We start from the raw sequence: 61,112 nt of genomic DNA, 5'->3' as shown, positions 1-61,112 counted from the left end.
ATAACGCACTGATGCCAGCGCGTTACGATTGCCATGACTAAGGGACGCGCGGATGCCTGGTTAGCAGTGGACAGCCCTTTCAGTAGATGGCCTTAATTGGGGCTGACCTGTTTAGCACTTGACGCCTCACTCGCTGTTACGTAACGCTGTGTGGTACAGTATGCTGTGTGGCGCTGGAAGGCGCTGAGGGGCTGGTCAGGCAGCCAGGCGCGGTTTGCTCAAGGCAACAGCGTACAGAGTGCCTCAAGAGTGCCGCTTTTTTTTTCTGTCTTTTTCTTTTCTTTTTTCCCCCTCTTTTTTTTTCAGATTTCACCCCCCGAAACCGGCCTCCTCAGCAAACAAGGCGAAGCCCGGATGAAATATTCATAGTCACTAAATTACAGTGGGAATGAGAAACACACAGTAAGGATGGGCTGAAGTGTGAACAGAACCCAGGGGAGGTACGGTGAATTATTAACAGGGCGACAGACATACAGACGCACACACTCATGTGTGTAAACAGCAGCGGGGTGGGGAAGGTTACTTTTGAAATGCAATAGGTTGCAGATTAGCCTACTAGTTGGCCCGCTGAAAATGTAATAAGTAATGTCACTTTTTAAATGACTTCATCAAAGTAATGTAACTTTATTACATTTGATTTGATTTCTATTACTTTTTGATTTGATTGATTGGTGCAAATTTAAACGGAAAGAGAAAACAACTTGCATACTGCCAAAAGAATTGGAGCCTGTCTGGACAGCAGAAGATGCAAAGCAACAGAATGAATGTTATATTCTACTTATTAGCTTTAACGCTTTTTACCGAAATGAATATATTCAGATGTAACTGTAACAGATTACAATTACATTTATTATTACAGGTAAGTAGTTACTCCCCAAGCCTGCACAGCACGTACACACAGCTCACGCACGCACGCACGCACGCACGCACGCACGCACGCACGCACGCACGCACGCTATTGGGGACAGTGAAATCCTAATCAGCATGGTTGACTTGAGTGAATGGCCAGTTGTGCTGGTTTGATATATGGCTGTTCAAATGCACACACACCTCTCACTTACTAAATATTTAGCACAAAGAGGTCAACTATCTTAAATCCAATGAGATGAAAAAAAAAAAGAAAAAAAAAAAGACAGATGGTCAAGACAGTCCCATACTTCAACTCAACAGCATAGTCAAGCCATCTGTGGATCTTGAGATCAATACGCCGTACTCTCAAGCGTACACATTCACTGCACCCCCATTTGCAGCGCCTCCAATCAATGAGAGGGGTTCTCTTACCGGGCCTTGGGCACTTCTATCCTCACTCAGGTTCCTTACCCAGAGACACCAAACGCATTATCAACATATCAGATCCTGAAATTGGACTGACACCAGGGAATCCAAGTGTAGTTCTCTAACTAAACTGAAAAAAAAGTGGCTTTGGCTTCAGATAACGCACACAAATATTTTATGGAGGGTGTATTAGTTTACCAAGTTCAGCTGCTATGTTACCGTAGCCTTCATGAGGATGTTGATTAGTGTGGAGGACGGTCTTCTGGTGTACATGCGCCCTCGTGTGGTCGTGTTCTGTTACTACATTCTCCAATCAAACACAAAAGTCAAAATAAAAAGTAATTGTATAACACTTCCAATGCCATTTTACACATACACTGCGCGCACAGTTATTAGGCATTTGAGTATGTATATTAACTCCAAACCATATAAACTTGAATGCTTATTGGATTTAATCCTTTCCATGTGATATCTGTTTGTGTTATGAGGGAGGCTTTGGCCTACAGTGATTAACACCTTATATTAAGGTGTGCATAATTATTAGGTAGCTTTACTACCTCAGGTAAAAAGGAGCCGAAAAAAAAGAGATTTAACCAACTTTGAAAAAATTGTAAAATGCCTTTCAGATGGATGCAACACTATTATAAAACTAATGAGGTGTGACCATCAGACATTCAAATGTTTCGTTGCAAATAGTCAATGGTGTTGCAAAAAAAAAATGCATGAAGAAGAAAAAGGCACGTATTAACTGCAAAGGATTTAAGAAGAATTGAACGTGACGCTACCATGAACCCATTATCCTCAACTGCCTCCATACTCCAGAACTGTAACCTACATGGGGTGTCCAGAAGTAGAAGGACTCCAGTACTCAGAGACATAGCCAGGGTAAGGAAGGCTGAAAAATGACCCCCGCTGAAGAAGATGTCACAAGTTGATGGGTCAAGATTAGAAATACTGGAAGACAGATTCGGACGGAAGTTTTTATGCACAGATGAAATGAGGGTGACTGTTAACGGAGCAGATGGATGGGCCTGTGGCTGGATCACTAATGGACACAGGGCACCGCTAACAGTCTGGCGCCAGCAAGGTGGAGAGGGGGGGGGGGACGGGAACGGGCTGCTAGCATTAAGGATGAGCTTGCTGGATATTTTTGGGTTGAAGATGACCGAATAATCAATTCAATCTTATATATATATATATAATAATATATAATAATATATAATAATGACCTGCCCCCCTATCTCACCTGACTTAAATCCTACTGAGGATGTGTGGGCCCTTCCCAAAATGTGAGAATTGCAGTGAGGGAGGACAGGGCACCTCTTTGAGCAGCATTTGGGAGGCTGTGGTTGCTGCTTCAGCGCAAGTTGATCATTAACAAATCAAGAAACTGACAGACTGCATAGATGGAAGGCTCACGGCAGTTATTGAAAAGAAGGGTGGCCAAAAAAGGAATTTGTCAAACTTAAGACTAAAAATTTAAGTGAGTTGGGAAAATGTATTTTTGTAATTTAGTTGCCTAGTAATTGTGCACGTTTAGAAAGACAAAACGTATCTTTCCTTTGTTAAACATTCAGGTTTGTGGTTCAATAACATTTTGGATTGACTGAGAGCATTTTATTTGTTTAACAATTCAATGAATCCTGATTAATACAATTAGCCAAATTGTACTGTACTATATGTACTATTCACCCCCTTGGATGTTTTACCCTTTTATTGCTTTTATAAATCAGTCATGGTCAATATAAGTTGGCTTTTTTGACAAAAAAAAATCACAAAAAAGCCCTCTTTAATGTCAAAGTGAAAATAAATGTCTACACAGTTATGTCAATTAAATAAAAATATGTAATGAAAAATAAGTGATTGCATAAGTATTCACCCCCTTTAAAGTGACTGAGCTAATTCAACAGAGGTCCAGCCAATTGGTGCTAGAAGTCTCACAATTAGTGAAATGGGGATCAGTGTGCAGTGAATGTGTCTCAAGTGATTGTAGTATAACGACACCTGTGTCTGGAAGGTCCATTCACTGGTCAGTATTCAGTAATCAGTATTCCTGGCTACCGTTACACCATGAAGACCAAAGAACACTCCAAGCAATGTCCAAGGCACTAAACATCCCCTGGAATTCTGTTAAATCCATCATCAAGAAATAGAAGGAATATGGCACATGTGTAAATCTGGCTAGAGCAGGCCGTCCTCACAAACTGAGTGACGGGCAAGAAGGAGACTAGTGAGAGAGGCCACCAAGACACCTATGACTACTCTGAAGGAGTTACAAGCTTTAACAGCTGAGATGGGAGAGACTCTGCATACAACAACTGTTGCCCGGGTTCTTCACCAATCAAAGCTTTATGGAAGAGAGCCACTGTTGAAAAAAACTCATATCAAGTATCGACTACAGTTCGCCAATAGGCATGTGGGAGACTCCATGGTCAAGTGGAAGAAAGTTCTGTGGTCTGATGAGACCAAAGTGGAGCTTTTTGGCCATCAGACAAGACGCTAATTTTGGCAGACACCAAACACTGTACATTACCACAAACGAAGGCTTGTAAAGATATAGGGTAAGATGAATGCAGCAAAATACCTGGAAATCCTGGAAGACAATCTAATTCTGTCTGCAAGAAAACTACGGCTTGGGAGAAGATTTATTTTCCATACAGCGAAAGCTACACAGAAATGGTGTAAAGACAACAAGATGAATGTTCTGGAGTGGCCGGGTCAAAGTCCAGACCTAAATCCAATACAGAATTTGTGGCTGTACTTGAAAATGCCTGTGACGCCCAATCCCCACGCAACCTGACAGAGCTTGAGCAGTTTTGCAAAGAAGAATGGAGTACAATTGCAGTGTCAAGATGTGCAAGTCTGATTGAGACTTATCCACACAGACTCAGTGCTGTGATTGCAGCCAAATGTGCATCTACTTAATACTGACTTGAAGGGGGGTGAATACTTATGCAATCACTTATTTTACATTACATATTCTTATTTAATTGACATTACTGTGTATGATAGGTGAAAATTCACCCTAGTTACCTCAGGACTCCGGAGCTGCATATAAGTACATTTATTAGACAAACAACAACAACAATTGCAATCGGGCTCACTCCCAGCACAAGGCTGAAAGTGAAGCAATATTAAACACATCGCACAAGGTTTATATGGACAGAAGTTTAGCGTTCAGCAGGGATAACCACGTGGTGGATCTCTGACGTCCGAGGCTCACTATATTACAAGGATGGCAGTTTTGCACAAGGTCGGAAGAAGCACAGTTCGACCCTTCTTATCACCTCCGGTCTAAACATGCTCTTGTACATGTGCAGACTAAGTGGCACCTAATAATAATAAGTTACACACACACAGAAACACAGAAAAGCCATGTTCCTACTTACATAAGTACATGATTCATATAAGGTAATTAATAATGTAAGGCACTTGATTATTATATTCTTAAGTCATTAACAGTGTTTGGAAATGATCTCCATCAGTGTAGAAATCTGTTTTCACTTTGACATGAAAGAGGTTTTTTTTGTATTTTAATTTTTTTTTAAAAAGCCAATATATTGACCATGATTGATTTATAAAAGCAATAAAAGGGGAAAACATCCTAGGGGGTGAATACTTATGCAAGTCACTGTAATGTAGTAATTGTAATATATACAGTATATACAGTGCCCTCCGCAATTATTGGCACCCCTAGTGAATATGAGCAAAACAGGCTATAAAAAAATATGTCTTTGCTGTTTATCCTCTTGGTTTTTCACTCAAAATATTCACAAAAATCTTACCTTTTCATTGAAGTAAAATTATTAAAAGAAAAAAAAACTGTTGACATTAAATAAATATTTTTCCCCAAAACATGTGTGCCACAATTATTGGCACCCCTAGAAAAATCTTATAATTAAAATCTAACTGAAGTATATTTCCAGTCATGTTTTACATTTTTAAGTTCACCTGTTTGATAAGGAACTCTTAAGAGGTCAACCATGACTTCCTGTTCCACTGGCGTACAAATATGAGGTGACACAGGCCAAATTTTATTAGTCATTCATCACTATGGGAAAGACCCAAGAACACAGTGACGATGTGCGACAGAAAGTTGTGGAGCTGCACAAATCAAGAAATGGACACAAGAAAATCTCTAAAGAGTTGAAAATACCCATTTCCACTATCATGGAAATAATTAAGAAGTTTAAAGCGACAGGAGATGTTAAGAATCAGCCTGGAAGAGGACGTGTGTGTACATTGACCCCATGCATCGTGAGGAGGATAGTTCGACTGACAAAATAATCTCCAAGGATCACAGCTGGAGAATTGTAGAGGTGAGTTGAGTCTTAGGGTCAGAAAGTCTCCAAAACTACCATCAGACGACACCTACATCACCACAAGTTGTGTTGGAGGGTTGCCAGAAAAAAGCCTCTGCTGTCAATCAACTACAAACTAAAGCGCCTACAGTTTGCCAAATGTAAGTCAGACTTTCAATGGGGCCGAGTTATATGGTCAGATGAGACCAAAATAAAGCTTTTTGGCAACAAACATCAAAGGTGGTTTTGGCGTAGACAGAAACATAGCCATACAGAAAAGACCCCCATACCCAATGTGAAGTATGGTGGCGGATCTTTGATGTTGTGGGGCTGTTTTTCTTCCAAAGGCCCTGGACATCTTATTAGGATACATGGTATCATGGACTCCATCAAATACCAGCAGATATTAAATGAAAACCTAACAGCCCCCTCCAGTAAGCTTAAAATGGGCTGTGGTTGGACCTTCCAGCAGGTCAATGATCCGAAGCACACCTCAAAATCAACACAAAAATGGTTCACCGACCGCAGAATAAAGGTTTTGCCATGGCCATCACAGTCCCCCGACCTAAACCCCATAGAAAATATGTGGGATGAGCTGAAGCCGAGTCTACAAACGTTGACCTCAGAATCTGAAGGATCTGGAGAGATACTGTATGTAGGAATGGTCTCAGATCCCATGCCATGTGTTCACCAACCTCATCATTAGCATTATAGGAGAAGACTCAGAGCTGTTATCTTGGCAAAGGGAGGCTGCACAAAACATTAAATTAAGGGGTGCCAATAATTGTGGCACACATGTTTTGGGGAAGAATATGTATTTAATGTCAACAGTTTTTTTTTCTTTCAATAGTTTTACTTCAATGAAAAGGTAAGATTTTTGTGAATATTTTGAGTGAAAGACCAAGAGGATAAACAGCAAAGACATATTTTTTTATAGCCTGTTTTGCTCATATTCACTAGGGGTGCCAATAATTGCGGAGGGCACTGTATATATATATATGTAGCCAAATATATATAACATGACAACCATTATATCACGATGAGCTGACATGACCTGGTGTCAAGGAGACTCTATTTGTTTATAACAATGCCAACTAAAGCAAAACAATTCACATTTCTATGAGTGGAGGCCTCTGGGTGAAATGAACCGATCTGACACAAGGTCCCTTGGATGAGTTGCTGTTCAGAGGCAAACAAAAAAGAAAACCTTCAAGGGAGGTTTATATTGATGTACCCAAAAAATGGATTTGACACAGCCACATTCAGAACCTATTTGTTCACGCACGTCATAAAAGTGATTCTTATTGAAAAGTGTGCTTTTCAACAGTTATGGTTTCCATTTTCATTGTCAAAAAATCAAAATGCTTTTAGAGTAACAATAACAGTGTAATTCTAAAGACACTGTAAAAGGATAACGTTCCTCATTATTCTATGTGAATTCTATGCACCTTGTTTGAGGTGTTTTCATACATTTGCTGGCCCTGAGGTCTTAAAAACACCAAACACAGAGAAAAAATGATGTTAAGTTCTGTTTTTGCACAAACGAGCACAATGCATTTACAACATGAAATACAGCAATACAGGGAGATGACTGTTTTGCCTACTGGTGATGGACTTGGCTTAAGGCCACAGACTTTGTAGGGGAAATTAAATAAATCACTCTGACCGCTTTGGATTGTGATCATCATGACATATGTATATACAGACACACACACACAGACACACACACACACACACACACACACACACTCCTTACCTGAAGTGTAAGTTGCTTGGGGGTAGAAACAGCAGGTGATTCAACACATGTAAATGTGTCTGGTGGCAGTAACCTAATTCACAGGAGCAATCTTGCATTTGGACCTGCAATAATAATGTGTTATTTTTGATGGCCTGTCAACACTACAAATACACATCCACTAAATCTAACCAATATAACAGGCCAGCCAGGCTCCTCAGAGAGGGGAATTTGCTCAAAATGCCAGTAATGCCCCCTGGAGGCAATGCACAGTACTCCCACCCAGTCTTTGCATTCCTCATACATGCCAGAAATGGAGAAAATGCAAGAGGGAACAAACAGCACAGCCACATGTTGGAAGGGCCAGGCCGAAGAAGGGCCAGGCCGAAAGAAGGGCCAGGCCGAAGAAGGGCCAGGCCGAAGAAGGGCCAGGCCGAAGCATACTGCGGTGGAGGGGGGGGGGGGGGGGAAGAACAGAGGATAGCTTTTCCTGGGAGTCTGGGGTGCGCTTCAATGCACCAGGGTTCACAATTAATGAAAGACATTGATTGGCTTTAAAATTGCAGCCATCTGGTACAGCACGCCTTAATTACCCAGCTGTAAGATCAAACCCACAAACCAACATGCACTCTCCTCAGGGAATGGCTGCGTGCCTCTGTTTATGAGGAATACGGTCATGCAAAGTGTTCATTGAATATTCAACCGTGAAGCCGACTGAAGTCTGAATGAGAGTTCACGTTCATACTGACATTTTTGTTCATCCCTTTCCATGTCACTTAAAATATTTAGTGAAATGCATTAAAACCTTCGTCAGTACTCACAATGTCACAAACAATACAATAGCCTTTATAAAATGAAGCTCTGTAGACTTATTAATCTAATGATATAACATTAATACTTCATAACTAAGCATATTAAACAATTACGAGTCATTCTCCAATTGAGATCATGTTTATTTTTAAAATCACTTTCATTTTTTTTTTTTTTTTTCCCCCATCATGATGACCTGATGCACTCTTTCTGCTGAAGAGTGCATCAGGTCAAGACCTTGTTTGAAAGACAAAAGGTCTTATTTCTCACATTTAATTTCAACAGACCATTTCCAAAAAAATGTATGTTAAAAATAGGCTATAAAAATGTGACAAGCTGATTCAAGGGCAGTTTCACACACAGTACAATAAAGAAAGATGAGCTGTCTGTGTGTGTGCTTAGCCCAAGTCAGTGCAAATTGAATGGTGGAAGAACAAAATATAATTGTCAAAGACCTTCCTACTGTAGACACTCACATAAACTTCTCTGCAAAAACTAACACCCAACTCAATCCTCATATTCAACATTCAAAATGTCTATCTGGCTCCTAACCCCTGGCTAATTACATCAGGTTTTTTTTCCTGAACATCCAAAAAACAAAAGCTTATCTCCGTGTGACGTACTCACAGGGAGTGGGACTCGCATGCCAAGGCAGTCGTGAAACCAAAAACCAAAGCGGTTCTGGGTTGTTTGGGACCATGGGGAGGGGAGGGGAGGGAGGGGGCGGGGGGGGGGGGGGGGGGGCAGACCACACTTGGTCTGTTTTATTTGCTTTTTGTGAGCAACCGAGAAAAGGGACAAATGTCTCCACAGTTAACCGCTAACACACCAAGGCCAGAAACCACTGCACAAAAAAAAAGCCAAATTTGAACATGACGGCAGATTTTTTTGTACCTGGTCAAAATGTGTGGTTTAAATTTGGTCACTACTGAGCATTTTCAATACTTTTGAATATTGGCAATTAGAATGATTTAATATTTGGAATTCCACAAAAACATCATTATGAACTGGGCATTTAGCATCAACTATTATTCATATTTTGCTAATCACAAAACACATTCAATTGGACATTTCCTTTAGCGTCATACTTTATCCTGTCATGTTCATGGGGAGATAAATAGAGCATATTGCACTTGAGCCAAGTGATGATATGAAGCTCTATATTTATGACACTTTGATGACCTCAAGATAAATATTTTGAAGAGGTTTCTTTTTTTTAAGTCATTGTGGTGATCTGCAATGAGTGGCGTTCCATGACGGTCATGTACTGTACTGCAGGTGGCATGTCTCAAAGGTTGGTAGAACCGTGAAAAGAATGAACTAAAAGTATCCATTTGGTCAACCAGGTTGCTTTAAAATTGGTTTTAAAGTGTACATCTGTTGGATTATAAAAGAACAAAACAAGCACAGTTTGTCCTGGTTTGTTGAGTACTCAAGTGACTTTGGGATGACGGGAAGTTAAATGAGTCCTTGCCTTCATCCATGGTAGCAGCCATAAATAAACACTAGTAAAAAGTTGGCCATCATTTTTAAAATGATCATTTTAGACCTCTAGAACGGCAACAGGGTTTCTCCATTCCAACTTAACACCAAGAAGCATACAAAGTAGTTTCTCCAACAGCAGAACTTGTAAATGAAAGTGAAGCGTGAGCTTAAAACATCTTCCAAACTCGAACATGACAAAATAAAAACAAGCAAACAAACTGAATGAATGATTACGGATATTAGATTACTTGAGCCAAAAAAAGTAAAGGCTATCATTTTGGGTCTGTGCTTGTCACTGGTCTTCTGGCCTGTTACAAAAAAAGTGACAAATTCCTCTTGTTCAAAACAAACTGATTATAACACAAAGTATGACACAAAAGGGTGATAAATCCGTTTACACCCCCCCCCCCCCCCTATCCTTCCCTTTGTGCAAGTCTTTTCAAAAGCTCCTACACATTTGAAAAGTTCTCTCTCCTGGTTCTAATGGTGACTCAGGCCTTCAGGGAGCGAAGTCAGTCCTCTCGGTTTCAGTGCAACGATGTAATGTTTAGAAGATGTCCAATTACAAAGATCTGATTGAGTTCCTCTTTTGGTCCCCGTTTCCAATTGGATGTCCCAAACCTCGGTGAAGACATGACGCAAGCCAAAGCGAAACCCAATGTCTTCTCTGGGTGTTTCTCTGGTTTGGACTGGAAGTCGTCACTTGCTTGACGGTCCTTTGCGAAATAGGTAGATCGGTCTCTGAAAACCTGGAAAAAATTTATAAACATTTATGAAATGAAACAGATGACAGAACCAACTAAGCTAGTTACTAGCACAAAACTAATACAAAAAGGGCAGTGGCAATTCGAGGTTAGCAAACTAATAGCAATATAATGAAATGTTTGACTGCATGGTGGCAAAACACAGCCTTCTATCTGACCAATTTTACAGGATATAACTGCACTTCATTAAGGTCTGGACAGACATCTTCTAAGTGTAATTAATTAAACATCGGGACAGCTTGTTCTCCAGTTTACCTTTACCTTGTTCAACACCTGGCCCCAACTTGGGTTGGATGCACACACACTTTTTTTATTTCCTCTTATGGCTTCAGTGAATTGAATAGACGAGGGTTTCATTAGTTACTTATGATGCTCATTGATCTTTTGTTATAAATGTTCTAACATGGAGTCAGCTCACATCTTCACAGTTCAAAAATGGATAGCTAGCAAGTAAACTGCATTGCAGGAAAATGAAACTAATTTGTTCCATCAGGTAGGAAATGATTTCACACATATATTATATTTATTACTTTATAATTATAACACACCCGGTCCTACTTGAAGATAAAATATATATATGAAAGCAAAACCATGCCAGTGCTCAGCACAGTTATCCAGATAATGGTCCCTCTGCTTTGTGAAACACCCCGCTACCCTGGAAAACAAAAACAACTCAAGAACTGCTGGAGGCATGAGGGCGGCTTACCTCGTGACAGATGCTCTGGCGTCCCAATGAACTCGTAGCTGCTGAAGCCCACTTCGCAGGTCAAGTACGTAGAGAACTGATCTGGCCTTAAGTGGATGTTGAAATAGTTCTTATAGATGGTGTCCTGGAAGACAAGGCAAAAGTAGGGCGTGTAACTGCCGAGGAAAGTTACAAAAAAAAAAGAACACAGCGCGGATTTGGGATCCTGAATCAGCAAATGCTACGCTGACTAAACTAAAACAGCCCAAATTATGCGATCCTGACTTCAAACGGCACAACAAAACCTCTGTGGGCAGCGGCTCGGTCCTGTGCGATCCCGAAATGAAAGGCTCCGCAGTGTCTTGAAAGACTCCGCTCCTACCCACCAGACAGCGAAGGGGGCCCATGCCATCACCAGACGCTTTACACAGACACCACAGCACCGTCACCCTGGTTCAGGATGGACTACAACTCACTTACCAAGCTACCACAGCAAAAACATCCTCATTTTCAACAGTGTTAGATAATCTATTCCTCATTCCTCTAGATAGTCTGAATAATAGCCAACTCCAGTGTTCTCCATTTTGGACTACATATAGCACTGCATATAGCACCCTCGCTTACTTCACAATTTTGGTCTAAATTTGTACACCTCAATAAGTATCCGCAGTGAACAGCTGCTCTATGAAGTGCAGCTCTGTCAAAAAAACATTCATAAAACTGGAGGTTTTTTTTTTCCTTTCCCAATCTACTATCGGGGTGCAATGGGTCAAAAATGGCGATCAGTTCCTTAGTCTGACCTGACTTCTCTTCCTTACCGTTAGTCTCTTCTTCCTGCCGTAAGAGCTCCAGGGCTGAGGCTCCAGGATGAGGAGGCCCCCGGGTCGCAGGTGTCTGTAGGCCCTGCGGAAGAGGCGCTTCAGGCCGGCGTCGCCCCAGTTCAGGTGGACCCACTTAGTGACACTGAGACAGAGGATCACATCGTACTCCTCCTTCTCTGGGAGCAGCAGCTGGTCCGCCTCGAGAACATAGTTTCCCTGTGGAGAAATGAAGAGAGGATGATCTCACCAAAGACAATTTAATGGACAATGATTGTTTTAAGAGCTGTTCACAAATACTGAAGCCATTTTTCCCCCTCATCGCAGTATCTGTGCGATCTTAAAAACCACAAGGGCCTGTTTCAAAGTGTACTTTTATACGGACCTCTGACAGTATAAAAACTGACGAGGTAGGCTCTGAGCTTAATGTCATTATATTCCTCACTTAACCCCAAAAGGTTATATGTCCCTTCAAATATGGAACACAAATGCTGGTTACATGCTGGAGACAAATCAAAAGAAACATGTCTTACGGTGACAAAGGACACATTAGCAGGGAAGCTTCCCCGCTGTTGGCTGGGTGATCGTGGGAGAGGCGGAGCGGCAATAGGGCCTCGGGAGATACGGAGAGACACGGGGAAGGTGCCACCTCCTTTTGGGTAGCCTCTCCCGCCTCCCCCATCCTTTTTCTCACTCGTTCGCTCTTCATTCCTCTCCAGCGCCCTCCGTCTCTCGTCCAAACCGTTTCCTCCCTGCTCTGCTCTGTTGGACTTCAACCCCCTATCAGTCACTGGCCTGTCCTCTCGGTCTTCTTCCATGGGGTCGTTTCTGTGCTCCGTCGTCTCTTCACACACACCATCCTTTCTGTCGTCCGTCACACGACCCCGCTGCCCATCCTCTTCGCCGTGCCGTCGGGCCTCGCGGGCCTGGATCTCTGAGAGGTAGTATCGGATGTTCTGCCTGGCGGCGTGGATCAACCCTCCGTCGATGTCCAGTCCCACAATGCGGCTGGGCCTCCACTGCTTGGCAATGGACATAGTTAGGTGGCCGGTGTTGCATCCGAGGTCCAGCACAGTTTTGCCTTGGAACCACTCGGGCCTTAGCATCTCCATACGTGGGTCGTCACTCGTCCCCGGGTTGCGGTAGCCGTAATATTTGGTGTAGTTGCCATACTGGAACTTCTTCTTCGGTTGCTGGTTGGACCCGCGGTGATTGGGGGGCATCCGCCGACTGATTGACCTCGACCCTGAGCCCACCACTGGGGTGTGGAAAGGCTGGCTGTGCTTCACCGGGGCAGGCGCCCGTCCCCTCTCTGCTCTGGGGTGTTTGGCCGGGGGGACCGACGACGCTTTCTCGGAGTTCTCAGACCTGCTGGAGACGCGCCGGCGCTTGCGCTGGCGAGTGGGCAGGTGCGGAGGAGGAGGAGCCGGGCCCGTCGTCGAACGCACAGACGCGGCATCCGAGCCAACCGGCACGGCGTGGCCGCCGAACCTCTGCGGAGCCTGGGGCTTCCTGTTGAGCAAGCTGGAGTTACTCAAGTCTTCGCTGAGAGTGTCGACGGTGGAGGGCTTGGCACCTGTGGATGGCAAAGCGTTGAGCAGGGACGCGCCCTCTGGGAGAGTGTTGCCTACCGTGGGGCCGGACAGAGGGTGTGGTAAAGATGTCGAGGGGGTTTCCTCGGCTGTAGCAGGTGCCCCCTCTACAGATCTTTCGCCCTCTGACAGCTCCAGCTGTGCGGCGCACGAACCCGCCGGCCCTCCTCCGCCACCCCCGTGATGGCGGTTGCGGTGCCGTCTTCGCCCACCGCTCTTCAGCGGGGATACGAGGGGACCCGCATCTCCTGTGAACCCGCTGTTCAGATTCAGAGGATCTGTGATGTCCCTGGGGATCAGAATCTCCACGGGCTCACGACTCTTGGCTGGCAGAGGGGAGGATTTAGGCGTCTCCGCGTTGAGCGCCCGGTTCACCTCCTCGTCCAGCAGGCTGTTGAGATTGAGCGGGTCGAAGATGTTGCCGCCCAACAGGAAGTTGGTGGGAAGGACAGGGTTGCTCTCGGAATTGGCACGTCGACGCCTCTTTCCAGACATGGGGTGCTTGAAGCCGGCGCTTAGCGTGGTGCGTCGCTTGTTGAGCCTCGGCTGTTGTGCATTTTGCTGCAGTCCACTGTTTGACTCCTGGGACTGGCCGTCACTTTTTTCCAGATCCTTGGTGTCAGAGGTATTAGCCTCCAGTGCAATTGCTGTGCTGCCCCTCTCAACCTCTGTACCACCATCATCCTTACTATTGTGTTTGACAGGAGTCTCCTCCAACATTAAAGTATTTCTATTAAAGCTGCTTGTGGATTGTTGATGGGAGCCAACTGATCTCCCCTCTTGCGGTAAAACAGTCTTTTTGTCAACAGACATCTCTATCATCTTCCTTGCAACACAGTTGACATATGGTATGGCATTGACCTAAAACACAAATTCACAGTCATCAAATACTAATACAGTAATGGTTTTGTTTTTCATTGACGCATAGATATGTACATGAAATAGATCGCAAGGGGATATAATATATACATAGCAATGCTAGTATTGTAATCTAACAAAAGCAAGGGGGGGGGAATAATTTACTGTAATTAGAAGTAATACAAGTAACATTAGGTTCTCATAATGAGTAGTAACTAACTCTACTCATACATTAACAGTGAAAATGAAAACAGGTGGCTCTGAAGACGTCATGGTAACGTTGTAGCTATGTGGCTAGACTACCTTACAAGTGTGAACAGTAGTGGACACCCACCTTTGCTATGCGTGAACCCGCCTCCGGGACAGTCTATATTTTGTATATAAGTTACCCGCCTCTGCACGTCACGTTCCTCTCACAGTCATGAATAAATCATGAAACATCGAGACAGAGTTCCATTGAAGGAAAATGCACACATACGGTCAATGTTGTCGCTAAAATACCCAGCACTCTCAACACACCAGCTACAGTGGCGCTTTCTCCGCCTCCTCTTAAAGCGACACTACCTTTAGCCTCACTCGACTTATTTTTCAACATCCACAAGAAAAACACTCGACTCAGAAGGGTTACCAAGATCACGATAGAATGTATGCAAAGCTAACGTTAACACCGCCAGCGTAACTTCAGGTAGCTAGCAGTATTGATCGTTATCTAGCTAGCTAACGTTATGTTACAAAATCAAAACATAATTTTGGAGGAGAGACTCCTCTAGATTAAACTGAATTTCTTTTAAAATGACAGTATCAGCAACGAAATAGTTCTGTGTGAGAAAGTGTATGTTAATGAGCATTATCTGTTTTCCCCCCCAACTCCACTCTTCTTAGCTGCACTAACAACTTTCAACTCATCTGCAGAATCTCACAGAACGAAGGGTTTCCTTGCTTATATATCCCAAGCGCGTGACTGTTTAGATTGACTACCTTTACAACCAATCCTAGTGGAGCTTGACGCCAGTGGTCATCCAGTAGACCAATTGCACGTGCTCTGAGGACGGTCCGCTCTTGCACAGCCCAAAGTCGGACTGTATAGTCGCCCAAAAATGCGCCTGCCACTAAATCAATCTTCCTGAACAATCCTGTATTGGATTTTACAGACTTTTTCAGGTAATAATGACTTGTAAATGCAAATCCTATACAACTGCACAGACAAGCAAGAGTAAAAACGTCCATATGGAAGAGCAATGTTTACATATTATCAGGCATGCCCGGACGTATCGTCAACTGCCTGTGCTATCTCTACTAAACAAATCACTAACCTATGTCAGGGCTCCACGGGTGAATCAAACCAACTACTATCTGTGTGTCACTGATGATGAAGGTGTTTTGTAACGTGCTTTTGATAAAAGTGAAAGAAGAATTTGTCTCATAAGCTCCAAGTGACTAGGCTATATGTTGTTTTCAGAGTCTCCACTAGGGTAGCTACATATGGTCAGGCATGATCAAGTGAACATGGGAAATGAAGTTTTCCTTGTATATTGCCGTGCTGTTCAGATTTAGCCCAGGTTTAAGTATGTAACGTAAGGCCTACATTGTCTTGCGAAAGAGAAGTTTGCCTTCATATCTACTTACCTGCATGTCTTATCCTGTTTTTTTTTTCTCTCCAAATGTGTGTGACTGTGTGTTTGTCATGACAGTTCGAGGTTATTATGATTTTCCATTTTCACATTTCAAAATTTCAGTTTTTATGTTGATAATAGACCTATGTTTGTATTCAGTTAGAATTTAGTTCAGTTTTAATTTCACCAGTGGCAGACTGTACCTTTAATACACAAAAACACGCCTAAATATTTGGGTTGTCACGGTCAATCCTACCAGTCAGCTATAGTTAACTAAAAACCCTTAAAGAACTCATGTGAACTTACACGTTACCCACTCACGATCCGTCTCACTACATCCTTTCCCGCTTTCACTGTTAAACTCGAAACGGTCCCATACAGGACTCACACGGTTCCTCCCTGACATATCTGACTTCTTTGCATGCATTTTAAGTTCAAATCCTGTGTTGTCATTCAACTATTTAGGCTATTTGGTCATATTGTGGTACTCATTTTGCATTTGCATGTACAAAAAACATTCAGATTAAAAGGTTATGTACCATTTAGAAAATGTCTTGTGTTAGGCAGAGAAAATGAGTTCAGTTTTGCATCCCTGGCAAGCTTTGCAACAAAAAATGAAGATGCAGAGAAATTCAGAAGGTACTTTTCTCCATGGCTTCATGGAGTACAGATGAAGTGGAAACAAGTGGATATAGTGTGATCAAAGATGTTTTTTCACTGTACTTGCATACTCACGGTGCATTTGGTAGTCAACCAATGTATTTGACCCTCATGACTTTGTTTTCATTTTTCCTTGTTACAGTACAGACCATGTGTGTACTATTTGAATGATGATACGCAACTTGAAATAGGTATTGAAATGAGTTAGTTAACACCCCTGGTATCAATGTTGTCTATTAAGTATTGTCAGTATTAAGGTTTCAGGAAGATGGTGAGAGTCTTTAACTTGTGCTGTTTTGGCATAAATATCCTTATTCTTAAAGATGCAGATAACTCAGTTCCCCAGGCAGCTTTGGGGGCACTCTGATCACTGCTGGGTTCATCTTCCGCCAACCTACAGGCCGAAACTAAAACCTGCAAAGTCTGTGGTAGAAAACAGTGAGTTAATGCACCAGAGAGGCAAAGCAGGAAGTGCAAGATTGTTTTGACTGCACCAACTGGAGTGTTTTTCAAGAGGAACCGTCAACCTGAACAAACTGACTGACTGACACTGTGACATCAGCTTTTGTGAAGACGTGTGTGCCAACCAAGACCTTCTGCCAATACAACAACAACAAGCCATGGTTCCCGGCCAAGACTAAGACTACTTTGTCAGGCCAAGGAGGATCCTACAGAAGTGGGGATAGAGCCCTGTATAAGCAGGCCAGAAACTCACTGACAAAGGTGGAGTGAGTGGCTAAAAGAAACTCCTCTGAAAAACCGAAAAGGGAGGTTTTCCACTGCAGGAACCTTCCCTGTAAGACCTCTTTCAGGGCCATTTTCGGGGCAAAATAGTACCTACCCCCGGATTGGTACTTCTGTGCTGCCCTGAAACTGCTGGGTGGCGCTTGCAGTAATGGTTGACTCTTATTGGTTAAACACGATGTTAATGGAAGACAACAACAAGCGCCATTTTTAAAACCAGCAAGATATACCAGGAATTATACGGTGCATACAGAAAAATTAATTACAGCTAACATATTTAGCTTAGTTAAGGATACAGTCACTGAAGGAACACAAGCAAAACGTCAGCTGAAATATAGGCTTTAAGTAATCATAGTGGTGCTGCTATATTATTATTATTATTATTATTATTTATCAAGTACTTACAGCTGCCATGCGAGTTCAACTGTCGACTCAACCTTGATGTACTTCTAGCAGACTTTGAGACACCCCTCAGCACTGCTCCTCTCACAGCATCCTCGTCCACGTTCTCCACGTTTCAACTCTTCCTTCTTTAGAGGGTTACTACACCCTCCTTCACAGCTGTAAATACTGTATTGTGCAATACTTATACATCACAATTTCATTCCCACATTATTGTTGTTTGCACTACCACACACACACACACACACACACACACACTTGCACTTTATGTATATTGTTTGTGTTTAACATAATCTGTATATTGCTTGTGTATTGGGTATTGTCTGTAAATAATATGTACATTGTCTGTATTTCTTGAGAGTCACCAATGGCCTGAACAAAATTCCTTGTATGTGTTAACATACATAATACTGCTCTGATTCTGATATATTTTCATGAAAACTGTGGATGATTCAAATTCAAATCTTTCACGCTGGCTAACATAGTAGCCATTAGTATGGCCGCCATTTCAACTCCCTCATCCAGATTTGCAGTATGCAGCATCTCACTCAGCATGATCTGTTGGCAAACTAGCACATTTTATGAACAATTGAAATATGCTGATGACTGTATCAGTGGTCAGTCATCACTGTTATTGAGAAATGTGAAATATTTGCACTGATTTCAGTGCTGGGTTTAGTGGATTTTAGTGGGTTACAGTAGCCTTAAATAAACAGCGAACTGTCTTGTTCAGTGCCATTGGCAAAACAAATTCTTCTCTTTTACTTTTTCAGGTCTTTGACTTTCAAACTAACCTTTTCAAAATTTAAATGTCTGATTAATTCACAAGTTTTTTTTATAAGAAGCGGCCTTGAATATATTGTGAACTTTTGCGGATATCTAAAAGAAAATAAAGTAGCACCTTCTTTTTTGGGGGGCTGGGGATTGGTGAAAGGGGGGGAACAGCGTTGCCATGGAGACCATTCATTGGTGGTTAGACAAGAGTGTGAGCTCTTGCCATGCTCCCCCCATCTTCCCCAGACTGACACACTTTTTTTGTGTTTAGTCATATCACATTACATTATAGTGCAGTGCTGATGCATTATACAGAAAAGGATACACACAAGAAACCAATAACTTAAATCATTTCAGTTTTACGTCAGATTAGATGTAACCTTTTCAACAACCAGTGTATGTAGTTTGATTTGAGGTCTGTCCAGTTGAAAAGGAGTTAAATACAGAATGGACTTTGATTGCCTCATGGCTCTCTGTTATTTACTTCAATGATAGTCTGCGCAATTCTTTTTACTGGTATTATTCACTTCAATGACTGCTGAATGATAGTCTGCGCAATGCTTTTTACTGGTATTTTAAAGCATTCAATGCTTTTTACTGGTATTTTCAATTGGTGTGACACAAAGGGCTGTTTGTTGGTACTTCTTCTTTTATTACTCCTCATCAAAACATGGAAGAAAAGAAATTCACTAAACGTTCCTCCTGGACCATGGGTTATCCCTCTCTTGCGAGATGTCCTCATTGGTATTGACCATCACGCTATAAATAAGGTAATGTTATCATCTATTGCCCTAATTCTTTTGTATCATCACGCTATAAATAAGGTAATGAATCATCTATTGTTCTCATTGGTTTTATCATCACCCTATAAATAAGATAACGTTATCATCTATTGTCCTCGTATTGCCTTTCAAAGTTTATTTTGTTTTGAGTATTTGTAGGCCTAATGTAAAAGCTCATAATGTGAAAAATGAAAATTACATACAGAAATGCTTGTCATTCATATAATACATGTTTTTACACATTTTTAACAAGTTTAGTAATGACTGTCTATAAGAAGTCAATTTCACATTCAATGTTCTCACAATGTTCTTATTCATCAATAAGACACAAATTGGTAGGTATTGTATTCAATTCTGAGGGCTTTTGTGACATGACATTGATACTGACATTCTTTATTGGGAAATGTCTTGAGCACGGATTTGACCATTACCATAGTGACCAGATACTACTATTGTGTTTCTTCTTACAATGTTTACATTTACTGGAATGCAAAGGTAACAGTCCCATCACCCATTGTGCTTCTTCTAATTTGAATATCACTGACTGACTTCTGTAACCTGGTGCTCTGAAAACGATTTTCAACTAAACATTGGCAAGAGCAGAAAACTTGATACACATTCTGTGACAAAATCAGTGTAGCAAGGTAGTAGTGGTTAAACTGAATTGGTAACACATAACTATCGGCTATAGTTATCATCAAATACTAAACACCACAGGCATGTTGTGTGGCTGCTGTGCACTCTCAATCCAGCCCAGCATACTGTGCTTTCACTGTTGACATTGGGGACAGAGTCAGGTTTAACTAACCCTAACCCTAACCCTACACAGTAAAATCTTACTGACCTAAAAAAAAACCTCCAGCCTCATAAACCTGCTTATGGCTGTCTATGAGCAGATATGTGTGCTGCCAGTGAGGGGGATTGTATCAGGTGAAGGATGCACCTGGATTTGGTTTCCTAATCAGGAATGTCAGTAGTGCATTAATGGGTGCAGGATGAAACATGCGTGATCTTTTTAGGGACAGGGAAAGAGGGGTGGCAGTTGCCTCCCTTGTTACCCAGGCATTGGACCACATTCACTCTAAATTGAATATTCAACTTCTTACAGATGATGAAGAAAGTTCTTATGCTACATAGGTTTTCTTGAAATTCAACCGTGATGTATTTAGAAGTGATTCATGATTTCTTTGGAAAATGGTGATAGCTACACTTTGTTCTACAATTACACTGTATTCAAAACAATGTTAAAGCCTGTGGGATCTTAACTGTTCACAAAAAAAAATAAAAGTAAAATAAAGCCAGATTATATGGCAGCAGGTATTGAGTGTTTATTGATTAATGCTTGCATATACATTAATGCTTACAGATTGTTATTTTCAGCATCAAGAGAGGTGGCATGAAGTCTGTGTCAGGATTCAAGATAGTACAGGAAGTCTTGGTAACTCAAGGGGACCACTTCCTGGATCACCCGTGCGATAACGATTGCCTTCAAAGGCAATGGTGAGTGCTTGCTGTTTGTGTGACAGTAGAATAGATATTGTTGTTTATTGTCTCCACTCTATAACAAGGCCTTCAAAGGCAATGGTGAGTGATTGCTGTTTGTGTGACAGTACAATAGATATTGTTGTTTACATTAGATTGCAATACCATATTTCTTAGACAATGCAAAGGTCTATGTGAATAAATCTCTTTATGGTGGATTTCAAGTATAGACATTTGAATGTCAAATCTGTATAGTAATTTATTAGTAAACCTGTTTAATGAGGTTTCAGTTCACTGATATTTTTGAAGACAGGGTGTTGTACATGTGATTTTTTTTTGTGGAATACTGCAGTCTCACAGAATATACACAGAATATCCTAATGTTCAAGGTAGTGATCCTCCTTTAAAACATGTCCATCTCCATAATTTAAACAGTCTAGAAGGATTCATGACCAGTCTCTTGTGAGATAATAATTGTCTGGCACTCATGAACAGGAAGTGACTGTTAGGGATGCTGAATTAATTATATAACAAAACATTTACCATGTTGATGAACTAACACTTATTCCACACTTCTTAATGTTCATGTTATTGAATTTAATACGGAAGGTATTTTTGTTAGCAACGGGTATAGACGGAGAAGCAACGGCACTTTTCAGTCAGCCAAATAAATAACTTTGGTGATGGCAGAAGAGCCTTGGAATTTAACATCCTGCAGGAATGTGTACTTCTGTCTGAGGCCATCCAAGAGGAGATAGGTTAAAAATATATATATATTTATATATAGACTAGCCTATATTATACATACTGTACATTAATTAAATTAACATTATCAGTTTCACTGGCTTGATCACTCCTTTCAGGTGGTGCCTTTGATCCTCATGCCAAACTCAACAATGCTGTGGCCAATGTCATTGGATTTTTGGTGTTTGGAAAGCGCTTCAACAACAGTTCAACTGACTTTCAAAAACGTCTTAACCTCATTGCAGAATCTATTTTACTTGTGCGTACACCCCTTGCTCAGGTAGGTTGTGTTTTCTGTTATATATACAAAATTATTGTATACCAGACAGTTTCAAAGACATGCATATCGCAAGCTTCTAAGTCAGACCAGACTGACCGTGTCACATTTGTGATTTTTTTGGTCAGGTCTGTTAATATTTGTCATGCAAACATTCCTTGGTTGTTAAAGTGGCATATCACTAAACCTCCACCTCTCTGTGTTAGTTCATTTCACAACAGATGTGTTGTAGGGTTCACAAGATCAAACTCCGTTGTATTCCTAGAGCTAGTCTGAAGCTATGGTAGATATGATTGTTATTATCGAACCAAAATTAGGACATGGTGTAGAAAACTTTCACACTGCATGAGTACTTTAAAGACACACTATGCAGCCATTTGCGATTTGTTTTTATGGGCAGCTAGTTTGGTATCATCTTCAAATTCATACTGATGTTATGGATGCTATCCATCCAGGCTATGCTCTATATGCAATCCAGTGGTCCGGGTCGGCAACCCCCAAAAAAATGTACGTAGGTGAATAGCCAACTTGCCTATTGTCCCATTAGAAAAGAAAATCTAAAAAGAGATCTCCTTATTACACTGAGACAATGAGATTAACAATGAGATTAAATGAAACTAAAAGTGGGATTTAGTCTTAAATCTCCTGCTTCTCAGATGGTCATATGGTGTTAAAGAAGAGATCGTAACGGGGTCACAAATCATGTTCAGTTTTTACTAAATGTTTAGACATCTCAATATGACCTCCTTTGTGTCTCTCGCGAGGGAACTTTGGTGTTTGAGTGTGGGGAACACATGTTCACAATAAAGTACATTTAATTAGCTAATGACACTAGCCTGTTCAAAAAATTGTTGCGGAGAAGGATGGTTAACAGATTTGTTTTGTCAATTATGGTAGATTTTTACCACAAAGTGCTTCATCTAATTTTTGTCTCAAACTGTTTGTCCAAAGGAAGTTTAAAGGAGAAATACCTATCATTAAATTGATACATAAATGAAACAATGAGAGTCACATAGGTCTCCTACTGCTTTAAATGCAAAAATAAAAAGATTAAATACATGATTGCATACCAAATATATATCGGTGTAGTGTTCAAGAAATGCTTGTTCTTGTCTTTTAGCTTTACGATATTTGTCCATGGCTCATGAGGAGGTGACCAGGACCTCGTGAGACAACTACTACTCTAAGCTTGCTGCCTTTCTGAGAAAACAATACACCAGAAAGTCAAGGATCCCTTTCTGCACAGAGACTTCATTGACTCCTACATAGGGGAGATAGATAAGGTAAGACAAGTCATTTGCTGGTTCATGTGTAGGTAGATATTGGCCCTTCTCCTAATATGTAATCTATTTGAAGTGTGTATCGGTATGTCCTGTCTGTGTGTACGTATCTGCCCCAAATGAGACGTCCTTACTGAACAGTGATACCAAAGTTAATTTGATCATCAATCTCTTTCACCCAGAGAAAGAAAGACTCAAGAGTTGAAACCTTGATGTACTGCAGCCTGGACATGTTTGAGGCTGGCACTGAAACTGTTGCCAGTACACGTGGGCGGTGGGCTCTACTCCTCATGATGAAGGATCCAGAAGTGCAGAGTAGGTGCTATGTGACGCCAACTCTGTTAGATACAATCTGGGAAGTGGTGAGAGATGACGTTGTTCTGAAATGAACTTTGTGTTGAATTATAAAAGAGGAAGTCCACGCAGAGATTGACAAGAGTGGTGGCACAATCCCGTCGGCCCTGCCTGGCAGACAGAGTCAACATGCCCTATATTAACGCCCGTGCTTCATGAGACACAGTGGGTTGGCAACATCCTGCCGCTAAACACGCCCCCCCCCCCCCCCCCCCCCCCCCCGCGTGGCATGGAGAAACACCAAACTGATCATACCATATATATACTGACCACTGGCTTTAAATGTTCTAGTCAACTGTGCCGTGATTGGGTTGTGTCATACGGTCTTTCACTTGTCTGCTCTTCTCACCACAGGTTTTAGATGGAATGCTGGTGGCAGTTGATGTACTGTGCCGAATGATAAAATGATGCTTTCTTTCTTCTTTTAGGGGACCATGGTCATAACCAGTCTCTCAGTGCTGAAAGACAAGTCTAAATGGGAGGCTCCAGATTTGTTTAATCCAAATCATTTCCTTGACAGCCAGGGCTCATTTAGGAAAAGAGAGGCCTTCTTTGCTTATTCTGCATGTATTTTATTCTGACTAGACTACCATGCTTTATCTATTTATATTTGATCAATTTATGTAATATTTCTAAATGCCATCTTAAACATAAGCAGTTAACTTTTAGGTTTTTCTATTTACTTACTTCTTAATTTAAGTTTCATCTTACAATGAGCGATAATAAACCTATGTCACATCATGAGTTATCTGATATTTCATTTTGTTATACACCTTTTGTTGCAATATACATAATGCTTGATTTCTCACTGTTAATATTCTTTTTTTTCTCTCTTCAAATGTTTGGTTAGTCACTTTGGACAATGGCGTCTGCCAAATGCTTTAAACCTAAACATAGACATAAACATCTGTTTTGTAGGCAAAAATGATTTGTCTAAACAGCAACTCACTATGCAGAGTCTACTTGATATATGGTGTGGTCGGTGTGACATCCAGTGTTTGTGGTTACGATCAGGGAACAGGATGTCCCTGGGAGAGCAGCTGGCCCAGGTGGAGCTATTTCTGTTCTTCACCTCGCTCCTCCAGAGATTCACCTTCTCTTCTCCAGGTGGGGTAGAGCCAAGCCTGGAGGCCCAAGATACGACTGTGTTATCCCCCGAGCCTTTCAAAGTCTGGGTGTCGCCTCGCTGATAACACGTTCACTTTGACTAATCACCTTCAGCCTTTTTTGTTGTGTGATATGTGCAACTAAAGGCCAAACTGAATTCTGAATTATTGTGAGAGAACTTAATATTTGAAAATACCGAGCATTTCTTAAATATTGTTAGCAAGGCATTTTTTTTGTAATAATGCACTCAACCTCTGGTGTGCATTTAGATATTATTAATAAACTTGAACGGATGCTTCTGTTAATTGATGTACTCTCTTTACTATCACAGAACTTAGTAGAATTAACAACCATCCACAAAATTTTTTGCATCTTAAGAGTCTGTCTTGTATTCCAAAATTGTAAAGTACAGTATGTACAAAGAGTAAGTATGCTGAATAACACAATAATCACACACTGGCGCAGTACATCCAGGCTCAGCAGGTAGCAGAAATATATGCAGTACTTTATCATACGGATGTTTTATCTGTAAATGTCATATCACACTGAACTAACTATTAGGTAGCCTATCCCCTCTTAACCTACCATGATGGATTTGTTGATGCCCTGACTTGATTGTAAGGTCAGAATATCTGAGGACAATTGCTATGCATTCCTATCTTGTGGAAAAATATGACATCTATGATTTAATTATGATTTGCAGTGGTGTATTAGATCTGGTATGACTCATTTTAAGTCAAAAACCTACTTTCAAAATTATGGTCAGCTAACATTTGCACATATATGCCACAGGATGGCAGTAGTAGTACTTACTAGAACTGTCTTCGAAATCTTCGAAAACACGTAAAAATACAGTTTATGGAATGCCACTATAGCGTCGTGTAAAGCATTTCACAATGAGCTGATCTACTTTATTACTTTATTTACTTCCTGCTGTGATTCGTGCAAACTACGTTGTTGCTGGCTACTTCGCTGCTGACGAAGATCGAACTATTGGTGGGCTACTTGAAATCACAAAATATCTCGCAGCATTGGTTGGTATCCGCCATACGAAGGCTTAAACATGCTTGAGTCGTCAAACGTCCTGTGGAGTTTTTGCATGATGCCTATATAATAGAGATACTTTGCAGCATCTCCAAAGATTGAAAAAACTTGACTAACCTGAATTGGAACAACTAGTGTGTGCGATAAAGGCTACACATCATTGCATTATTAAGCTATGTTGGTTAACCAAATTTCAACAGGGAAACAGAATTGTTGGGCGGTATTGAAATATCAAGGAATTGTTATTGGAGCCAATGGTTGAACTCTATGAAAGCGTAAATAGTCTAACCTTAGCTACATATTTGCCATAAGTGCACCCTCAGAGAATCTCGGCTCAAAGATCACCTTCTCACCTCTGAACTTTGCAAGCGATGAATGATGATGGATTTGCAAGCCAGTCTTTTGCAGACCTTGCAGTAGAAATTGGAATGATATGGCGAATCAAATGAGCTGCTTTTCTTTCTGTAGTATTCAAATGCCACGTCTTGAATACCACTCGTGGACATCATAAGATTCGATTTGATTGCTCTTATCCTCCTGAGCCGCGTCTACAGTGACGGAGTGCAACATGCCTCTTGTAGAGTTTGTTGCAGGATGGCTTTCAGGTAAATCTCCTTGCCAGCTAACGTCAATCCTTTTCCAGTCGTATGCCATTTGTTTAAGGTTTTAGTTATTGTCATTTCAAAAGATGTACACAGCAACCATACTCATTCAATGGTCGTGATGCTTCTTTGTTAAATAGCCTAATGGTAACTACATAATGTTTAGTTTCAGAAATTGTTTATTCAAGAAATTCTCTTAAATCTTTTTTGGCTGAATGTCTGAAATTCATTCATTTCAGGTGCAGTAGGATTGGCTGTGGGACACCCAATGGACACAGTAAAGGTTGGAAGAGTCTTTATCATATCACATGTAAATAAAAGAATATTCCTGTAGCCCACTGAAAGAAGTGTGCAGGCCTACAGTAAATGTGTAATATCTGAATAGGTACGCATTCAGACCCAGTCCAAGTACAAAGGAATACTTGATTGTGTCTTCAGGACATATACTCACGAGGGGGTAAGTGTTCAGCAGCACAGTAAAGCAAGCTGTGTGATTGCAGTCACACTCTACACACTTTTATGACATTCTCATTCCTTTTACTGATATCTTACACATTAGCTAATATTACCAAAGTGCCACATAATGATATTACCATTGTCCAGTGTGATTATCCAGCAAGGTTTGCCCAGAATAACTGAACATTCCACTAGTCTATTTCCATAGCCTCCTAGCCTATTTACAGATAGGTTGGTGATATTGTAAACTAGTCGCCATAAAAGTTAATCAGTTACTGGTATGTCCAATCTTTGTTAATGCTGCTTTGTCCCTTTGCAATCAGATCCCTGGCTTTTTTAAGGGCATGGCATTCCCTGTCTTGACTGTTGCCATCAGCAATTCAGTGGTCTTTGGTTCCTATAGCAACGCCTTGGATTACCTCACTCAGTCTGAAAGGAATGATCGCAGCCAAGGCAACCAGGCATCTGCAGCTGCTGTCTTTACAGCTGGATGCTTCTCAGGTGTTGCACAGGTAAGATGGTGCATGTTAAAAACTTCTAAGCTCTATAGTGATGCAAAGAAACACATCATTTGCACTTCATAATTCTTTTTCACATACATGTACACAGGTGAATTGTACTGAAGAAATGTGCCTTAGGAATCCCACTCTGCTTGTCAAACATTATAATAAGCTAAGTGTTAATTACTCAGTCATATACAGTGTATGTCTCTCCTCTTTTAGGTTCGTATTCACTTAAGGTTCACATGGGCTAAAGCAGGTGGAGACATCTGTTAGTACATCGTCCTAGATATTGTCTGCAGGTGAAAGTTGTCAATAGCAACCCTTTAAGCTTACGTGTGTGCTAGCTGCTAACTGTTGTCATGCCCCCCGTCTCCAGGTGTTAGTGACAGCTCCCATTGACCTGGTGAAAGTACGCCTGCAGAGCCAGACTAAAGGAAGGGCTGGTTTAGGAGGCGATCGATACAGAGGCCCCATGCACTGCGTGGCCACCATCCTGAGGGAGGAGGGAGGCAGGGGACTCTTCAGGGGAATGTGGGCTCTGGCGCTGAGGGACGTGCCCTGCTATGGACTCTACTTCCTGCCCTACGAGCTGACTGTCAGGTGGCTGTCTGACCAAGGCAAACAACCAGGTCAGTAGTCACAGTCGGAGGAAATGCAAACATCAAACGCAACGGGTACATTTGATCATGGCACATGCTTGAAAATATTTAAATGTTCCAGGTTTTTTTTGTATTTATCAGTATCAGTAAGTGCAGTAATGTGCAGTGTATGTTTGAGTAACACATCAAAACATTTCATTACAATTATAAGGTTGAGCTTTATTTAATATATAGTATACATATTGTAATTGTGTCTTTGAAGTGAGGCAATTGTCATGGTGACATTTTCCCACTTTTTCAAAATATAATTGCATGACATGTATTTGTTCCTTACCTGCAGGTACCTTTGCCGTGTTAATGGCGGGCGGTGTGGCCGGCGTGGTGACGTGGGCCTTTGCCACCCCCATGGACGTGGTGAAGGCCAGGTTGCAAATGGTTGGGGCGGGGGGCCGGGCCTACCGGGGGGTGCTGCACTGCATCACCGAGAGCGTACGTGAGGAGGGCGTCCGGGTCTTCTTCAAGGGCCTGCTCCTCAACAGCCTCAGGGCGTTCCCGGTCAACGCGGTCACCTTCCTCAGCTACGAAAGCCTCATGAGGGCCCTAACATCGGGACCAGACGGCTCTCGCCGCTGAAACGGCCATCAGGCTGGTCCTTCCCTCTTTTACCGTCAGATGAGCCGTATCTGTGGATAGTACTTCCTTAACACCCCACCGCACTCAGTCGCTTATTCACAGTCAGTGGCCAAATGGGACTTGCATACTTGTGTTTTTAACAGTGCTGTGATTCGGTCACTCCATTCTGTTTGGTCTGCTGCACTCTCTTTGTGCACTCGCTAGCATCAGTAAGAGGATGTACAGCGAAGAACAGAACTCTGTAAGTCAGTACTGATCTATTCCAGGTGAGTGGTCTGTGAGAAACTACACCGTGAAAATGATTTATGGCTGAATAAACTGAGAACATACAGGAAGGAATGTTAAAAGTCAGCACTGTTGTACACCAGGTGTGTAAGTCTGGCAGAGATGGCGTTTATAACCGACCAAACTGTACGGAATATCACTTGAAAAAATACTCCAAAAGCTTACTGCTCTCTGTGGAAGAAGCATTACTGAGCAGTGCTATGAATGTTTCCAGTTTCACTACCATGTTTTTACTCTATCATGTATTGAAATATGACATGTATTCTGAACATGAACTTTTATTAAATAAGAGCCACACGCACATGAATATTTATTTATTTTTGTTTGTTGAAGGGTAGAGCTGACAACTCACAAATCCCATTCTTTTTCAATAATTCCAATGTTAAGCACATTATAGATCACTACAAAATATTGACATTTTCAGCACTGTTTCTTAACACTGTTCAAAACCAAAAAATACTGCATTTCTTGTGACAGTGTAGTGTAGTGTAGTTCAAGGCTCCATCTTTGTCCTGGTCACCACTGTTCTGGTGGTCTTTATGTAAAGGGGGAAATCAATTGCTTGAGGTAACAGCATATGAGCCCTTAAAAAAGGAATGAGATGCCAACATGTTGTGCAGCAAAGAATGTGAAGAGTGAGGAAGCCATTACTGGCCAATATGTTCTATTGTAAAAGGTCACCCTCGCCATCCTTCATTTGGTCAGTTTAGCTGTAGGCCTCTACCACACGAGTACTGGATGTGCACATCGAATCTGTAATCTTATTTTTTTGTCATCACCGAGTCAGCATTGAAGGAAATGACCTTGATTTGATAACTGGCCTCCTTGATTTCATAACTTGTCAGTCAATTAACATCTGCAATGGCAGCTGGTTTGCTGAAATGTGAATTTCTGTTTTTTCTAATTATTATATATAATTAAAATGTTTTTTTTTAGTTTTAATTACTGAATAGCAAATCTGGACTTTTGCAATCAACTTAAGTAAAAGGAAATGATACTATGAATAACAAACATAAGACAATTGTTCACTGGGCTCAGTTGTTTAAGTGCAAACCTCAGTGATTTTATTCATGACAAATAATCAAAACACAAAATGTAACAACCCTAACCTGTCAAAATCATAAGTCTTCAATGAATTGTTCCAACCTAAATGAAGTGTTCCTTAGAAATAGTCTACAAATGTGGTCCTAGCCAGCTCATCCCTCAGGGCCCAGTATCCAGTGGCAACACAAGACAAGCAAACGTCTAAAAGTCAATCCTATCCCCTTTGCCGATGGATTTTTCCCTGAATGGACACCTAATTCCAAACTTCCACATTGTAAATGTACGTGCCTTTGAATGTGTGTGTGTGTGTGTGTGTGTGTGTGTGTGTGTGTGTGCGCGTGGTGTGTGTGTAAAACAGCCGTCATACTGCAGGTGATAACCATCACCTGATCATTGACAACAGAGGAATGAGTACGCAAGTCCACACTTATGACCATGGGTTACCATGGGTTACCGCAGGTGAATGGTCCAGTCGGCCCCAGCGTTCACGCCAGGCTTGCGCAGAGCGAGCAGCTCAGAGGCGGGATCAAACTCAAACTCCAGAGGAGACTCGGCGCCATCTGGGGAGAGAAGCGGATATGAGCTCGAGCCCCTGACTGGGTCATGTGTTTAAAGAGGTAAAACATCCAGCGCAGTAATGTAAAAGGCTGGCAGAAGACACAAGTGAGTATCACAGAAACGAGGACTAACCAGCAGTCCTGAGGGTAGCAGCGCTAGGTTTGGGGACTCCAATGAAGATCACTTTCTCTACCCAAGAGGCTGTGGAGAACTGAGAATCTGGAGACAGGTTGCTGGAAATGCAAAAGACAAAAAAAAAAAAAAGGTTAAAGGCTTCTCTTCTTGTGTCCATCATTTTTACATTATTCTGGCAGTTTGAGGCTTTTAACAATGATGTAACAAAGGCAGGAAGACAGAAACCAACCTCGATGACAATGAGCCTTCAGTGAAGGTCAGACGCCGGTGAATAAACTGATTCTGCTTCTCATAGTTGAAAGTGTGGCCATCATCGATGTAAAGCTCTCCCTCTGCCGTTCCCTGGAATATTGCAGAAGCATGTTTCACTTGAATACACATGACTGATAAGTGCTTTGAACATTCAGTGTTGTGACCTGCATTGTGTTGCAGTGGTTTGGAAATGTTACTTGGCCTGGATAACATACACCGAGACACCGAAAGTCACAGAAGTCAATAAGTCACTGAAATACAAGGCATGAATAAACCATGCCACGATAATAACATTCTCCTTTCGTCTTGGTTGACCAAACTTTCTTCAACCACTTGGAGCACAATACATGTAGTCCATATACCTGTGCATTTACAGCCACATAGAGAGTGTAGGGGTCATCTTCCATACAGGAAGAAGACCTCCGCACACGCTCCTTCCTAGTGATGATGGAGCCGCCTCTTTGAAAGACAGGAATCTGGAAAAAAAAGATAAGGCAGCAGAGAGGTATTAGTGGCATAGGTAGTTCATCTTATAGGATACGTGTATCCTTAACACTGAAGAATAATTGTGACACAGTACAGTACAATGAGTACAACATTCAAATTGCCTTAATGTCCACTTTAACTTAAGAGCTGATTTTAGTAGTACATTTTGGTAGCAACTAGTAGCATCAGTAACTGCAAAGTCTATTAGCGATTCATTTTTAAGCAATATTTTTGTAAATGAATGAAACCATTCTAAAATACAACATCTCTGTAATGTAATGTTCATTTTATATTTCTATCTTTGCAAACAATTTGATCCAGACAGATGTGTAGGTATGACTTACAGAGTTCATGGTGACAGGAATGTAAAGATTCAGGTTTCCCTGGTGCTTCTTATATGTATGGACATCATACCAAACCTGTTTAAACAGAGAGGCAGAGTTATCATTCAAAGAACAAACTCTATGAAAATAAAAGCAAACACACACACACACACTACGATATATGAAGTGTGTGTGTGTGTGTGTGCGTGTGTTTGTGTATATATATAAATTCACCTCTCCCTCTCCAGGCAAGAAGGCGGTTACTCCATGTGACCCTTCATCTGTGACTGGATGAACAAGCAAGTCCTTCCCTGAGAGAAAGAACAGCAAAGGGCAGGGAGAGGAAGAGTGCAAATCACAACATAAGACAAAGAATCTTAGACAGAACACGAACACACACACACACACACACACACACACACACACACACACACACAATCTTAAACAGAACATGAACACACATGAACATACACACACACACACACACACACACACAATCTTAAACAGAACATGAACACACACACACACACACACACACACACACACACACACACACACACACACACACACACAGACAGACACACACACACACACACACACACACACACACACACAGAGACAGACCAAGAATCTTAGATGGTATTACAACTGTGAGGCTATTTTTACCCAGTAGGAACTCATCCTCAATGGCAAAAGTAGCAGGGTCTCCAGGGTACTCTAGCCACAGAGGTCTAGGGAAAAGGCACAATTGAGGAAATGGTGAATACACATTAAGCACAATGAAGCATTACACGAGGGCCTCCACACCGACTGGCACAGAAGACTCAGCGATGCGGTCGAATGCTCAGAGGCGCTCACCTCATGACTGGCTGTCCGGTGCGGTGGGCGTTGTAGAAGAGCTGGTACCAGTAGGGCAGCAAGGTGTAGCGCTGACGCACCGCCTCGCGGATCAGAGCCGTGTTCTCCGGGCCAAAGAGCCAAGGCTCGCGGCGCGGGGTGTCCAGGTGAGCGTGGGCCCGGAAGAAAGGCTGATAGGCACCGGCCTGGTACCAGCGCACCAACAGCTCTGGGCTGGGAGTCTTGAAGAAGCCCCCAACATCGGCTGGATAAAGGAACAAAGAGCCATGCACACTGGGTAAGAGAGGACCGTGACAAGTCAACTCTAACCCTCCATGCTGCCTCTTAGTATTCTTGCCTTTTAGTAGCACCTTACCTCTTAGTATTCTTGCCTCTGCATGTTCACACACCTTAAAAACTTCAATGAACCCAAAGCAATCCTTTCACAAACATCTTGTGGACAGCGTTACGTTTACTAGGAGTCCATGGGGCGCAGGCCCACTCACCTCCACAGAAGGAGATGCCCACCAGGCCCAGACTCAGGCACATGGGGATGGACATCTTCAGGTGGCCCCACTCTGCAGCATTATCCCCCGTCCACACCGCACCTGAGGGCAACGTGCCAGCGGAACATTTAGGTGAACAGTAGTGTGGTATGTGTAGTGATACATGCACCAGATCATTGACAAGTTAAAAAATTAAAAAAAAAAAGACTGGTGAAGACTGGTGCCTGTTGATCATGGAAAGAAGAGCAGAGATTGACTGAAGGTAGGACGCACCATAACGCTGGGATCCAGCAAAGAAAGCTCTGGTCAGGACGAAAGGCCTCTCCACTCCACCCGACCTCTGGATCAGACCCTGAGCAGTGGCCATTTGCTAGGTGTGAGAGAAAGAACAGCTTGATGCAAGAGGAAGAGTGGCGAGTCAAATTCCTTCTATTGAAGCATGGGGAGCCTGTTCCTTCTCCTGAGAGACCCACATGTATGGTCAGCGTGTCACTCACCACGTAGAAGCCGTACAGGTTGTGGACGTCCCTGTGCTCCCATCCCCCGTGCAGTGCGTCCTTGTGCATGGTCACCTCGGGGCCATTGAACACTGATGGCTCATTCATGTCATTCCAAGTGTACAGGTTGTCCATGGTGCCCTGTGTGTGAATTGGATGTGGGGAAACGGCTGGTTAACAAGTGTCTATTTGTACAGTTCAGAGAAAGAAACTCAAGGCGTCTTGCTATTTAGATAGTGTCCACACACATTAGTCATTTACACAAAAATACAAAAAGTAGAACTATATCCATCTCTAAATAAGTGTCTTAACATTGATGATTATGCGTGCCATACTGGAGGACTGACAGGCATCTGAGTGGGAGGGGGGGCAGCTCATTACCTCATACTGGTCATAAGCAAACATAGTGGCCCACCAGGCTCTCATTTCAGGGTTGGTAAAGTCCGGGTAGCCCGCATTCCCTGAAAATGGATGACAAGGATTTATAGCCTTTGCTTCAATAGAAGATCAAATAACATCTTAAAAAGATACAACAACACATGAATGTATAATAGCTTAACAACGATCAGACAAGGAAGCGTACCTGGCCAGCACCATCCTTCATAGTCACCGCCATCTTTGTTTTTAATGTAAAAATCCTTTGAACGGATCTCTTTGTGGATCTTGTAACTACTGTCCACTTTGATGTGAGGGTCCACGATGGTGACCATCTGTAAATAAGAGCGAGTTAAAAAAACAAAAACAAAACATGACAAAAATAGGCAAAGACATTATTGTAAATGAGTGTGTGTATGTGAATGTATGTGCATGCATGCATATATGTGTGTGTGTGTGTGTGTGTGTGTGTGTGTGTGTGTGTGTGTGTGTGTGTGTGTGTGTGTGTAGCAAGGCAAGAACACCTTTCGCTTTTTGTCCTTCAGGTTCTGAAGCATTTCGCGAGGCTGGGAGAACTTATTTGGGTCCCAGGTGAAGTAGCGCTTGCCGTCTGTGTGTTCGATGTCCAGCCAAATGAAGTCGTACGGAATGTCGTACTCGTCGAAGCCATTATCCACAGCCTGCACGTCCTCCTGGTCATTGTAGTTCCACCGACACTGGTGGTAAGCCAGGGCAGAGAGCGGGGGGAACGACTGCGTGCCTGTGGACAAAGTCTCGGTTTGAGGACACACTCTCCCACGACAGACAAAAGATACACGACTCACTGATTCCATCTGAGTGACCCTGGGCTGGCTGCTACCTGTGAGGGAGGCGTACTGAGAGATCACGTCCGTGGGGCGGGGGCCCAGCATGATGAAGACGTCGATGATGCCGCTCTCGGAGATCCAACGCACGTCTGTCTGTGGAGCGTCACCGCCACCCTGCACATAGGATAGGAGTTGGGAAATGCCAAACAACAACAACAAAACGGTTTTCTTTAGCTTTATTTCCAGATTACGTGTTTGGGGGGGGGGGGGGGGGGGGGGGGGGGACGAAAGTAAACCACTAAAGAGTGTGTTTAGAGTCAGTTCACTGTGTGTAAAATGGCCACCTGTACAGCTCTGCTGGAGCTGATATCCACCCAGGTCTCCGCTGCGTTGAGCCAGAAGAGGCCCATGGTTCTCTCCGCGGTGTGGGACAGGAGCACAGGCACGGCGCCATACAGGGCCATGGGGTTGTACAGCTCGTACTGGAACACGTCCAGATTGTACAGCCGATAGGGCTCCCCTCCACTGCACACAAAAGACCATTTGGGTGTTAGGTTTGGGTGAAAATATATGTAAAATGGAGTTGTGGTGTCTCTGGCAAAACTACTGCCACTTTGATTTGTGACATTTTAAATGCCAAAACAAAAAACATTTAGATGGAAAGGAGCAATAAACAAAATATACACACTCTGTTGTTCGAAGTTTAAGGCTATCTGCGTGTTCTGGAATGCCATAGACATGGTCGACCCCGGGGAAAGAGAAGTCTAAACTGATGGAGGATGGACCTGGAACAGACACATTCAAAAATGGGTTTTCAAGAGGCCAGTGAAAGTGAAATGAGCTGAACCTGCAGCCAGAAAACGTGAAGTGAGAGAAAAGTGAGAGTAGTGTTTGCCTACCGCTGGGCTTGGCGTCACTGTGAGATTTGAATGTCTCTTCCCACATGCCTGGCTGCTCTTCCTCCTCCGTTACCTCCTCTACCTCTTCAACCTGGGACACAGATCGCAGAGAAGAAATTATTTGAAATGATTAAGAAACAAAAAGACAAAAGATGTCGTAAATAGTCACATTTAGTTACATAACAGTTACATAACATCTATTGTTACATTTTAGAAACATAAACGCTACAGTACTCAAAATACTCCACTCAAATTCAGTCAACTTAAAATAAACTAAACAAAAAGATTTTTTTTTTATTCAGAATAAGTGGATGGAGATACACGAATAAATACCTTCTCAGCTTCATTCTGTTCCACATCATTTTCAACTCCTTCGGCATCTGCCTCAGTTTTACTGAGAAGACAAAACACACACACACAAACACACACAAGCACACAAGCACACACACACACACTTAATAAGTGAGAATGCTAACCGTATGGATTAGAGACATGGAGCATAAGGAAGAGTTAGGGCCGTGAACATGAGAGCTGCCATCATGCAGATGAGGTGCTAGGTTACATACAGACTAAAGGAATTAAGACTCGATACAATAACACAAGCCATAAACGACACACTGATGACCTTAGGCATACCTCATACCAAAGCTAATGACAGAGATTCATGAATATGACCCCGAACCCTTCCAATAGCACAACAGAAAACATTCCAATCACAGATTTGATCCTTAAGTAGCAAATATTGTCATCAGTGTGGCATCAAATTACTGCATGCTTCTGTGTAGACATACAGACCATCTTCTATTCGATTTGGGGGAAAATTTAAGTATTTAATTGCATGTTATTAGTCAGATAATCAACTTGTCAACTTACTCAAGAAGTGTACCATCATAAAAGAAGTGTGGTGCTTTACCAGCTGAGACAGTATTAACCTATGTACTGTTTAAGTGAGCGGAAATGGGACATCAACATCTTAACTTAACAAAATGCTCAAAATGGAGGACAAAGAAGACTGCATGTGTCAGTAAGACAGAGAGGGTGAGGTCAGTGTTTATCGGACGCCACCATATAGTAGCGTATGCTATCATACACAGTGAAGTCAAATGTAAGGACTTTTTCTGCTAAAAATAAAACTTACAGCTACAGTGGGTATAAAATTCAGTTAAAATGTCCTGTTACACTGAGTCATGACCACGTCATCATTTTTAGTACATTTGTCTCGTTTGTCCTCCAAAATGAAACACTCCTGGTACAACCAAAGACTTTGAAGGACATTATGTTGTAAGGCATCTACACTACCTTAGCAGATGTTGTATTTATTCCAAGATTTTTCTTACATCAATTTCACTATATTTAATGCTGTAATAGAACAGCAGTCTACCATGATGATTAAAAACAATGGGTTCAACATTGAAACTCATCAACCAAACTTCATCCAAGTACTGTGGCTATACAGGAAACGTGTTATTCCACAAGGGGGCATAACTCCCTTTGTTTACAGGCTATGCTTGGTACAAGCCAACAACACAGTACACAACAGTGTGTTTTGTGTGTTGCAATCAGAACTCATGCACAGTTAAACGCTAAACGTAAAAGTTGTGCGAGTGGTCCAATTATTTTGTTGCTCATCCTAATGTAATGAATATATAGAATAAAGTCTACATTTTTTTATACCTCCACAAATGGTACATCACCCCAGTTGGCATTTTACTAAGCATATGGAACACTCATCTAAGACCATCATTTAGAATACCCAAATGAAGATGACATCATGCATGCACAATATAAGAATAGGTTTGTAGAAGGAGGAGGTCTTAACATTAGGCAGAATGGTTAGTGAGTGACAGAGAGAATGCTCAAAACACTGCAGTGATAAGCACAGGTCACTGGTTACATAACAGGAGACGTTACTACAGCACAACCACCAGGGATAGATTCAATTGCACCACCATTTTGTCTCCCTGAGCTCGAAAGTGCTTTGATCTACAACATTACTTTAACATCAGAAGAATCATATTGTGTTGAAGTTTCAAAGGGCAAATAATATGAAGGATTTATTGTATCTGTCCCTTAGTGTGGCGAGTAAGACAAATGTAGCATTTTCATACACCACTAATATCATCTGGCTGTATACAATGAATACTTGAAATGAAATGTTCCCTCAGGGTTGTATATAAATCATAGCAATTTTTATGCCAAAACTGAGATTATGCTAATTTATGCGAATGATCTATGATGTAGCTCTTGAAGTATACAGCCAAATGACCCATCCAGTACATTTCTGAACAACAGTCATGATCAAGAACTAGACTGGGCAGTTACCTAGAGAACACGCTCTTGATCTTATCCCACATGCTACCGACTGTGCTACTTATTTTATGAGAGATACTGGAGGGCATGTGAGAGAGAAGGAGGGAGGGAGAGAGAGAGAGAGAGAGAGGGGAGAAAAAAAGAAAATATATGAAAGAAAGCAGAGAAAAGAAAGAAACAAGACTTTTAGAAATGATCATCATGTAGCAAATTCACTATACGCATTACAAAGATGACAGCATCTTTTAAATCTTTTATCTACTTGGTTGATACTAATTACAAATATGTGAACCAAACATTGTATATATTCATCAATATCCAATTATCACACTGTTTTCCCACTGATAGGTGTAAGACGCCAATTATAAACATTTACTGTGCATGTAAACAGAAATTCTATTTCTAATTCTTAAAAAAAATCTAATTATTTTGTCTTTCATCTGCAGATGTAAAGTTCAAAACAATGTCCGCTTCATTTTCTGCCAAATTTTGCCAATAATGACTTTCTGCATTCATTTACTCAAGGTAGTGAAAGGAAGTGCGCACTCTTTGTTATTATTTTCCTTTTAGCAGCAGGGCAGATATCCAGACTAGGCACCCAAAAAAGAAGTTCTCTATGGGAAGAGCATGGTGTTAAAGAAGTTACTGGCCGGTGCATTCAGTTCCAGAATGATTTGATAACTTGTTTGCTGATAGTTTTTGCCCTTTTGGATGAGGCAGCATCTGGCTCCTTACTTCAAGGTAATGCCATCAACACTAAAGAATGCAGGCTTTGTTTAAAACCATCAGCAGCGGTGCGGTCAGCAAACAGTAGACCTTCACACACTAAAACTGCAGGAGGGTCCAGCAAATGGCAATCTAAGGATTAAAGCAAATAAGTCTACTATATCAGACACCAGAAAAGGTGTGGCACATCTGAGATGATAGACAGTTTAGCAAGCCATCGCAGAATTAAGGAAAATAGGAGTGAGAGGGATGGTGTGTCCCACTAGTAAGTGTGTGTGTGTGTGTGTGTGTGTGTGTGTGTGTGTGTGTGTGTGTGTGTGTGTGTGTGTGTGTGTGTGTGTGTGCGTGTGTGCGTGACCGAGTTGTGTGTATGCGAGGGAGACATGTTACATAATGTATGTGGACACTCCAGTGTCAGACAGACTCACGTGTCCTTGCGCAGGCGGAGGTGCTCAAAAACCAGCAGGCCTCGGGAGTTGAGGGACAACAGGACCTTTGGCCCATCCATGATATCGAGACGGAAGGGACGGGCATTGATGATGAGTCGCTGGTCATCCACCCCGAGGGAAAGAACCATACCATGCTCATCTCGCTCTAGCAGCAAGAGGCTGTACAGTACAGAGGGAAAAATCATTAGGGGAAAATCATTAATTAATCTAATGACTGTGTCAGTAATGAGGGGATGACTAATGAGGAAGTTATTCTGTTTCCATGATGGGCTCTGAGTATGTATAGTCTATAAGGTGATGCACAGAATCAGCTGTGGAGTATTGGCTGAAGTGACAATCAGGAAAAAGTATCTTGATTAAACAAAGCCATAAGGCACTATCACCGATAATAATACGTATACATTTTTTAGCATCTGTGCACTTTGGAAAAGATACGAAAAGATGCGATTATAAAATGTAAAGACCTACCAATGAGTCTATAACTAACAATCATGATATGCTTAGAAGCACTGGGTATTTGACCAGTGTTTAGGTTAGACGTTACTGAACCATTTAAAGCCTAACCAAACGACATTTAATGCACCATGTTATATACATATACATATACTCATATGTGGTGAAGAACTTGCACTCTCGTACGTTATGGTTCCTAAAACATTTTATCACGTTTGTCACATCTCTGTGAGGAAAGACTACTTTTGAAGCAGGGGAAGAAATAAGAACTTTGGGGATTTTAACTGTTATTGCAACACACATAGTTAATTTAACTAGACAGGAATGAGTTTCTTGAAAGGGTAGTTCTCATATGTTTTCCTATTATGACCAATACTGCATGGCATGACATGAGATGAGGTGAAAGCTGCTATGGCCACACTCACGATTCAGTAGGCGGCTCTTGGATGAGAACATCTGGCACCTCATATCTTGGCCTGAGTGGCTTCAGTTCATTAATTCTGACCCGTGTCATGTTCCCTTGCAGTCTATACAGCTCCAGCAGTAATCGCACCTAGTCCAGAGAGGAATCTGTTCATATTAGTTCAAATGGATCCAATTAACGAAATAACTTGTGTGGGGAAAGAGGTGAGCATTCAGACCTTGTTGTTGTCGTTGATGAGCTGCAGTGTAAGGCGTGCCTCACTGAGCTCCATCGTCTCCAACAGAGCTCTATACGGAGACTGTCCAGGCTTCACATCTCGCTGACGCCTGCCGTGACACACACAAGGGATGGCAGCATCTGATCACTGCATGAAACTCCTCATTTATAAAGGTAGTGCACTAAATACTAAAACTAATTACAATACCATTGACAATATCAATGACAATAATCTTTTAATCATCTTCTGTGTTTCTCTTCATACCATTGCATTTCACTTAACTAGATCTATATGTGCAACACTAAAGCACTTGTGTTATTCGTGTGATGGCTCATGATCTCTTTCAACAAACTCATATTCATTCAAGGTGCTGGGCCTATCAAAGCAGTTAAAGGAATTTCTCACTTGCAGAAGGCACTTTGATCACATGTTTTGAAGTTACTACGATCCACAGCGTCGGCAATGCTAAAAAGGACAGGCAACAGGGCCACGAGCAGCAGTCCCATCCTGGGAAATAGAAAAAAAAACTGATTTTTATTAGCTATTTGAGTTCAATGTATAAGAAATGGACACTGTAAAACATGGTCTGATATCAAATACTTTAACATTAACCTATTTACAATCATGGACATTAAGTCACCCCTAAAAAAAAACAGATAACGTATTTGGTATTTTTGGTTTCAGCAATGTGTACCACGGAACATACACGCAAGTTTGCATGTACATCGAGTTGAAATAAATCAGGTGAGTGTTCACATTCGATAAACGTATAAAGGTATTTCCCGACGACAAAGTGTTGGAATTGATTCTGAATTCTACACCAACTTCGGCACAATATATCCTCTATTATCGATCGACAACAACTCTGAAAACTCTATAGATCTACAAATACGCACAAAGGGAAAGAGTGAAATATCGCTAAAACACCGTTCAGATGCAGAGATCCCCTTTGTTAATCGTATTAACACGGTAGCTTACTTATACTAACGTTACCTGTCAGTGGGAGCCGCCATGTTTCTCAACAAGATTGACCTTTACCCCCGCTATCATATGACTGTTTTGTTTCACATACTTAGGTTCATTTTGTAACTACAACGAGAAGATTAACAATAATATAAAAACATTAGTTCATTTTTCTGTGGTTTTCTTAATCCCAGCAAAAGTAGGCTAATTTAACTGACTGTAACAATTTTGTTCGGTTTTTCACTGATTGGACTTTGTTCTTAGATCTTTTGATGACGACACCAACTAATGCAACGTGGTGAACACGCGTCTTTTCAGCGCTGTCTTGCGAGTGAAGCGTGTAGTTGTAAGTATTTTGAAGGAGCTATGTCGGGTATCTATTTATTAATCAGTGGATATTCCATGAGACGTTGGTACCAAATGGATGAATCTTCACTAAGACTTTAACGGTTATGGAAAGCTAACTTGTTAATCACAGATCTGTAATGTTAGCCTAGCTCGTCAGCTAACGTTAGCCAGCTCATTTGCCTAGTTTAAACACAGACTATAACTATATGTATTTGCTGACATATATGTTAATGTAAGAAATTGTATGAAGATAAAACGCTAATTCCTCTGGACAGTACAATCGATACTGTGTTTCCTGCCGTGACCGCTACATTCTGAGTGGGTTTGTCATTGTTCCACCAGAAACTGTTCAGAATCTTTTGTTACACTCTCTTAATGTTAGATGCACATGTTAGCACAGTAACTTGTTAAATTAAGACCACGTTGATCTTGTTTTTACGCAACTATTTCTGTTGATCATAGGTGCACATCTTGTGTCAAGTCTAATTCCTATTTGTCTTTTCCACAGATCTTATTGGCGAGTGTTCATCAGTCTCAGGTAAATTCATAAACCTCACTGAACCCTATTTGTATAACCTTAAAAAAAACCTCCTTATATTGGCACACATGGGATCATGTGTGCCCATGTGTGTAATCTAAAGGAGGAACAGCAAACTGTCAATTTTAAAGCCTAATCACAGAAATTCTATTCTGTGAGTCAAGCCTTATCCTTTGACAGACAACCATCAGAATATTTTGTTACACTCTCTTACTGTGCTAACATGTGCATCTAACATTAACTCATTAAACTAAGACCAAGTTGATCTTGTTTTTAGGCCACTATTTATGTTTATAATAGGTGCACATACTTGTCAAGTCTAATTCCCATTTGTCTTTTCCGCAGATCTTATTGGCGAGTGTTCATCAGTCTCGGGTAAATTCATAAACTTTACTGAACCCTATTTGTATAATCTTAAAAAACCTCCTTATATTGGCACACATGGGATCATGTGTGCCCATGTGTGTAATCTAAAGGAGGAACAGCAAACTGTCAATTTTAAAGCCTAATCACAGAAATTGTATTCTGTGAGCCAAGCCTTATCCTTTGACACAGACAGTCATTGAATTGTAATGTGGGAGATTTAATTTAGCTGTAACTATCTGTTAAGCCTTAGCGGTTAAGTGATAAATGCAAACACGTGTTTGTATTCCAACTTCACATTTCTAAAATTGTGAATTGTTGTGGTCATGTTTGCAAGAAAATTCCTAAGACTTTTTTTTCCTCTTACTTCATAGGTACCTGGACACTGGGGAAAACATCGATCTCAGCCACACGTGTATAAAGCAGGGTTGTGGGATAATGACCACACTTTTTTCTCCGTCATCAAGTCAGCTTCAGAATGGGTGTATGTCCAACAACAACAACACATAGGTAGTATAGAACACGGAGATATAGTATTCATTTGTATTTCTAACAGTAGTTAGGATGGTAGCATTCTTTTTTTTTCTTTTTGTCTCTTATAGTTGTGCTAATTGGGAAGAAAACTCAATGCATCAAGTTCAAGGGACCAATATTGGGGGGAGCACAGAGAACCAGTGTGGGAAAGTACCTTTGTAACCGTAGTTATTACCCAATAATACCCAACCCTATTTGGACATTTCTAGAGGCAAAATAGCCACTAGCTTTGATGGAGCTATCTGTAACATTTATGTTTGCAGTGTTTCTATTGTTTGCACATTTATAAAACAGCTCATATGAATAGTTTTATACACTGTCAGTGTTGGATAGATGCATGGCTGGCTATGTACATTAGCCAAAGCTGATCTTGTAACCCTGAAAAGAAGCCCACTGCTCCAGAAATAGGCTACATACTGGAGTTGGAGTTGCCTCTTTCTATTGCTCAATTTAACAGATATAATTTCACGTCTGTTTCACCTACTGCTTTGTTGCAGCCTGATGCGGATCTCAGTATGAAGTGCCCTTACCAGTGTCAAGTGAAGCCAGTGGGGGCTAGTCAGGTGCTGCTGATAAGAGAGGCAGAGGGGATGTGCTAGAGAGAGGAGAAGAGAGTACAGGTCCTAGTGGTACAACAGGCAGAGAGGATGTGCTAGAGAGAGGAGAGGAGAAGAGAGTACAGGTGCTAGTGGTACAACAAGCAGAGAGGATGTGCTAGAGAGAGGAGAGGAGAAGAGAGTACAGGTCCTAGTGGTACAACAGGCAGAGAGGATGTGCTAGAGAGAGGAGAGGAGAAGAGAAGAGAGTACAGGTCCTAGTGGTACAACAGGCAGAGAGGATGTGCTAGAGAGAGGAGAGGAGAAGAGAGTACAGGTCCTAGTGGTACAACAGGCAGAGAGGATGTGCTAGAGAGAGGAGAGGAGAAGAGAGTACAGGTCCTAGTGGTACAACAGGCAGAGGAGCTAGAGGAAGAGCAACAGAGAGAAGAGAGAGTGCAGGTCCTGCATACCTTTCAAGTTAACAATGTCGCTCCTCCGTGTGACTGATAGCAGTACATTAGCATTTGTTAGCATGACGCATTAGCCAGCTCTACTTGGGATCACTTCACCAGCTGTGTATCTCAAATACTCGCTGCCCTGTTAACCCAGCAGCACATAGACCACAGAGTGTGAGTGCAAGGACTGGAATTATTGTTACTTAAAATGCCCATCCCTACAAGTAGCTGTGATTAAATTTATTAAGGTTAGCTAACCTTAGCTGAAGCTCAATGCTTACCTATTCAGGAGAAAATTGGCCAACTTGGCATCCATTTTAAAATCCTTCTGGGCTCTTAGGTGTTTCCATCTTTCAAATATATCTCAGATATTTACCCGCATTTTACTACGTCTCTGGTCATACAGCTTTTTGGCAGGATGCCGAGGCTTTTCTGATCGGGTAGAATCAAACATCATCTGTTGGTCCAGTTTGTTTGCTTACTTCCATGGCAGTCGCATGCTGTATCTGTATCTATTTTAAAAGGAGAATATATTGTCTGAAGTATTGTTGTCTGAGAAGACAGTCCTTCAGTTTGGCATGTTTCCTTAATCTCTGTTGACGTATCATGTTCATTTTATGATTCAGTACAGTACATTCATTACATACTGGTCCTTTTAAAGTAACACTATGCAACAATTTGACACTTTTTGAGGTATGGTTTTATAGGCAACTAGTTTTGGTACCATCCTCAAATTCATTTTGAAAGCATATGGTCATGTGAAGGATAGATAAACACCTGTGTCTTTCCCACTAGCCATCCAGGATATTCACTATGTAGTTATGTGTTTCCTGGCTGGAACACCTTGCAAAAATGGAAGAAAAGCTTTCATAGCATGACATTGCCAGCTATACTGCCTAAAGACACCAGTTAGTGTTTTGGCAAGCAGTGTCTAAACTGGTGTTTAGAAGGTATTTGCATGCCTTTTAGGTAGTTAGCGTGCTAGTTTTGGAACAGAACTCCTTATTGCTGCTTTAAGGGTTATGTAAGCTCAGAAAGTACCAAAAGGGCCAGCCAGGGATTGCTGTAAAATCACTGGCAAAAAGTTAAGTGATCTATGTATATGTAAGGAAGTGGTACATTAAACATTTTGAAAAATATTCAAACATCTGTTTAGTGATTTCAAAGCAAATGTAGCCTGGGATGCAGACAAAGGTGAATTGATTCAGAAAATTCTAGATGTTGCATTCATGTTTTTTTTATTTGAAAATAAAAGAAAATGAGTCTTTCATGTTGTCATTTGATTATTTTCACAGACTTATTATGAACTGTTCTTGAAAACTTTATCCATAGTACATCAAATTCCTCATTACATCTTCACATTTGTTATTGCTCTGCTATACATGTTTTTATTGCCTATGGCATATTTGGCTGTGCAGTGGTTATTCCCCTGAAGCATATTAACATGAAGGAAATATGTCACCATTCAACTAATGTGAGCATTGTAAAACAATGCTGAAACAAAGCAATTTTATATTATTCTGTCTCAGTCTGTCAGCATATGAACCGTGAACCTGTATATGTAAAAAAAAAAAAACACATTACTAAATAAGAAATGGTAAGCTGTTATTATAAGACAATTGGTCGATGAACAGTTTCAGCTGCTGATGGGTGTTTGTAGCACTTCAATTTTGTCATTCAGGAACAGAAATAGACGGAAATCCAATTACACGACTAGAGCCTAATGACCACTCAAGACGGTTGAGCCTACCACTCTGAAGTGGACAACAGCAAAGATTAAACGAAACCTTCGCCATAGAAATGTCCTTAGGCAGTTGTTTTACTCTGTCTTCATCAGGTTTTACTGCTTATATGCATAGAAATTACTTGTATGAGTGTCTTAACTAAATGAATATAGCATGATGCTTGGAAAAATACCACTTTGAAGAAGACACCCTTCTTGGAGAGAAGGAAAACTCATGGTAAAGGATCTAAAACGGATATAGAAGAAACCGATTTCAAAGTGGATTTCTTCTGGATGCTATGTTGTTCAGGTCCACAAGATTAGTAGGGCCAGCATTTGTAAGTCATATCTTTAATTGAACAACTGATTACATTTCAATTTCAATATTATAAATTTGGTACACGTGTAACCTGCACTTCTTTTATCTTGTGTTTCTTGTGTCAGCCAGAACCAGGAGACTTGATAGAGATCTTCCGCGGAACATATCAACACTGGGTCCTTTACTTAGGAGAGGGTGACATAGTCCATCTAGCTCCTCCTTGTAAGCAGTGTTTTTGTTTACATACTGTTGTCGGTATACATATCAGTGTAACTTAGCTATTCCACTCATTTCTATCTCAACCCTCATCAATGACAAATTGAACGTTTAAATGTTTAACCTGAGACTACCAACACTACAGGAAGGATTGACCAAAATATAGCACCATGCACCCTGTCCTTAATTGTTCATGCATTCCGTGTTTGTTTACTTGCTCATTTTAATCTATTCTACTCGTATGTCCTAGCTGAAATTACAGGGGCCGGTTTAAACAGATTCATGTCTGTGATGTATGATAAAGCTACTGTGCTGAAAGATGAGCTGACAGGGGTGGCAGGAAAGGACAGATTCCATGTAAACAATCTGCTGGACAAGAAACATGAGCCGCGTCACGTGTGTGCCATATTGAGGGATGCCCACAGTCTTCTGGGCCTGGAGTTGCCCTACTGTCTGCTACGGGGCAACTGTGAACACTTTGTTACCGAGCTCCGATATGGCAGGGCAGAGTCTCAACAGGTAGGTTGGCTTATCTGCACTTATTTGCATGTTTGTGTTTTTGTTTGTTTCTTATCTCGTGCTCCATTTAAAGTGGTATCCATGCATTTGCCATTTCATGGATGATACTGTGTGGTCTGTCAAATTCCAAACCAATTGTAGCTTGTGAAAATGATGCTTACATGGCGACCACACCTACGTCTGTCCTCAGATTCATTACGCTGTGAAAGTAGGTGTCAGGGCTCTTGCAGCTAGTATGAAGATTCTGACGGAGGCTTCCAAACGTCGAGGGAAAAAAGAAAAGAAAAGACATCACTAACATCACTAACATCTTAGAAACCAAAGTGTATATGGTGTGCCTTGTGTCCATTTATTTATGCGTAAATGTCACAAAATATTTTATATGTGTTAATGTAAACATTAACACCAATTAATTTACCTCTGTATTTTTGTATTGCCCATGCTGATTAATATTTGTGTTTCAGAATTTGAAACATTACCCTGTGACTGAATGAATGTCATGACTATTCTGAATTACATTAGAGGGATTACTTGTACTCACACATTTACAGCAATACTCTGTTATTCCATTTGGCTGGGGTTTACTTAAAAATGAGAAAGGCCAAATGCTATGTGAGTAGCTGAATAAATAAATAACGGTGGAAAAGTATCCCCAGAGACATTTCTGATTATATAGGGCAAGAGTTAAATAATGGTGAAATAATGTATGTTATAATATGACAGTATTCATATTATTTAAATAATCATTTGTTATCAGAATTCATGTTTTTTATTTATTCGTCTGCTGTTTTTTTTCACTATGATGCCATGAAGCCTATGTATTTACAAGCAATGTGTTTTGCACTTCTTAAATAAATGAATATCCATCACTCTGCGGCTTCAGCCGAAACGTGATTGTTATTTTGGTTATCTTCTCATTATCTGAAGACAGGTTTACTAAAACAGAAAAAAATAAATTAAATTCCTTAAAATGTTCTTTTTAAAGTTAGGCCTATACTGGAATAATTATGGCGGCATGAATCTTGACCATTTAAGCCTCCTGTTAAAATTACAGCATGTGAAATGACAATCGAGTAACATCTCGGTCGCTAAATTTGAGGCTGCTAGGTTAAATCTAAAGTCAAGCACTTCTGTAAAATCAGAGGATTGAGTCGGTCATGTATGAGCCCGGAACTGACCTAGACATGAATTAGAGCAATGTAGGCTATCTTGGTTAATATTTTGAAATCGTCGAGGTTTACAACAGAAAACAAAACAGTCAGTTACAAAAACTGATTATGACGCAACCAATTTAAAAAAATCAGCTTTGTCATAGATGGAACAAACCGCATTCAATCGTGAGAATATGTAACTTTGATGATAGGATGTGACACTGAAAGGTATGTAAGAAAACAAATTAAATCTGTTTCTACAAATTCGAAATTTTAATTCGGCATGAATACACGAACTATATCATTAACCGGTTTCATTTCCTTTCGTAGGCTACAATGATTCATCATAACAAAATAGGAGTTGTGGAGGTCAAACACGAGGACTCATTTTTTGAGCATGTAGGTTGAATGATTTTCGTCAGTTTACAATCTATAACACTTGTGTCAGTATTCAGAGGCCTTACATGCACGGTCCTATTGTTCATGTTTCAGGCTTTGCATTGCATTGCATTGGTTTGTATTTTTTGTCCATGAGAAATGCAAATTGATGAGTAGCCACGTAAGCCTATATGCTACTATGCGTAGGAATACTGGGAATATATTAGCTTATCCTTCTGCCCTGAAACTTACATAATTATATATCAGAGTATCACATCAAACACAACATATTGAACCTTTAAGTACATTCATCCTTACCATGTCTATTACTACTACTACTAATAAAAATCATCTTTTTTTTAAGACATAAATACAGGCTGTAGGGTTTCTGCTGTTGACTACAATGCTTTTGCTTCCAGGGGAAAACATCCATGTTTATGACATTGCTGCTCTCCGCCTCTGTGAGAAAGAAAACACTGTTCTACATTTTGTCGCTGCTCCTCTGCCTATTCCAGATGGCTTTGTTGGCATCAGATATCACGTTTCACTTTAATTTAAAAAACCATCATTTCCCTACTTACAGCCACACAGAGGCTATACTGGTAAATGTTCTGCACAACCTCAATGCAACCTTGTCGACTGGATTTCAAGATTTTATGATCATTTAAACATGTACCCTGTCTCACTAGATACATTATTCTTTTTCAAGACTATCATCTATTTACCATTCTCGTGTAGACATAATCATAATGTAAGCAGTCTTTCCACCTTACAGCTTTTCCAGGTTGTGAATTTCTACTGGGCGGTACTGGCCACAACGTACTCCCTTCAGGCAGGCAATAAGAGAATGGGCTACTACTCTTTGGCATCAGTCTGTGAGTTTCACATTCAAAGTCTTTTTTTGTTTGTTGGTATTGCTTACTTTTTTTTTGTAAAGCACAGTTTTCCACCATTTGTAACAAGGTTCGGAAGTAATGTCCTAACCATTTTAATCTCCATCCTCTAGTTTTCAACCTCATTGTTTTTGCCTCCCGGTGCGCTTATGAGTTCATGATGTTGCAGTTCAGAGCAGAGGAATTTTGAGGTGATCTGGCTGAGGGGAGTGTGGATCAGAAGAGCTTATCTGGCCACCTCTCTGAATCAGTGCGAACCTACATCATGACAATCCACAGTGACCTGAACAGTCTAAGCCCAACACACAGTACACCTTTTCCATACCCAGACCACAAAGTTCAAATAAATGTCACTGGATTGTTGCTGCCATTGAGTTAAATAATTAAAGTAGAAGTGTTTCCCGAAAGGTCATTATTTAATAGTCAGAAATGTAAATAAAGTCTTGTGAGCTGAGGGTCAGCTACTATACAAATGCAGTCACTGTACAGATGTGTGGCCCCTTTGAGAGAGAAAAAAAAAAATCATTTTTTTCTACAGGAGCAAACTATTCCTGTCTGATTCCGTTTGTAGTTCAATACCATGAATGTATGAAGTACCAATTTAATTTGCTGGGACAAATGAATAACCGTTTTGAACATTTCCAACGATGTCCAACTATAAAAAACAAAACAAAAAAACCTGAAAGATGAGTAGTGTAACAGTTGAATGTTGGAGTAAGCTCTATAAAGATTATTTCCAGTTTTTTCCCCATTAGCAGACTACAACAAAGCTGTTTTAAATAAGATCACTGGGCAAGATCTAACGCATGGCCTTTTATACCCAAAAGGGCAAGTACAAATAAAAGCCATTCATTTTTATTTTAACGTCCTTGTGTGTGATTACACAAAACAACACTGCGATTGTTGAATAAGTTATACATAGTCACATCATATGAAACACCATTGATATTGGGCATAAAACCATGGACCACGGTTAGTTGTAATTGGTACACTGGAAATGCAATTTAGCAAAGGATACTGGAGTACATATAATGATATGTACTTTCCCATGAACTGCGTCAATTGGTAAAAATATTGTCTTTTATACTTGCCAAGAATGTAATCTATGTAGGAAGCAGAAAACAAAAACCCAAAGGCAAACCAATACTCAATAGGCCTAAAATAGAGTGCATAAGATCAACAGCACAGCAAGGCTCTAAAAGGGGGCTACAGTTATCGCCTGTGAAAAATATATGATCTATTGAACAGTTTGATCAGAGAAGACATTGCTAAACCAATCGGTGTCTGTAAATTAAATCCATGTGTACACAGAATACGTTAATCTGATAAGGGGGTAGCGTGAAGACATTGAGGTGTTCAAAAACATTAAAAGGTGCTGAAAATGTTGATACACACTGTAAATATCTCTGCAAGTCCGTGGAGGCAGCGCTGCACTCTCACCATGTCCCGGCCAGAGAGCCGCGGTGTCCTGCGTGCGGGCCAGAGACGCTTGGTACTGCTCAGCTGGTCCCACCACAAAAGAAAAAAAAGAACTTGAAGAACCCCTACGGCCGTCCGCATTTCACTCCTAACCGCTGAGCTGAGCAGAGCAGAAGAAAAGCCATTCACATGGGGCCCACCCGGATGTTGGGATTGAGCATGGGATCCAGATTGGGGTCTGATTCTGCCGAGGCTCGGCCCAGTTTGGCCATGATGATGATCAGAGTGAAGAACCCAATGATGCCCACCACTAACAGCATGAAGATCCTCTGCTTTAGTGTCAAGGCCTTCCTCTTTGCACCTGTGCGATTCCTTACAAGAAACAAAATGCATTCATTCATTATAATATATACATCTATATAGATATATCTACATATATACATCTATATAGATATATACATATAGATATATACACACACACATACCTGAAAGGACCTACACAATATCACTGTGAACATGTCATTTAGACTGACAGTAAAGTTCATAATAACTATTATCCTAAAACATGGAGAAAAATCAAAAGCTTTACTCAACATAGAGACGCTTACTTGAGAATCTGCGCAAACCAACTCAGAGCTGGACGCCGCCGATACTTATCATCATCAAAGTCAATTTGAGTCACAGAGGAACCAGAGTCTCGTGTGTCATATATCTTTCTTGGAGATGAGGCTAAGTACACATAAATGAGAGAAAAAGGAACAAAAATTCTAATTATATTAAAACAGCTTGGATTTCAGTAACTACTGAAACTTATTTGTTTATAATTTAGCCCAATCCAAAATACATCACAGTCACAGCGCATACAACAGGATATGAAGGGTACATTACTTGAACTCATAGTAATTGAGTCATTGGTGGTTGCAGTAATCATATTAAGGACTGAATGCTCCTCTGTTGTAAGTCTTCCATTGTTTTGAATGACCATCTCTTCCTGATGCTGGGAGGAGGCAGGGGTTGGGTCAGGGCTGTATGTGTGTGCGGGATAAGCTGTTGTAGGATAGGTAACTGCGGGTTCCACTGCCGGCGCTAGTACAAAAGGACACAGGACACAGTAGACCTTGACATGGGGAAACAGACTAGATGCACTCCTAGCGCTAATGAGTGAGCAGTGAAGGAGTAGTCAACCAAATGTGAAGAGCAACAGAAACAGTAACTGCACCCAAAAAATCTACAAACCTCAGGCTGATTATAGAGTTTTTCAAAATATAATTAAGAAATATACATAAGCTAATTAAGTTTAACAGGAACTTCAGTCCAACAAACCAAAACACAGCCTGTTTAATCTCTCTCACTCCCTCCTCTTCCATCAATAGTGACATACTGACTTAGTGCTATATTTAGCACACATTATCCCTCTGCATATTTAATAGGATCATGTCCATATGCAGCAATGGTTATGTGCAATACACAGTGAGAAACAGATGTATATGGGACTCACTAATAGCTTAGACACTAGCTGTGCTTATTTAGTGCAGTATTATTTCAACACCAAAATTACAAATGTCCAGCAATGCACCTATAACAAAAACTTAAACTGTTGAAAGATTAAGGGACATATTTCAGGGCCCATCCAAAATGTAGTGGTCACATTCTTATAAAAGTATTATATTATATTATTATAAAATATTATTAGGCCTGAAGTGATGAGCATTTCATACCTTGGATAAATGCAGTACAAGCTCTAAATAAACAAACAAACAAACAAACAGAAAAATTAAAACCCAAGTCACATACTGTCAAAGGTGGACCAGTCACTGTAGTCTGTGACATCATGTGTGACATCATGTGTGGCACTCTCTTGTGTCTCTGGTGCCTCTTCAATCTTGAGTTGAACAAGCACACAAATCATTTCAACCAATCAGTCATCAGTGATCTTACATTAAAAAAATCACCTTGCATGTTATTTCACAATAAAAGCAGAAAAGCTCTCTGATCTGTCGTCTCACCAGTGGCAGGCCCAGTCCAGCTCTGGCCCAGTTGACAGAGGAGAGCTGCTCCCTCAGGGTGTCTGCAATGGGACTGGCCAGGTTAGGGGGTGGGAACACTGGGCCTTGACAGGTGGGACACTGATACCCAGCAGGGGCCGTGTAGAGGGGCAGCCGGGCCGCCAGGTCATTCAGACACGACCAGTGAAACAAATCTGAAATTAAGAGGAGAATTAGAATTAAAGAATTAGAATCAGCTTTGACTGGTAATGTAAGGAATTTGGTTACGGTCATTGGTAGCTCTCTCAAAGACAATATAAGTATTACACAGACAGATAAATACTCAATAGACAGACAATATACAGATAATATTTTTTTTAAAAACAAGCAATATACAAAAATGCTAGTGTGTGGTACTGTAAACAATAATAGGATGCATTTTGTATGAAGATGTAATGGTGAAAAGATGTATTTGTACTTTTGTACAGTACACACACACACACACACACAACATTTGCATCATCACAGCATCTAAACTGAATATTTGGTCAAGTGTTCAAGAGTGTAAATGCATGTGGAGGAAACTGCTTCTGTGTCTAGTCATTTTGGCACACAAAGCTCTGTAGCACCTGCCAGAGGGCAGAGATTGGAAGAGGTTGAGTATAATAATGATCATGGTATAGTAAGACTTGTTCATATGCTTTTCTTCATCAAGGATTCCTCATTATCATTAAAATAAATGATCATTGATCTTACCATAACAAACCAGTCTCACAGTGTCCTGTGCGTTGAGTGGATTGTTGCACAGGGAGCAGTTAGCATTGTAGTCACTGTCTTGTAGCCATTGTAGGTATGACTGAACTATACACTAGTCAGGGGCGAAAGAGAATGATTGTCAAAAGATATCCACTCAATATACAAAGTATACACTTTGCAAAAGGCTACTAAAACGGATCTTTCACTGACCTTGTTGTGATTTGACACAAGGCAGTGTTCACAGACGTTGACACGATGCTCAAAACAGAATAGGTTGGTCACCTTCCTTTTGGGACACTTGCAGAGACCCATGATCCGTCTTTAAAGCTAAGCAAAAACAATTCGGCTAGTGGTGAGAGATTATAGGGGGAAACAGAGATACAACCTAGCCACAGTATTACTTCCAAACTTGCAGCCAACGCAAATTGATCTAGATTAAGAACTACGTCATCTCTGTCTCAGCGTTATGACAAAGTGATTCAGGAACACTGATTACATTTATATTATTGTTATTTAATTAAGAATACATGCAACTGCTATAATACAGATAGCTAGAATAAGGATAACTTTGTTAGCTAGCTACTAGCTAGCTTGTTAGCTGTTTAGCCAGCCCAACTAGCTACCTAAATGAATACTTTAAGAAGGAAATATGGCAATGTAAACTAATAACACGGATTTTAGATACCAGAGGAATGTAGGGTCTCCGTTGGTCCCAGGATATCCCCTGTATTACAAAACACTGTCTTAATCCAGTATGTACCAGTTGTACGGAACTAGCTGGTAGGCATTTTCGCAGTCATATTTTGCCACGTCTCTTCCGCTATTGTCGCACATCAATGATGTCACCAGTACGTAAGGGTGTTGAGGCCATTCACAGAAACAGGAATTTCAAGACAGATTGACTGCCACACCTACAAGGATGAAGAAGAGAGTGGTGCATGGTATCTCAAGACTGGTTGGATGCTCTGAGACAACTAAGCACACCAGTGAATAGACCTACATTTCTGCACTGGGGTAGAAGGGCTTGAATTGTATCGTCATATCAATATGTGAGCTCTACACACCTGGTTTAATGGAATTATTGCATAGCCTATTAAAAGTCAAAATGTTCTTATTTGACAACATTGCCTTGAAGACAAAATAATACAGGGTAGGGCAGATACCGGCAGATGCTAGGTCAGGCACACCATAATTCATAAAAATGTGCCTCAGACAAGTTTACTGGTAATAAGATCTGAAGTGTTGAAGAAGTGTCTGGTGCATCTGACTCTCTGTGCCGTGTACACAGGATGTTGGTACTGAATCTCTGTGCCGTGTACACAGGCTGTTGTTACAGGAATTCTTTAAGACCTGCGTCCTGAGACCAGATGATGAGTGGTTGCTCTGTCCTTGATTATTAATTTAATCGGAACAGAAAAACCAAAAAATATATATTTGACATTGAGTATGTATGCAACTGAAAGACATTGTGATAGTTGTGAAAGAAATATTTATAGCTTAGAAAAGTGTTCATGGGAACAATACCAACTTGGTGTAATGTTATTTTAAAAGTTTTTTGCCTCACAGGCTTGCTTTATAAACCTTCACTTTCAACTGCTTTATATATTTTTTTTTGTTTAAAGTCACATATAGACAAACATTCTTTAACATTTGTTTAATCAAATAGGTATTATTTATGGAAAGCATTGTTTCTTTCCTTTTTTCAAGAGGGTTAAGCTTTCATGTTGGTTGCAATATTTGATGTCCTGTCATCTGGGTTATGTAATAACTGGGGAGTGTGTTTAGACATGAGGTTATCCTACCGTCTGCCCTCGCTGGTAGAGAAGCATAACCTTCCATTCTCTTTGCTGGAGGGTCATGCTAGTGCAATGGTGGCATTGATTAGGGGAGGAGTCCTCTGGTTTATTGCACCGTTCACAGTTCTCTTAGAGTTATTAAGGTGAACGCCGTGTATTAACACTTTTTAATGTTTGTTGACATGCTTTAGGAGATTTCTACATTACTTACTATTGTTCATCAGTAGCATGGGTGCAGCTTTTTTTAGTGGTATTTAGTGGTTGTCATGAGCATGTCATGTCATGTGTATGTGTGAGACTGTGGTTGAACCTGTCATTGTGCTTATTGGAATTCAATGAGACATGCAATTATCCATTATGAGTTATCATGAACTATCGCATTGATCGAACAGAGGCACAGAGGACAACTGAGAACACGTGTCCACTACACAAATAAAGCTCCCAAGCAGCGGAAATATAGTGAAGATTTTGATTTGGTTGCTGATCCAAGCATGGCTAACATATAGTGCCTTGGCTCTTGAACAGTTCTCACAAGTTGCCAACTGGGTTCAGATAGAACTGTATCCATTCATATTGCTTCCCTTATCTTTTAAGGTTGACTATTTAGCCTCACATTCCCTGAGAGATAACAAAGACATTGTCCTAAGAACAGTGTGTAGAAAGTTAGCTTTTGTATGTGTAGTAATGTAGATAAACGTTGCTCTGTAAATATATATAAAAAAAATACTTGAATGAAAACTTTTGTTTTTGTTTCTCTTTTCTGTGTACTTGCATGACTTTTGGGAATAAGATCCACACGGAGCCATTGAAATTGGAAAAGTTTCTGAAGGTCCTGGCTTCATCTGTTTCCATGTTGTGCTTCAGGCTGTTGGATCTGTGTATTGGCTTTATTGACAAATGTCCTTCACGCCTTCCTGGACACTGGAAAAATCATCGATATCAGATGGAGGAGTAAGCCTCTGTGAATAAAACACTTGGAGCAATTGCAGCCTTTGTCATTTCGTTGGACCTGTCGGATTAAACAGAGCTTTCCATCGCATGTCATGACCTACTGTACGTTTATTAGAACAAATTTGTTGTTGAATTATTAGATTCATCCTAGTGTATTTCTTGTATTCAGAAGGTTTTCCTGTTTTGGGATTTTCTAAAATAGTTTTCCATGGTGAAGGTAAGATGATTTAATTGTTTCTAGTCTACTTATTAACGTGTGTTTGTTTCTAGTCTTCTTATTAACGTGTGCTTTGCACTTTTTCATGTCTAACATAATTGTATTGGCCTGAAAATCTCTGTGACACTTAAGGATGAGCATGCTGTTTAGCATATTTTATTGTATTCATATTAAATATATATAAAATTAAATTAAGTTATTCAACACGAATAGGGTTGCAATGCTTGTTTTACAAAATGTATCACTGTAGACACCCAACAAAGAACAAATGTACTGAATCATTTGAACAGATTGGAATATATGATTTTGCTTGTGTTTGAATCAGCTGGTGGTGTAAACATTTCATTTACAGTAAAATATATTTTTTTAAATATGAATATAAAATAAAGCAATACAAAACCTCTGTAGTCACATTTTTCTTCAATCAGATAAAAAGTCTAGGCCAGCACAAAGAGGCGTTTGAGGACTTGGAATCTGGGAAACAACAGTTGCTGGAGAGGTTTTTAACCCCTGTGCCTGATCATCCCAAGAGCAAGCACACTAAGGAGATGGCCCACCACCAACCGCACCACCACGGCCAGCACCAGCACCACCACACTCACCACCGTCACCATCCACACCACCACCAGCAAGAGCATCCCCATCACCACCACCACAGAGATCCTCACTGGGAAAACGTTAAGGAGAGCCATCCGTAAGTATCTTCCTACCTCTTCATGAAGAGTGCACTATTCCTACCTCTTCATGAAGAGTGCAATATTTCTTTCAATACTGCTGAATAGTAAGACTAGGCGACAGACAAAAAAACAAGCCTTTGAATCATATGGTATTTTTCGAATTATATCATATTGCACTATGCTATAGGAAGGATGAGTGCATGCGTTTTGAAAACACTGGAGTCTTCAATATGTAGCTGAGTAGGTAGATTTTCTTTAGTGTCATGATAATCAAACCCTTGACTGTAAATGTAATTTCATTTTAGTTTTGAACACCTTATAAAATCCAACATATCTGAGGAATGAGCATTTCTATTCTCTTTTCAATGGACTTAATCAGCTGCATTCTGGCACGTTGAGTTGGGCCGACAGTGGCATAGAGACGGCAGGTGTGCTAAATGGAATATATTGATACAAATATTTTTGAGCTTTTTTGCTCCATCCATCTCCAATCACATTAGATACATCTTGAGAACACAAACCTCATTTTTAGAAGACTGTCTGTCTTGGTAATATTCAACCACAAAAAAATGGACTGCTTAATAAATGAATGATTTGTTGTCTGAAATTTACACACAGTAACAGTAATTTACACATACTCTGGGTTTTTACATTTCTGTGGATTTCCAAGCCCACTTACAACATAATGGACCAAGAAATATAATGATGAATCAGAAAACCAGTGATTACTAGTGATGTTTTATTTGTTATTCTCCACAGCTCAGATATCATAGCAGACACCACAGACAGATTGACGTTATTGCAGGAACCGCACAGAGGATTCTGCATGTAGCTTCAATACTCTTCCAAAAACACAGATAATTAATTAAGTGTGGTAAATGTGGAATGTTTGTCGATTTCAGGTAACCTCTCAGGGCAAAACATTCCAACTAAATCAGTCGAAGCAATGCGGAGATAGACAAACATAAATGAAGATAAAATACCCCCAGACAGACCAAAATCATTAGATATAGATACCCTCAGCCAGAACAAATAGACACCACAAGTCAGCTGTTTGATCATTCTGGTGTCCCTGCATCTATGGATGTGATTAGGAGCCTGTATAAATTCATGTGTCCAGATGATTTTGAGAATAGTATCATTGTGGTTTTAGCCACACCCAACAAGGGGCTTTCTACTCATGCCATAAAAGTGCTAGGTGGAGCAAATTGATTTATTAGCTACATAAGCTGTATTAGCTAGCGGTTTCAAACAAGAGAGTAATGTTTTGAAAAGTTCACTAGTTGTATGTTCTATAGCCAAGAAATGATATTGTTTTTAAAAGTAAAGTACGACATAAAGTAAATCATGTGAAGTGTTTGTTTTGCAGAAGAAATTTCCATTCTTTTAATGTACTCGTGATTAATGTTCCCAGATTGGCCTCATGTCTGTGCATGTGTTTTACGAAGCATTTTTAAGCCAATTTCACTTCTCATGTGTTCTCACTGCAGCCTTGTGAAATCAGAAGGTGATAGCATTCACCATCATCATCACCATGGCCACCATAGCCATGAGCATCACCATGAAAAATCCCATCATGCACCCTCTGACCACCACCATCACCATCACCGCCATCGTCATCGTCATCAACAGCATCATCACAGTCCCAACGCCACGTCCCATCGTAAAGCTTCAGTTACCTCCTCCAACTCCTCTATTAGCTCAACACATTCATCTGACTCTTCCAGTTCTTCAGATTCCTCTGGCACATCTGGATCCTCTGGCTCTTCCTCATCCTCCACCACAACTTCCAGCTCCAGTTCCTCCTCCACAGGTTCTTCTTCTTCTTCTTCCTCCTCCTCTTCCTCATCCAACTCTTCCTCGTCTTCCTCTTCCTCCTCCTCCTCTTCATCTTCCTCACCTTCCAGCTGGTCCTCAGAGAGCACCTTGAACAATGCAAGATCGTCAAAGAAGAAAAAACAGGGAAAGAAACCCCGCCACTCGCTCTCTTTGACAGATATCTCCAGGGGTAAGAGAAGGTTTGGGGAAGATGATGACGAAGATTCACAGCCTTTACTGGAGGATGGGAACAAGCCCAAGAAGGAGAAGAGAAAGTCCTCACGCCGTGCCCCAGCGAAAAGAGTTTTGAAAAACAGTGACGGGGTAAATATGCGGAAGGCTAAATCCATGGAAGTTCTGTCCCATCAGCATGGTAAGCAAGGGGAGGAGGATGAGACTCACCAAGGTCAACATGGGACTCGGAAGAAGAAGGAGCTAGCCAAGAAGGACCTTACGAAAGAGAAGATGAAGTTCTCTGCTTTCCTGAACGAGATCACCAGGCAGGTGTTGAGTCCCTCTCGGCTGACTTCTCTTGGCGTCACCAATGCCCACAGGTCAACTAGTCCTAGCAAGATCTCCAAGTCTACCAGGTCACAATCCAAACCAGCAAGTAGGCGAGGGAGTCATCCAGGTAGTCGCCCAGGAAGTGTTAATTCTTTGACCTCTAGTGCCCCCACTCATGTGAGCAAGCACTCACATTCTAGCCGGCACCCTCGTTCCCGCAAACATTCTCACGCCAGCAAGCATTCTCATTCAAGCAAGCACCACTCGAAGCCACACCACCACCATCAACCCACTCTGAAAGGTAATCGTCAACATCGACATCACAGTCATAGCAGCCAAACCGATGCAAGTAGTAGCCATTCCCGTAGTTGCTCCTCAAGCGTGAGGCATGGTCACAGGGGACACAAACATCATCACAGAGGCCACTTGACAGATGGAACTAGCACTAGTCCAGAAACGACTCCTCACCTGCCAAAACACCACCATTCCCGCTCATCAACACCACACAGCCACCATCCCTCTCGCCACCACTCTCCATCTCATCACCATCACCATCACCACCACAGCCACCATTCCCCTTCCTCATCCCATCACCGTCACCACAGCCATAAAGACCACAGCCCAGGTCAACACCACCATCACTCTCACTCGCACCATCCTCGCCATGGATCCCATCACCATTCTCACCCCTCTGGGTCTCATCATTCAACTCATTCAACCCGCCATTCCTCCTCCTCCTCTCATTCCCAGGCAACGTCTCACTCTTCCTCTCACCCTGATCTGGAATCTGTTCTGCATAGTTCTCACGAATCTCACCACCATCGAGATCATCCAAAGGCGCATCATCGTAGGTCCCACCACGGGTCCCAGCACGGGTCCCACCACCATCATCACCCACATGGAGATGACCATGAGACTCACCCCCTTCACCACCACACAGAATCCCACCGTCGCAAGTCACATACACACAAGCATCCACACCACTCTGAGGGGCATCATCACGACCATCACCACCTGGAATCTGAGCACCCCCAACAAGAGTCTGACCATCACCACATGGAGACTGAACACCACCACTCCCACTCAAGTAATCTCGATCATCCAGAATCTGAACACCCTCACACCCATTCAGGTGATCACCATCATCACCATCATGGATCTGAACACCATCACTCCCACCATGGATCTGAACACCATCACTCCCACTCAAGTAATCTCGATCATCCAAAATCTGAACACCATCACACCCATTCAGGAGATCACCATCACCACCATGGATCTGAACACCATCACTCCCACCATGGATCTGAACACCATCACTCCCACTCAGGGGATCTTGATCATCCAAAATCTGAACACCATCACTCCCACTCAGGGGATCTTGATCATCCAGAATCTGAACACCATCACACCCATTCAGGTGATCACCACCATGACCACGGATCTGAACACCACCATCATTCCCCCTCAGGTGATCACCATCATCACCATGGATCTGAACACCATCACTCCCACTCAGGGGATCTTGATCATCCAAAATCTGATCACCATCACCACCATGACCACCACCACGGATCTGAACACCATCACTCCCCCTCAGGTGATCACCATCATCACCACCACGGATCTGAACACCATCACTCCCACTCAGGGGATCTTGATCATCCAGAATCTGAACACCATCACTCCCACTCAGGTGATCACCATCATCACCATGGATCTGAACACCATCACTCCCACTCAGGTGATCTTGATCATGCAGAATCTGAACACCATCACACCCATTCAGGTGAACACCATCATCACCATGGATCTGAACACCATCACTCCCACTCAGGGGATCTTGATCATCCAAAATCTGATCACCATCACCACCATGACCATCACCACGGATCTGAACACCATCACTCCCACTCAAGTGATCTCGATCATCCAAAATCTGAACACCATCACTCCCACCATGAACATCACCACCATGGATCTGAGACCCCTCTTTCTCATTCAGGTGATCACCATCATCACCACCAAGGATCTGAACACCATCACTCCCACTCAAGTGATCTCGATCATCCAAAATCTGAACACCATC

At 41.3% G+C, this 61,112-nt stretch overlaps 5 protein-coding genes, 3 long non-coding RNA genes and 1 other non-coding gene across 15 annotated transcripts; 6 read left to right on the top strand and 3 right to left on the bottom strand.

Moving 5' to 3' along the window:
* Positions 1-9,073: 9,073 nt before the first annotated feature.
* On the bottom strand, positions 9,074-15,268 carry mepcea (methylphosphate capping enzyme a). Its single transcript, XM_012834877.3, has 5 exons — positions 14,658-15,268; positions 12,407-14,326; positions 11,874-12,092; positions 11,077-11,200; positions 9,074-10,355 (listed from the first exon to the last, which is right to left on the bottom strand). Exons 2-5 carry the CDS (start codon positions 14,285-14,287, stop codon positions 10,306-10,308), a joined length of 2,274 nt encoding a protein of 757 aa, XP_012690331.2. The 5' UTR covers positions 14,288-14,326; positions 14,658-15,268; the 3' UTR covers positions 9,074-10,305.
* A 3,334-nt stretch (positions 15,269-18,602) lies between these two features.
* On the top strand, positions 18,603-23,638 carry LOC116221531. Of its 4 annotated transcripts, none has more exons than XR_004164175.2 (4): positions 18,603-19,286; positions 20,679-20,798; positions 21,403-21,804; positions 22,922-23,638. It is a non-coding gene; the product is annotated as an uncharacterized LOC116221531 (long non-coding RNA). The 4 variants fall into 4 exon arrangements; XR_004164176.2 differs by having other exon boundaries at positions 18,625-19,286; positions 21,644-21,804; XR_004164174.1 differs by lacking the exons at positions 18,603-19,286; positions 20,679-20,798 and having other exon boundaries at positions 20,814-21,538; positions 21,644-21,804.
* A 1,491-nt stretch (positions 23,639-25,129) lies between these two features.
* LOC105906593 (solute carrier family 25 member 45) lies at positions 25,130-28,965 on the top strand. 2 transcript variants are annotated; one of them, XM_031572484.1, is made up of 7 exons: positions 25,130-25,538; positions 26,055-26,191; positions 26,428-26,471; positions 26,574-26,645; positions 26,968-27,156; positions 27,524-27,776; positions 28,087-28,965. In XM_031572484.1, exons 2-7 carry the CDS (start codon positions 26,155-26,157, stop codon positions 28,377-28,379), a joined length of 888 nt encoding a protein of 295 aa, XP_031428344.1. In that variant the 5' UTR covers positions 25,130-25,538; positions 26,055-26,154; the 3' UTR covers positions 28,380-28,965. The 2 variants fall into 2 exon arrangements, with proteins under 2 accessions (XP_031428344.1, XP_012690227.2); XM_012834773.2 differs by having other exon boundaries at positions 25,130-25,576.
* LOC105906688 (neutral alpha-glucosidase AB-like) lies at positions 28,964-41,122 on the bottom strand. Of its 3 annotated transcripts, none has more exons than XM_012834874.3 (25): positions 40,955-41,122; positions 40,367-40,468; positions 39,962-40,070; positions 39,746-39,873; positions 38,847-39,026; positions 37,705-37,770; positions 35,716-35,776; positions 35,383-35,473; positions 35,172-35,268; positions 34,828-35,008; positions 34,537-34,657; positions 34,202-34,437; positions 33,886-34,012; positions 33,684-33,763; positions 33,303-33,443; positions 33,079-33,175; positions 32,806-32,907; positions 32,321-32,564; positions 32,129-32,193; positions 31,697-31,773; positions 31,484-31,558; positions 31,016-31,129; positions 30,631-30,743; positions 30,399-30,499; positions 28,964-30,268 (listed from the first exon to the last, which is right to left on the bottom strand). In XM_012834874.3, the coding sequence occupies exons 1-25, from the start codon at positions 40,972-40,974 to the stop codon at positions 30,159-30,161; spliced, it is 2,838 nt and encodes a 945-aa protein (XP_012690328.1). In that variant the 5' UTR covers positions 40,975-41,122; the 3' UTR covers positions 28,964-30,158. The 3 variants fall into 3 exon arrangements, with proteins under 3 accessions (XP_012690328.1, XP_031428343.1, XP_012690329.1); XM_031572483.1 differs by lacking the exon at positions 40,955-41,122 and adding an exon at positions 40,668-40,702; XM_012834875.3 differs by lacking the exon at positions 37,705-37,770.
* Positions 41,123-41,151: 29 nt separating this feature from the next.
* Positions 41,152-43,162, top strand: LOC116221530. Its single transcript, XR_004164172.2, has 4 exons — positions 41,152-41,270; positions 41,781-41,810; positions 42,156-42,185; positions 42,548-43,162. It is a non-coding gene; the product is annotated as an uncharacterized LOC116221530 (long non-coding RNA).
* Positions 41,860-41,994, top strand: LOC116221640. The gene has a single exon (XR_004164236.1). It is a non-coding gene; the product is annotated as a small nucleolar RNA SNORA57 (small nucleolar RNA).
* Positions 43,163-45,050: 1,888 nt separating the features above from the next.
* On the top strand, positions 45,051-47,347 carry LOC116221529 (phospholipase A and acyltransferase 3-like). Its single transcript, XM_031572482.2, has 4 exons — positions 45,051-45,762; positions 45,869-45,965; positions 46,210-46,478; positions 46,669-47,347. Exons 1-4 carry the CDS (start codon positions 45,724-45,726, stop codon positions 46,774-46,776), a joined length of 513 nt encoding a protein of 170 aa, XP_031428342.1. The 5' UTR covers positions 45,051-45,723; the 3' UTR covers positions 46,777-47,347.
* A 347-nt stretch (positions 47,348-47,694) lies between these two features.
* Positions 47,695-49,263, top strand: LOC122133115. The gene is made up of 3 exons (XR_006152548.1): positions 47,695-47,857; positions 47,960-48,028; positions 48,427-49,263. It is a non-coding gene; the product is annotated as an uncharacterized LOC122133115 (long non-coding RNA).
* A 34-nt stretch (positions 49,264-49,297) lies between these two features.
* On the bottom strand, positions 49,298-53,886 carry zfpl1 (zinc finger protein-like 1). The gene is made up of 8 exons (XM_012834887.3): positions 53,746-53,886; positions 53,271-53,387; positions 53,061-53,172; positions 52,326-52,519; positions 52,114-52,201; positions 51,208-51,405; positions 50,928-51,048; positions 49,298-50,691 (listed from the first exon to the last, which is right to left on the bottom strand). The coding sequence occupies exons 2-8, from the start codon at positions 53,370-53,372 to the stop codon at positions 50,505-50,507; spliced, it is 1,002 nt and encodes a 333-aa protein (XP_012690341.1). The 5' UTR covers positions 53,373-53,387; positions 53,746-53,886; the 3' UTR covers positions 49,298-50,504.
* Between the last annotated feature and the right edge of the window lie 7,226 nt (positions 53,887-61,112).

This window comes from Clupea harengus, chromosome 8 (genome assembly GCF_900700415.2).
Source record: "Clupea harengus chromosome 8, Ch_v2.0.2, whole genome shotgun sequence".
NCBI lineage: Eukaryota > Metazoa > Chordata > Actinopteri > Clupeiformes > Clupeidae > Clupea > Clupea harengus.
This window is presented reverse-complemented; position numbering and strand designations above follow the sequence as displayed.

Excerpts from the sequence above, each read along its gene's own strand:
- mepcea (XM_012834877.3), bottom strand. The coding sequence starts at position 14,287 with ATGATAGAGATGTCTGTTGACAAAAAGACTGTTTTACCGCAAGAGGGG. Across the intron at positions 12,093-12,406 it reads CTAATGTGTCCTTTGTCACC|GGAAACTATGTTCTCGAGGC; the intron begins GTAAGACATGTT and ends ATTTCTCCACAG. Across the intron at positions 10,356-11,076 it reads GCCAGAGCATCTGTCACGAG|GTTTTCAGAGACCGATCTAC; the intron begins GTAAGCCGCCCT and ends AATTTTTTCCAG.
- LOC105906593 (XM_031572484.1), top strand. The coding sequence starts at position 26,155 with ATGCCTCTTGTAGAGTTTGTTGCAGGATGGCTTTCAG. Across the intron at positions 26,472-26,573 it reads ACCCAATGGACACAGTAAAG|GTACGCATTCAGACCCAGTC; the intron begins GTTGGAAGAGTC and ends ATATCTGAATAG. Across the intron at positions 26,646-26,967 it reads GGACATATACTCACGAGGGG|ATCCCTGGCTTTTTTAAGGG; the intron begins GTAAGTGTTCAG and ends CTTTGCAATCAG.
- LOC105906688 (XM_012834874.3), bottom strand. The coding sequence starts at position 40,974 with ATGGCGGCTCCCACTGACAG. Across the intron at positions 34,438-34,536 it reads TCAGTACGCCTCCCTCACAG|GCACGCAGTCGTTCCCCCCG; the intron begins GTAGCAGCCAGC and ends CTTTGTCCACAG. Across the intron at positions 32,908-33,078 it reads TGCTGGATCCCAGCGTTATG|GTGCGGTGTGGACGGGGGAT; the intron begins GTGCGTCCTACC and ends CGTTGCCCTCAG.
- LOC116221529 (XM_031572482.2), top strand. The coding sequence starts at position 45,724 with ATGTTGTTCAGGTCCACAAGATTAGTAGGGCCAGCATTT. Across the intron at positions 45,763-45,868 it reads GATTAGTAGGGCCAGCATTT|CCAGAACCAGGAGACTTGAT; the intron begins GTAAGTCATATC and ends TTCTTGTGTCAG. Across the intron at positions 45,966-46,209 it reads AGTCCATCTAGCTCCTCCTT|CTGAAATTACAGGGGCCGGT; the intron begins GTAAGCAGTGTT and ends CGTATGTCCTAG.
- zfpl1 (XM_012834887.3), bottom strand. The coding sequence starts at position 53,372 with ATGGGTCTCTGCAAGTGTCCCAAAAGGAAGGTGACCAACCTATTCTGT. Across the intron at positions 53,173-53,270 it reads TTGTGTCAAATCACAACAAG|TGTATAGTTCAGTCATACCT; the intron begins GTCAGTGAAAGA and ends GCCCCTGACTAG. Across the intron at positions 52,520-53,060 it reads TGTGAGACTGGTTTGTTATG|ATTTGTTTCACTGGTCGTGT; the intron begins GTAAGATCAATG and ends TCTTAATTTCAG.